General features: G+C 38.4%; 5 protein-coding genes across 6 annotated transcripts in view; 3 read left to right on the top strand and 2 right to left on the bottom strand.

Annotated features, from left to right (window-relative positions):
• Nucleotides 1–5068, top strand: part of pttg1ipa (PTTG1 interacting protein a) — a 10329-nt gene extending 5261 nt beyond the window's left edge. Inside the window, exons 3-7 of the mRNA XM_053498998.1 lie at nucleotides 2275–2383; nucleotides 2770–2872; nucleotides 3095–3160; nucleotides 4527–4573; nucleotides 4683–5068. Of these exons, the coding sequence (XP_053354973.1) occupies nucleotides 2275–2383; nucleotides 2770–2872; nucleotides 3095–3160; nucleotides 4527–4573; nucleotides 4683–4729 (372 nt within the window). The 3' untranslated portion in view covers nucleotides 4730–5068. The remainder of the gene's footprint in view (nucleotides 1–2274; nucleotides 2384–2769; nucleotides 2873–3094; nucleotides 3161–4526; nucleotides 4574–4682) is intronic.
• A 1665-nt stretch (nucleotides 5069–6733) lies between these two features.
• Nucleotides 6734–10903, top strand: sumo3a (small ubiquitin like modifier 3a). The gene is made up of 4 exons (XM_053499537.1): nucleotides 6734–6865; nucleotides 8036–8164; nucleotides 8944–9015; nucleotides 9966–10903. Exons 1-4 carry the CDS (start codon nucleotides 6845–6847, stop codon nucleotides 10026–10028), a joined length of 285 nt encoding a protein of 94 aa, XP_053355512.1. The 5' UTR covers nucleotides 6734–6844; the 3' UTR covers nucleotides 10029–10903.
• Nucleotides 10904–11923: 1020 nt separating this feature from the next.
• abcc6a (ATP-binding cassette, sub-family C (CFTR/MRP), member 6a) lies at nucleotides 11924–35605 on the bottom strand. Its single transcript, XM_053498611.1, has 32 exons — nucleotides 35517–35605; nucleotides 34566–34627; nucleotides 33352–33528; nucleotides 32418–32543; nucleotides 28108–28245; nucleotides 25588–25707; nucleotides 24502–24563; nucleotides 23947–24078; nucleotides 23341–23547; nucleotides 21817–21994; nucleotides 21126–21287; nucleotides 20919–21011; nucleotides 19835–20038; nucleotides 19588–19734; nucleotides 19405–19492; nucleotides 18747–18816; nucleotides 18412–18538; nucleotides 18130–18306; nucleotides 17672–17839; nucleotides 17225–17408; nucleotides 16984–17065; nucleotides 16695–16806; nucleotides 16388–16595; nucleotides 15878–16188; nucleotides 15570–15769; nucleotides 14235–14361; nucleotides 13883–13984; nucleotides 13259–13405; nucleotides 13005–13163; nucleotides 12694–12860; nucleotides 12324–12518; nucleotides 11924–12208 (listed from the first exon to the last, which is right to left on the bottom strand). Exons 2-32 carry the CDS (start codon nucleotides 34605–34607, stop codon nucleotides 12100–12102), a joined length of 4521 nt encoding a protein of 1506 aa, XP_053354586.1. The 5' UTR covers nucleotides 34608–34627; nucleotides 35517–35605; the 3' UTR covers nucleotides 11924–12099.
• Nucleotides 35606–54135: 18530 nt separating this feature from the next.
• Nucleotides 54136–55890, bottom strand: LOC128526041 (interleukin-8-like). Its single transcript, XM_053497579.1, has 3 exons — nucleotides 55745–55890; nucleotides 55043–55178; nucleotides 54136–54613 (listed from the first exon to the last, which is right to left on the bottom strand). The coding sequence occupies exons 1-3, from the start codon at nucleotides 55797–55799 to the stop codon at nucleotides 54505–54507; spliced, it is 300 nt and encodes a 99-aa protein (XP_053353554.1). The 5' UTR covers nucleotides 55800–55890; the 3' UTR covers nucleotides 54136–54504.
• Nucleotides 55891–59350: 3460 nt separating this feature from the next.
• Nucleotides 59351–64484, top strand: coq7 (coenzyme Q7 homolog, ubiquinone (yeast)). Of its 2 annotated transcripts, XM_053497578.1 has the most exons (7): nucleotides 59351–59529; nucleotides 59811–59989; nucleotides 60461–60575; nucleotides 62085–62224; nucleotides 62506–62574; nucleotides 63617–63659; nucleotides 63754–64484. In XM_053497578.1, coding segments are annotated over exons 1-7 (612 nt in total). In that variant the 5' UTR covers nucleotides 59351–59465; the 3' UTR covers nucleotides 63756–64484. The 2 variants fall into 2 exon arrangements, with proteins under 2 accessions (XP_053353553.1, XP_053353551.1); XM_053497576.1 differs by having other exon boundaries at nucleotides 63617–64484.
• The last annotated feature ends 2513 nt before the right edge of the window (nucleotides 64485–66997 follow it).

Raw genomic sequence — 66997 nt, 5'->3', positions numbered from 1 at the left:
ATAACCACATGCAGTCACATGACCACACAAACTTGCTGCATAGCGGGAAAAAAATCTTCAGCCGTGGTAGACAGCGAATGAAATCATAAAAATGTCAGAGGCAACAGAAGAGGATAAACACCCCTGGCATCATATACAAAGCATGTTTCACGTACACACAGTGCAAATCAGCTTCATACTGCGGTGTATTCTCTGTCTGCCAAAACACACAGTCACTTCAGCATATAAATCTGGACTTCTAACCGGAGAAAACGCTTAGTTTAGCTGTTTGATTTAATCTTGCAATGTTAGCGTATATAATAATACTGGACACAGTTTATGGTAAAGTGAGACTCTTGTACTGTACATGTTCTAATCTTCTGTACAAGTTTCTATCTTCTGAGCCATTTGGAGGGCAACTGAATATACAGTATACTGTATCCTACACCTTTTTTCTTGGAAATGCCAGAATTTTTCCATTATTTTATCATTTTGTCTGGCTACTTACATCATTTCTAAAAAACAATAAATCAGACATTACAATTAAACAGTTACTTAGTACTTGATTAGTCTGTTCACTGAATACTTTTCTTTTTTTGCTCGTACTTAATATTTTGGATGACTACTTTTTACTTCTACTTGAGTAATATTATTTGAAAGTACAGCTATTCTTAATTGAGTACAATTTTTGGCTCTTCTACCCACCACTGCTAGCATGCAATATGAATTTCACCCAAAAATAATTTAAAAAAAATCATGGGTTTGCCTCGGCAGCATGTAACCAAATTCGCATCATAAGTTAGGGCTATAATGTACTAGGCGGTAGTAGTGGCTTTAAATGTTAAGGCTCTGGGTTGCTGATCGGAAGGTTGCCGGTTCAAGTCCCAGCTCCACAAAGCTGACACTGTTGCCCTCTTGAGGCACTTAACCCATCTGCTCCAGGGGTGCTGTATCATGGCTAAAGAACCCTGACCTCTGACCCCTACACTGTGCTGTATTGTATACGTGACATGAAGGTTATCATAGGGTGCACTTAGTTTCCTCCTCTCACACTGCAGAGCTGAGATCTCAGGTTCTCATTTCCAATATATTATACTCAATAAAATGTACAGGTTCGAGAAATGCCAATTGAGATGTTTTAAAGGTTGATATCAGTTACAGTACAGGTGAAGTGCTTGAGTTTGTATTTAAATATACATTTTTTTTCTACTATATCATTCTCTACTATGCTACACCATGCAAGTTGCTATATTGAAGAACATAAATTGTATTGAATATAACTACTGAATCTATTTAACTCTATTGTACTGTACTATACTATACTATACTATATGCTACTGTATGCTACTGTATGATACAGTACACAAAACTACACCACATGTACGTATGTACAGTAACTGTGATACACATATACTGTACAGAACTATATGATACTGTTTCATCCTCTTGAGACCTGAATGTCCTAATTTGACCTGAATGTCTGTAGATCCACATGCTATCCCCATATCAGGACCATTAGTCTTTACTCTGTCTCCATTAAACTCTTTAGAGTTTGGAGACATTCTTTCTTTAAGTTCAGGCACTTTTGAACAGTACTGAAAAGGAACTGCAATGTACAGTCATGGGTGAGGTCAAAGGCACATGCAAATAAATGCTGTAGAGCAAAAATGTCTTTAAAAATAGTTTCTAGGTTTAAAAAACAAACAAAACAAAAAAAAACTATAGAAGGCAGTATATAATAATTAATGAAAGTCATGTAATTGCTTCAAATGTAGTCTCACATGCAATTTGTTTTATAAGGACATTAGCTGCTTAGTTTTACGGAACATCCTGCAGAACCAGCCACAGTCCTACTTCTTTGCATCATGCATGCAAAACCCAGACCTTTTTTTTGGGGCGGGGGGGGGGGGGGGGGGGGGGGCGGGGGGGGGGGGGGGCTGAAAACTTGGACATAAAATGCTGCTTCTTTTCTGACATCCGGTAAGCTTAGATATTTTGCTGGAATAAAATAACCATGTATAACAAAGTTTGTACAAAAAAATAAAACAGCGTGCCTAACTTTTGTATAGTGGAATTAGAGTTTGGGTCTCAAGAGGTTAATACAGAAAAATGTAATATTTACATAAAACCTTTTTTTTTTGTTTAATTTTAATATTGTCATTTAATCTGTCATAAATCAATCAGTCAGAATTATTTCTGTTTACTTAAGAATCCACACAAGACTGAACATATGAACTTAGTCTTAGGCCAGTCTGTGTCTTACGTCTTTTTTCTTTCTTTTCTTCTCTTTTGCAGTGTCTGTGGTGTATAAAATCTTCGTCATGTTTGACGTACCCTTACCAAACTATCCTGCCTCCCAGCTCTCTGTGCCCGCTGAACGATGCCCGCTGGGGACAGTGCACGAGTACGAGCCCATGCACCACTCTACACGTCCTAATTCACACACTGATAACAAGAGCTGATAGCACTTTTTTGTTTTTCCACTGCAAACTGAACAGAAGCCTCGGACTTGAGCTAAAACATTTGTTCTGACTGCATGTGTTTTATGAGAAAATTCGAGACCAAGAAATGTAACTCAATAACAACATTGTGATAATCAGTTGAAATTTCCAAATGCGCCTGTCCGAATGCATGATTCTACCAGATCTCATACAGAGGATCCTAGCAAATCTTTTAAATGTTTTGGATTTGATTTACATTTTGGATTGTTGCCAATACGCCATAAAGATGCACCAACATTTCAACCTCTTCTTAACTTTTTTCCCTTTTTAAATTTTCTTAATCACTCAGTAAACTTCCAGACCCTGATCATTACGTTGTCAGTGTTGGCTGCGGCCATCATCATCGGGTTCTTCATCTGCCTCTTCCATTACTGCAAGTGTGAGAACTGTGGGTAAGTTCACAAACAGCTTTTTCGACTCTCTTCAAGCAACTTAGACATCTAGCATTAATGCGTTGTCTTGTGTTGTGTGGATGAATATACTGTATAGCAGTGACATCACATTTTTAAAGGCATACTTTGAGTGAAATCATATAAAAAGAGACATGATCGCGACTTTGTGATGTTTTACTTTGTGATGATTTTTATCCCCCAAACTCTCCTGCCTCTTTACAGAAACTCCCTTCAAGAGCGAAAAACGCAGCGGAAAGCAGAGAAAAGGTCGTCTGAACAAGAGCACAGGTTCGTGCATTCACATGTCCGGTGCTTAACTTAAGAGGAATCAGACTCGGGTGGAGGATCAGAACAGCTGGTCAGAAAGGGGGCATAAATGCAGTTCAGTTTTAACTGAATAAAAGTGCTTCAAGTCTGGATCGAAGGGAATGCAGGAAGTGAATCGAATAATGTGCTCTGTGGACGTACGGCCTTCTTTAAAACTTTTGCTTCGTTCGAATGCTTTACTGCAGTCTCATCACGTATTTACCTTGAAGTCTTCTCTAAAGCCTTTACACCTCCATTTACATGACATTTCATTAGAGGTCAATTCAATTTAATTAGATTTTATTTGGATAGTGGTTTTAACAATTGGCATGGTCGCAAAGCAGCTTTACACAATCAAAAGATTTATTTAAGTTTGTATGAATTGTGAATGTGTATGAATCAAAATGATAAAACTGTCCCTGATGAACAAGCCAAGGACGACGGTGATGGTGGCAAGGAAAAACTTCCTGAGATGGTAACCTTGAGAGGAACCAGATTCAACAGTGGAACCCATCCCCACTTGGGTGATAACGGATAGCAGGGATGGATCTGCATCATACTGTGTGTTAGAAGGCTGGACGTTTAGTGTAACAGGAAATGTGTTTAAGTTAATATGGAATCCAGTTTGTTATTGGAGGCTCAGGTGGACTGTTGGAAACTATCGAGTGACTGAAGCCACAAGTCCTCAGAGAACAGCTGTATGCATCAGCCGAGGACCAGGACCGTCTTTGTGGAAAATTGGAACCGTCCCCAGTCACCACACGCATCCCAGGCAGACCACATGGGGCATGTGACGAGATCTCCAACCTGAGTGATCAATGAGAGTGGGGAAGACAGCATCTAAACATACCAGTTCACCATAATACTCTACGTCCATGAGTCCCCCAGATCTGCACCTTTACCTAAGGCAAATCTATTTACAAAAATGCTTGGCTAAAGAAATAGATTTTTAGCCTGGACTTGAACACTGAGACGGTGTCTGAGTCCCGAACATTAATTGGAAGACTTGATTTGAACGCTATTGTGCGTACAGTATATTTAATAGGAGTATATATTGTATGAATGCAATTCAATTGCATCCTTTTTGTATAACACTGTGGCCTGGAGTGTGCTCTCTTTCTATTCCACACACACTCTCACACACACAGAGTCAGACTCTGGGATACATATCTCAGAACAAAAGGTGAAACGCCGGTGTCAAGTTAGACGTCATTAAGATATTCCAGCACAAACCGGTTTGACTGCCGTGCCTGCCTGAGATATTGTGCATTTCTTGTGTGAGCGTGCGGGTGTGTGTATGTAGTGTATGTATGTTTGTTTACTAAAAGAAAGCATTTTTCTTCTACAGGAGAGCTGAGATGATGGCCAGACATGATGAGATTCGGGAGAAATATGGTAAGCACTAAAAGAACTCTCCTGCTGACCTCTGCACTTCTTAACTCTGTAAAGTGGATGTCTGACTTGTCTTTTGCTTACTGTATATATCTCTCTGTCTGCCTCCCAGGTCTTAGCAAAGCGGGGAATGCTTATGCCAGGTTTGACAATCCTTAAAGAGAGCCAGTGTTCCACATCTTTTCTTCAAGCCACCAAAGCATTCGCCAAACTTTTCCCGGCTTCTTCTTCAGCCCAGTCCTGCACTTTAAATGCTGTCTGATTGTTTTCTTTAAGCTGCTTATGACTGCTCAATAGCACGGCTTACTGGACGATGTTGACTTCTGATAAATGTTTATTCCTGTACAAACTTACTGTTTAACCATAACCCTATAATGTATATATTTAGATCAAAATGAACGTCATGAAAGCTGTTTGTTGTACTGCTATCATTTGACTGTTACTTGCAAAAGAAATACAAGAACAAAGAAAAAAGAATTCAATCTTTTTATACAAACATGTTCCGTGTGTTTTTCCCTTGATTAGCTGTTTGACCGGTGGCATTTATTATTTATTATCATACCTGCATTACTCATGGTCAGTTTTTGGTAAGCACTTACCAGGATGACCAGGGTCTCAGTGGATATAATATAATTTTTGTGATTCTGTTCATTTGAAATACAGCAGAACCATTATACGAATACAAATTTAATTTGTTCTGGAGGTGAGTTCTTAAGGTAAGAATTTGTATTGTGATATGAATTTTCCCATAAGAAATAATAATGTGAATGCAGATAATCCATTGCAGACACCCAAAAAGATTATCCATATTACAAAAAAATAAACATAAATAAAAAAATCACATAGCTTTTGATTGCATGCTGAAGGCAACATTGGTATTGTGGGTTGACTTTTTTCCAAGTTTTCCAGCGTTAGGTTCGCTTTGTTTGTCCGTTCGTATGATGAAAATGCTTTGTATGCCGATGCAAATTTCTTGCAAAACTTTACTTATTGAGGCACAAAGTCGTAATGGAGAGCATTCGTAGGCCGAGGGTCGAATGTAAATAAAGAAATCTTAAAAGTTCACCTGAACAAATGTGAGTTCTGCGCACATTAAACAATGGACCTATACAATTTTTCATTACAGTATACAGTAGAACTAGAATTTTTTAGGACAAAATGAAACAGAATCACAGAACTGGTTCATTCAAATAGGCTCTGATTTTAGAACTGTTCTCAGAACTATTTCAGTGTGCGCATGTGCAGTGTGACTTGCAGTTGGTGCGCCCAATCAAATCAGGACCTGACAAGCATTTCTGTAGATAGTTTAAATTAACCAATTAAAACACTAATTACTGTATGTTCAGTGAGGAACGCCTGTGACACGCCCACAGTATGACATAAACGTTAAGGATGACGTTACCTGTTGTTACTGTCCATTTGTACTGTAATACACTGTGTACAGTATTTCATCTGTTAGGTCAAAAGGGCTGGTAAGTATAATACTTTTGCCAGACTTCTTCCTGGTTGAGGCCTCTGATTAAACTTATTGTTGTCAGCTATGAATAACAACAGAAAAAAAGTCAGTAGAAATTATTATTTATTTATTTATTTATTTATTTATTATATAAACATATACAAGATGTTTACCAAATTTAAAGCCCACTTCCTCTTAAAAAAAAAGTCCTGCTCACTGGGTTTTATCTGGTGATTCAATTTTTAACAACAGTTGGAAATTTTCTATCCATTTTTTAAATAGGCATATGTACAAAAATCCAAAGTCCTGCCCACTGGGTTTAATTGTCAGGGGTATCTTTGATGATTCAACCTTTACCAATAATTAAACATTTTCTATCCATTTTTTAAATGGCCACATGTAAAAAAATATGTTCATGTGCAATCTAATAAAATCAAATTCACATCTATTTTTCATCACTCAGGAATAATGAGATTACATCATTATTCCAATTCCAATTAATGATTACAATTCGATTTGGGTGATTTTTTTTTAAGACATCCGGACACAAAATGAACTCCATGTTCTTCTTTCATGGCCTCCGATCCGTGGGCGGAGCTTGCTTTTGCTGTGCGCGAGCCCGGCTCGTTTGAATTGAAAAAAAAAAAGAAAAAAGCGCGCACTAGTTATGCGCGCTCCCGCTAGGTTCGGTCCACGTGACCCAGCGGCGTCCAATCGCCGCCGGAGGAGGTAAAGAGTGGCGCGTTCTCGTTGCGGCAGGAGAGAGGCAGTGTGTTGAGAGCGCATCTTGTGTAAATTAAATCCATTCTTTTGCAAAAATGTCCGAGGATAAGCCCAAGGTGAGCTTTTGCACTTATGTTTTTGAGTAATGTGAGGATTTTGTAGCCTGTATTGTGGGTTTTCATTTGCGGATTGTTTGCGCAGCTTTGCTTGAGAAGGCAGATTGCGCATTTTGTGCGGGTGGAATGGAAATGGTCGCCGGCGCGCGCGTGCAATCATTGTATTTTTTTTGACTTATTCGTTTATTTCTACGTTTAATCCATCTGTGTGGGATTTTTATTTTTTTTTAAATGACGCTGTGTGATGCGATTCGACGCGACTTTTATTATTATAACTGATGTTTTAGTTCTGGCGCGGTTTTCCCCCTCTTTATCCGACATCTTCCCTTTGCGGGTTTTTTCCTTTGTGAAAGCGAAGTGGCGCTTTTCGGCCACGTTACGCAAGTTGCGTAGAAAATGCCGCAAGCTCTCTCGTGAGCGCGATTTGTTGCGCGATAACAACCGGAGAATAAACGGATTTGATACGAGCTGATCTTTTTAACGCTTAATCTTACACATCTCCACTATGTATATTTGCTTGGGATAACAACAACGAAGACGTATTTGCGTTTGTTTTGATCGTTTCAGTTGCGCCAGACGGAGTGCGAATATGCCTCAGCGTATTCTACGCAAACAGCGTATCACTTCAACACCTCCACAGGATGCATGTATTTTAATGTTTATCACGACATGTGCTCGGCTTGGTGTTTTTTTTTTTTTTTTTTTAATCCTTAACATATTTAACATGCGCTTTAGATGATGCCTTTAGATAGAGGTTTAAAATTTTTTTTTTACGTAAGCTACGCAAAAAACCAGCATGCACAAAAAAAAGCAGCACGCGCCCCCCCCCCCACACACACACACACACACACACTCAGAAATCAGGCCTAATTCATGATATATACACACTCCTCAAAAGAATAAAGGGAACACAGAGTCTCAGTTTGACTTGGACACCTCTCATATGTGTGCATGTTCAAGTCAAACCGGGACTTAGTGTTCCTTTTTTGTTTTTTTTTGAGCTAGACACACTGATGTGTGTGTGTACATGTATATAAAATGTATGTGTTTGTTATACTGTATGTACATGTGTTTTATTTTTAATTTTTACTGATTAGAAAGACTGCTCATGCTCTTAGGCTATCCTAGTATACAATTTAATGTGTTTGTTTTTGTTTTTTCTCCTTTTAGGAGGGAGTGAAGACAGAGAATGACCACATCAACCTAAAGGTGGCCGGGCAGGACGGCTCAGTGGTCCAGTTTAAAATTAAGAGGCACACGCCGCTCAGCAAGTTAATGAAAGCGTATTGCGAAAGACAGGTGTGTGTTACACACAGCGCTTATCGTTTTACTTTGTACATGTACATCTACAGCATAATAAAATAAATGAGTACTAAAAGGGTGGAATAGCTCTACACTTAATAGTGGTCACTCGTCATGTCAACTAGGCTTTTGTCATTTCACCCATTTACAGTTCAGTTCACAGTGAAATAATGTGAAGCTGTAGTAAGCCTTCACTCCTAACATAAGGACTGTTTCTTGCACTTGGCGCAACACACATTTTGGTCAAATGTGGACCGAGTGTAACTAGTGCACACTTCCCTCCCAAAGAAGAACATGGAGTTGATTTTGTTTCCGGATGCTCATAAAATCATTTAACTCGAATTCTACTAGAGAAATGTTTTGTTTAAATTCAAGTCGCATGTTCGCAAGTGCATTTTCTCATCATTTCTGGTAGATGAAAAATGGATGAGAATTAGATTTTAATTGCGCACATATTTGTTCTTTTTTCTTTTTAAAGAAAATTTTGCACTTTTTTTTTTTTTTTTTTTACACTAAAAGTACATTTTCATGCGCTTCATCTGGTTGTTACAGAAAAATCTTTTAAAAGTTTGAACCAAATGTTTAGCTCACATTTCTCTGCGGTTGCAGCTGATTTTCTTGTTTTTTTTTTTGCTCTGTGGAAAAATTCATGAATTAAATCTTAATGCGTAGAAGTCAGTATCAACTCAACATGGGTTTATCATTTTTATCCCAGGACCTTAACTTCCAACACCCGGACTGTTTCTTGCACTTACACAGTTTTTTGTTCCTTACAGGGATTGTCGATAAGACAGATTAGGTTTAGGTTTGACGGACAGCCGATAAACGAGACGGATACACCAGCACAGGTGAGCGCATAACCCTTATCTACAAGTAGTCCTCACATGTTAACACTATCTAGCAGCAAAGCAAAATGTATTCTCCAGATACCCTGTTTCAGCTACAACACAAAATTTGGGTTGAGATCTTCTAAATTATGATGTAATGCAGCTTGTGGTCCTCTCATACGTGTCCTTCGGGTCCTTGCTCGCAACTTGAGCGATTGTTTCCTGTTTACTCTTTTGAGACATGACCTAAAAAAAAAAAGTAAAGCTGTGATCTATGTATTGTGGCAGCACAGTGGTGTAGTGGTTAGCACTGTTGCCTTGCACCTCCAGGGTCCGGGTTCAATTCCCTGCCAGACTTGATTCCCGTCTCTGCGTGCATGAAGTTTGCATGTTCTCCCCGTGCTTGGTGGGTTTCCTCCGGGTACTCCGGTTTCCTCCCACAGTCCATAGACATGTAGATTAGGCTAACTGGCATTCCCAAATTGCCCGTAGTGAGTGTGTATGTGTTTGTGTCCTGTGATGGATTGGCACCCTGACCAGGATGTAACCCGCCTTGTGCCCAAAGTCTCCTGGGATAGGCTCCAGGCCCCCCGCAACCCTGAATACAGGATAAAGCTGTATAGAAGATGAGTGAGTGTATACGTTCTGCTTTGCTTGTCTGCCCATGAAGCTAGGATGCAGCCAAGCACATCACCTACATTAAAAAAGTAATAATAAAAAATTTGTGTTAAACAAAAGCATGTTAAATTGTGACTTGTCGCTTTCTAGTGTAAGCGTAGGGAACGGTTTCTTATGACTTGTGTATTAGGTGTTGTTTTTATAGTTATAATTTGCACGGGTTTTGAACACACAGCATATTGTATGCATAAATGTTATTTGGTTAAAATGTGAATCTTCATTTAAATAGCTTTTACATAACCAAGACTGGCGATGTCACCATGGTAACCTAGCATTGTCTTTTTATTTGGCAGTTGGAGATGGAAGACGAGGACACTATCGATGTATTTCAACAACAAACAGGCGGCCGTCGCTAAACCTTCCTCTCTCTGTCTCTTTGTCTCTCACTCTCTCCTCCACACAGCGGGGGAACCCCTCGGCTGTTTTATTTGACTCGACCCCAAAATGTTTAACTGTGCTGTTTATTTACTCCTTATTTTCTTGTCGTGTTGGTTTGGATGTCCTCCCTAGTTTTCGTAGGGTTGGGCTTGCATTCTTTTTTTTTCTTTTTTTTTTTCTTTTTTTTCCCTCTTTCTCTTCTTTCCATCTTCCAATATTTAAAGATACATGAGGTGACATGTGGCTAAGAGGCAAATCCAAGATGGCTGCCATAAGGTTCAAAATGGCCGCCGATGTATGAGCAGAAAGCCGTTTTCTTGAGAAAAGCCAAGCCCTGAGTTTCCTATCCTGATGAATAAAATAGTCCATTCCCATCAGTATAAAAACCTGCCAAATTTTGAGGAGACCTGATTTGATTTTTTTCCCCCCTTTTTGTTCCCCTCTTCTCTCTCTCACTGTCTTGTGCAGCTTTAATTCTATTTTAATTCACATGCTCGTTAGCGGAAAGGACGCCCAACCAGCCTTGTTATTTAGTCCAGGTGCAAAGATTAAACGGAACTTTGGTTTGTTCTCGGACCAAGCTCCAAATACGTCCTGGATTAGTCCAGGCTTTTATTATGAATTCCGTAAGTCCCCCCATTTTTTTCAGAGGCAACAAGTCGTCACTCTGTCTGCTTTGTGACGGACGTGAAAGAAAAAAAAAAGAAAAGTTATTCGTCCCCCGTACAGTCTGGCGTCCGTAGGAGTTGGGACTGAATCAGCATTCATGTGGTCTCATTTTTTTTCTGTACTGATTTGTACATTATTTGTTGTCCTTTACTACTGTATACAATAAATATAGTTTGGTACTCAGGTTGCTTTGCAAGTGCTTTGTATCAGTGTTTAAATGTAAAACGAATGTTCAATACTCAAGCAGATTATAGTTAAAAAAAAAATTTATTTTACATATACAGATAAAAAAATACATACAAACCCACTTTAGAAGAACTTTCAATACATAATCAAATGTAAAACAGCATATGTATAAATAAATGCAAAGGGACCTGAACGTTTAGCTTTGCATAGTATCTTAAGGTTTTTAAAGCGACTTATCTATTGAGTTACAGTAACAAGAGAGCCGTTGTTATATATTGTACAAAAATTACATTTGATACATAAGAAAAACCTGATGTGCAAAATTGTTAAAATTAAAGATCAAGTGTAACGTAGCACACATTCTCGATCACTATCATTTGTAATCATTACATAATACCAAGACCTGTTAGAAAACCTCCCTTTTATGAACTCTTCGTTAAACTTTTGTGTTTGCTTTTCTGGAAATAAACAGGCACCGCAACATAGTTGGACTTCCAGACCGTGTTCCTCCTAGACGCCCTCATAAAAACACCGAAATGGCTTCAGAGTGGGAGAGTCTCAATATAGGGCCACTTTGGAGAGCATTTCCTGCAGATGGAGTGTGTGTGCAGCGTTGTCCATAAACTCGTTTCCCCCTCTCAAGGTTCTCTACCATACAGACGCATTGTGGTCCATCTGTAGGTTCCCTTTGCTTTATTCACATTCTTGATGTATTGGAAAACTTTAGGTGATTGGCATAGCTAAGACCAGACACACTGCCACTTGTCTCTTATGTAGTTATTGATTTGCACATCTCCTCCAGCTCAAGTCTTCTTGTCGGATTGTACACTGAGACAAATCAAGCAAAGAACTAGGAGATCTTCCAGTTCTAAAGGGTAACTACAAACTTCTGGTGCATTTAAGCATGTTGACCTGAGAATAAGGTTTTTTTTACTTTTTTTTTTTTTTAAGTTTAGCATCATGGAACAATACATGACCATACCTTTGTTTAAAAAAAAAAAAAAGGGTATTTCTGGAAATCATTACCCTTCTTATTTACTGAAGCACCATGTTGCTTTTAAAGCTTTTCTTGCTTATAACACTGACCAGCAGGGGGATGCCTCTCTGTGCGACCGATGCTCGAAGTCCACCACAAGGTTGCGCCAACGGGCTACAAAACCAGTTCAGGGACACAGCTCCAGAGCGTGCATGAGTTTACACCAACCCAGCTTCCCTGCACATGCGATAAAACTGGCCTTTCTGTGCAATCAGGTTAGAAGGGGAGTCCATTTCTATTACGTGCCCTTTGTCCATTACGAGAACCCTGCGAAGACGCAATACGACATTGTTAACACCAGGTTTTTCAGATTCATTTTCCTAAGATATTACTACCTCTACACTTTCCTATTTGACTACACTGCTATAACCTGAACACTTACTTGGTGTAGTCCATGATGGTGTTGAGTCTGTGTGCAATAGTGAGCACAGTGCAGTCCTCAAACTGGCTGCGGATGGTGGACTGGATTAGCGTGTCCGTTTCCAGGTCCACTGCCGCCGTGGCTTCGTCCAGAACCAGGATCTTCGTCTTTCGCAGGAGGGCCCTCGCCAAACATACTAGCTGCCTCTGGCCGAGACTGAAAGTCAAGAAAAAGTGATACTATAATAATAATAATAATAATAATAATAATAACAATGCATCCCCAAAATATAATTTAGGGTTTAGATACATTATCATCAATTAATAGTATTGTAGATATTTAAAATCATTTGTTTATTAGATGCTATTTGAAAAAGCTTAATGTTTCTCACCTAAGGTTTTCCCCTCCTTCAGAGCACTCGTAATTAAGTTTATCAGGAAGCCCGGAGACAAAGTGCTTCAAGTGCGCCAGTTCCAATGCGCTCCACACTTCTTCATCGGAGTAAGCGTCAAATGGATCCAGATTTATGCGCAAGGATCCAGAAAACAGCACTGGATCCTGGAGTAACATGGAAGAGAACCAACCAGAGGGATCTTCAGGAGGCTTTCTAATAGAATGCTAATTTCTAAAGATAATTTCAAATATCATTGGCGGTATACTTTTTTTTTTTTTTAAATTAAGGTTACACAAGACGCTGCTGACCTGTGGAATGATAGTGATGCGGGATCTCAAATCATGAAGTCCAAGGTTAGCAATGTTCACCCCATCTATATAAATCTCTCCTTTTCCTGCCTCCAAGATGCGGAAAATTCCCAGGGCCAGGGATGACTTCCCTGCGCCGGTTCTTCCCACAATGCCGATCTAAAAGCATGACGGGACAATTTTAATAATTGGAATGCTTTGTATTTGAGGCATTAAACTCAGCAGTATTTTGGCATGATCTATTTTCTTTTTACCTTCTCTTTTTCTTGAATATGTAGAGAGATCCCTTTTAAAGCAAACTCGAGACCTTTACGGTACTGCAGCCCATAATCCTGGAACTCTATTGTTCCTGTTTGGGGCCAAGCAGGTGGGAGTGAAATGTCTTCTGAGCTCCATGGAGCCTTTGAAAAGAAATTATAAGATTCTTTTAAACTTGTGGACAAATATGATTTTTTTTTTTTGTTTAGAGTTTCTTTGGATTAATTCACACATGAATGAGATTACAGGATCATATTTGTCCTGAATGGAATAAAACACTTTGAGGTGTGCTGTTATAGTAAAATATTAAAATGACAAAAAAAAGGCAAATCATGAACTTTATATCCATTACTGTTTCTCAAAATAAAATGAAAAATACTGACGTTAGAACCAGTTTCCCAATACATTTGATAAATATTTACTTAATGAACATTAACCCGTAAAAATATTATATGAAGTATCCCTGTGACTACAATGATGCTATAGAAATTATAATGATTTAAATTAATATAAATAGTCTTAATAAATTCAGTAGCCCTATGGTGTGAAAATATACAGTACTGTATATACATATGTATTTACACATTGGAGCTGGACCACATTACTCAGTCTTTTCTCACCTCTTTGGGCGTGTCTGCATACTCTTTCACTCTCTCGACTGACACTATGTTGTTCTCAACATCCGTCCATGAACGCACTATCCAACTGAGGATGCCAGTCACCTGAAACATAACCAAAAACAGCTTGGTTTTTATCCGTGCTAGAGGTCTGAAATCTGGTTAAGCCTGAACTAAAGCTTTTGGTTTCTTTGTCTTCTAAAAAAAACCTAGACTTGCTTTTGCAAGATGGTACAATTTGTTTTGAGGTTAGACAGAATATTGCAAAAGCGGAAAGAAGGATACAGTGACAGCTCCAGGAGATCAAATTGAGATCCCATGCTGTGGATTGCAAATGTTTGGGAATAACTCTCACCTGGAGGGAGTGAGACACTGCCAGGCCGACGATCCCGGGGCTCAAAGTGTCTTTCCCCATCACAGAGAGAATGGCAGCAGCGAGAACGACCCCATTACCCAGGAACTCCAGGTTCACGGCCAACCACCTGAAAAGGAGCAAATAAACACTTGTTAAGTCCACAGGACTTTTTTTTAAACCTGGGAAATGACTTTAAGACCAGTGACGTTTCCAAGGAAAGGGCATGAACAATCCCAGTCTATTAACACTCATGACCAATACAAGACATATGGGGATTTTTTTCAGAGACTGGTTTTAAATGACAAATGGCAGCCTGGGATTTCAGAAGGTCACGTTGTTATTCCATTCTTCATTCATGGCATTACTTGACATCACTGTAATCTTAGAATGTCAAGAGCACAGTATAGGAAGGAAATGTGTATAGCACTGGTTTATGTGACTCTAGAGGAAGTAGATACATTTGAGTCAGGATACAGTCCAATGATACAATTTCAGGAGCAAGAGTCTTAATAAGTGGCCCAACAGTGGTTCTCTAACAGGCCTTGGATTCCACCATTTCGATTACTGGTTAACCACTAGTTTGTATCCAAAGCCCTTTCTTAACCAAAATGTGGCTGAATCCATTTCAAAATTAGGTAAATCAAAGCAGCTGAAGGTTAACAGCTTTGTTAAAGAGCACAAGAGTGGAAACTCTAAGGTTGTTTTCACACTTGTGGGTTTTCCAGAACTCTGGGTTGTTTGCCCCTGAGAGATGATTACATACGGTGAATTGTGAAAGCTGTTTTCAAGCCTGGAAGCAATCCAGAGAACAAATCCCTCATCCTCAAATGGTAACCAAACCATTCAGTCTGTAAGAAGTGTAGAAGCTATGTGTTTTCAGAACTGCAGTTACTACCTAGTGACATGATCCATTTAAATTGTCATACTGTATGTCAACGTCCTGTTTCTACTTTCATTGAAAGGGTTGCAGTTGTTACAAGAGGAGGAGATCGAACTTCTTACACAAGAATAGCCAGAGTATTGGGACTGTTAAAAAAAATAAACAGCCTTGTCCCAACATCTTAGAAATTGGTGTGCAAAATAGTAAGGTATGACATGTCTACTGATTTGTGCAATTATTCTGGGTAAAAAAAAACCCTCAGATGAGCTCAGAACCAGAACTTATGTATACCTTAAGATTTGAACCTTTGAAGTTTACAGATTGAGCAACCTTTGCACATCAAGTGAGGCCAAATCAATAGCTGAACTCAGTATTACAGATACCGCACTGGTCATCATATTTTGGCAAATGCTTGATTATATAAGGAACCACCTTTGTACAGCAGGGCGCATTACCTGGTTGCCACAAATCGTGGGAAGTAAGCAGTCTGGTTGTGATCCACCCTCTGGTTGGCCTGCAAAATAAACCGTGGTTGCTCCCCAAAGGCCCGGATTACGCTGGCGCCTTGCACCGTCTCGTTAAAGTGGGTGTAGATGGGAGAGCGGCTCACAGACTCCAAGCGCCTAAGCTGGCATGATGTGGCGACGTAGAAACTCTTCATTAAGCAAGCAAGGGAGATAAAAAAAGGTAAAAATCCAGCAAATCAATCCAAAGTCCAACAATACCTATGGTAAAATAGTCCATCAGTGTTTTTTTTTTTTACCTGCACAAAGGCATAGAGCAGTGCCAGAGGAAGGATTATGACTGCAGCAAAGGGTGTGGCAAGCAGCACTATGATGCACACCTCCATCAGCTTGAAGACGTAGCCCAGCATCATCTTAAGGCCATCAGGTATCATACAGTCGATGGCATCAATTTCTTTGGCAAAGCGATTTAGCAGGTTGCCGCTGGGAGTGGACTCGAAGAAGGACATGGGTGAGTGGAGCACGTTCTTCAGTAGGTCTAGGTGCAACTGACGAGACGCAATGATTCCCCCAATCGAGATGGCCACAGTGGTGCCAAAAATGGCTATACCTAAAGGATAAAGTTTAGCAGGTTTGGATTTGTGGGTTGCCACGCTACGTGTTTCACAGTGAACACAGGGCACACTATTTCACAGTGTTTATTCACCAGCAGAGGCTTATAAAGCCTACTTTTTTCATTGATTAACTGATTACTGAATAAGAAAAAATGGAATTGTCCATAGAAATGGGCAGAATCCAATCGTCAATACCTTGTGCAAACCCGAGCGCTCCATAGACTCCCAGCTTCATGTCAGTGTTGAGCTGTGTACCGTTGATAATGGGCTCATCAGCCCACATACTGAGCCAGTAGTTGTATGCCAGAGATGCGCCCTGCTGAAAGGCGTACAGGAAGAGAATGGGCATGATCAGTGCCAAACCGATGGTACGGAAGTACTCGACGTACATCTCCAGTTTCACCTGGAAAGGAAGATGGAGACAGAAATCTGAGCAACACCCATTAAATAAGATTATCTTGCTGAAAGCTAAAGGAATTTAGTCTTAACTGTAAATTCTTACCCTGCCTATCCGGGCCTTGTCGACATTAGTGAGTTTCCCCAGGTCTTCAGGAATTTGTTCCGGTTCAATATCAGGGTCTACACTCTGAATAGTGACACTGTTTGTGTCACCGCTGAGCCAAAGAAAAGGAGGGTTAGTGAATGCAACTGGTTTTATTATGGACACCACATGGCAATGTTCTCAAGTATTCTAGTTAACAGAATGAGATTCAGATTTCACGCAAGGAATCCTAACGAATATTTTTCATTGAGATACACTAGCAGGAGTTTCCAGTTTTATGTGTACTTACCCAATTAGTTGCTCCTGGGAGAGGTCCCTGGAGAAAGGCATGAAGTCTGTTACACTGAGCCTTGAGCAGGACTTTCTGGAACCTGTAATTTAACTTAAAAATTAATAGCTGTCCAGTCCATCTAGTATTAGTATTAATATTGATGGTACCGCTATTCTGTTCAAGTATAGCAAGGTTTTTTTGTTAAACCCATTTAAAAAAACGATAGTGTTCTGCACAAAATTAAAGGTATTTGATATACCTCTTTGTGTGGAGCACTCCTTCCTCTCAGAGCTGGCGAAAGTGTGGATGAACTCTGCGAAGGCTCCATTACGGTTCAGAAGCTCCTGGTAGGAACCACTTTCCGTGATCTCTCCCTCAACCATCACCAGGATCAGATCGGCCTGAGGCAGGAAGCTTGTCCCGTGGGTCACCAGGATGCGAGTCTGCCAAAAGTAGAACAATGTAAACCTTCATATGAAACTGCACTGCCAGCCAAGTGTTCAGGCAGCATTTTTAGAAGTGTGTTTGAGCATTTTTTGCGTGTTATTTCTGACTCCAAGCCAAATCCTATGCATGCGAAAAGCTTGCACTCATGTTAGCTGACATATAGTTGTCACATTCATTGATGTTAAAAATGGGGTTATTTCATTTCTCTCTTTTTAAATTGCTGTGTCAGAGAAAAAACAAAGATAGAGTTTTCATTCACCTTGTCTCTCAGCACACCCTTGGGCCCGATAACCTTATCAAAGATGTGCTGACCCACATGGGCATCAACAGCTGAGAGAGGATCATCCAGCAAATAGATATCGGCTTTCCTGAAGACAGCACGTGCCAGACTCACCCTCTGCTTCTGACCTCCGGACAGGTTCAAGCCCTGTGAACAATGTAGGGATTGTAGACACTCTCACAAAAAATTGTTATGAAATAAATGTTTGGGAGATGGGCAATGGGCATACTCTTAGAAGGAATAGGGTTTCTCAAGGCTGTGTTAGATGTTTAAACAGTTTAAAGAAAACTATAACCCTCGATGGTTCTACGGTTTATTTCTCTGCAGAATCTGCAAATACAGTTTCAAGTACAAAAAAAAAAATCACTTCACTATCCAAAGAACCCTTGAGGAACCCTCAGTGATGAGCAAGTTTAAAAGCTTTCTTTTGTAAGCACCTTCTCGCCAATCTCAGTGGCGTCTCCTGCTGGTAGTATGTCGAGATCTGGCAGCAGAGCGCATGCGTCCAAAACACGCTGATACCAGGTCTTCTTGTTCTCCCTACCGAACAAAATGTTGTCCTGCAGCGTAGCATTTTGAATCCAGGCTTGTTGGGGGACGTAAGCCACAGATCCCTAAAAAATCATCAAGAGATTGACAGAGTACACATAAATACTCTAAAATATACAAAAATGTTATATATATATATATATATATATATATAATGAATGTATTGTTACCTTAATAGAAACACTTCCACTTCTTCTCTCCGTCTCTCCGAGCATAGCAGAGAGCAAGGACGACTTTCCGCTGCCAACATGACCAACAACTGCAACCAATGCACCACGAGGAACTCTTACACTGATCCTATAAATACCACACATACATTTATATTACATAAATTAATTACATTCCTAACAGCAATTAACTGATTAATGGTTTATCTTCAACATCGCAACATTTAACATTTGTAAGAAGGCAATGTTATCAAACTGCTGTGGTAGATGCAGAATAAATCACTTCAGGACAGGCACAGTATCATGTCCCTGAATTACACGTTCTATCGTCGTCGTACCTTTTCAGACAAGGAGGACCGTCTTTAGACCAACTAAAAGTCCCGTTCTCAACCACGACACCTTCTTCGTCTGAATAAAAAACAAAACAAAAAGAAAGACACAGGAGGAAACATTAACAAGAATGCACAATGCACCATCTGGTGTTTCCACAGTAGCAGTTCCCTACACGTGTGCAAGGCGTACATGTACATGTTGTTCTAGCATATGGGAACCATTAAGGTGAGAACAGAGGTCTGTCTGTGAAAGTAAACTTCCTCTCGCAGCTAAGCTTGTGGAATCAAAGCCTTCGCTTAATTACGCAGTCTAATTAGCATCATCTTCGAAATAGCAGTTTTCGCGAGCTGTCTGCAAACGCGCTGACAGTCCGCTGGGCCGAAATGTGTTTGCATTTCACGAAAATAGAAGGCTGTGTTGAAACCACAGTCTAGCATGAGCTGCTGCACTGCCTCTCTAATTGCACACTCTCTCTCTTTCTCTCTATCGTTCCCAAACGGAACAGGAAATGAATGTATCCTGCCACACAGCCTTGGAATTGAGCAGCTCTTGACCCATTAACCTTAATCTGTTGCACGTCTGTTTAGAATTTCATTCACCAAACTAAAAGCTTGCTACGCATTATAGAACCTTCATATAAATGTATTATATTGTCCAACTTACCTGACTTAAAAGCTTCTCTGGACACGCTGTCTGGTTTTAACTCTTCTTGGCACAAATATTTCCCTAAGCGCTTGAGCGAGACAACAGCCTGCGACATCAGAAGATACAGAAGATAAATATCTGATATCAAATGTGTAAATTAGTGAATTCAGAGACGTATACTGGTGGAGATGGTAGTAGTACCTGCATGGTGGTGCTCATGGCAAACGGAAGTTGGCTCAGAGGAGTCTTTAGGATGTTGATAAGTGCCATGGAGACGAAAATCTTCTGAGCATCCAACACATTCTTGTCATCTATGAGCACGTACACGCCAAACATCGCAAAGGCGATCTGAGCATGAAGTGGAAAAATAACACTTAGTTATACTGGATTGCTGCTAAACTTCAGACAAATGGTAGATTCTATGTAATTGTTTATCTCTGCTACACACCAGGAAGGTCGAAGAGTTGAAGGAAGCGATGGAAATGGAATAAAGGATTTGGGACTTCTTCAAGGCTTTGAGCTCTTTTTCTCTGTAACCTAAGACCTGCTCAAGGAAAGCCTTTTCCCAGGCGTAGAACTTCAGGATCTTTATGCCATTCAGGATTTCGTTCATGAGCTTGATTCGACCATCCATGAACTTCATCTGGATCTCCTGCAATTTGGACAAGTAAATATAGACACTCAGGATGACTGGGGATTACAGTGCTAAAAGAAACGGTGAGTATGCAGTCTGAGTCTTTTTTTAAATATGGTGTCAAAGTCAATGTGATTGATGGTAATGTTGGAAAAAGTTCTGGTCTGTTTAAATATTTAAATGTGAATCGGTTGGTTTTACCACATTCCCTGGTTTTTATACAAGTACAGAATATATCTCAATTATCACAAGCGAACCTGCAGTTATGATGTGATATTTCTAGAAAAATGGGTCAGCCAGTGTCTCGTAACTCAGGATGTCCAGACATGGAACGGGCCAAGGTTACAACCAAAATTCTACAGCTTCAACTTTGCCCGAGGGCGTGGGCATCTGCTGTCTTCAAAAGGAGGAATAAAATATCGCCATTTGTTGCACTGTGGTTGTCTCCAGTCTAAGTAGATGTAGAGACATCAAAGGAATGAGGTGCTTGAATCCAAACCACACGCCCACATTCTGCTCTGTGCTCGCTGGGCTATCTGAACCAGCTGTGGACCTTTCACACTGACCCTTTGTCCGGTCCTGGAGTATGGTTTGGAGATGTGAGATTAGTTCAAATAAATGCACGCTTTGCTTTGTTTTTTTATACACCTGAACACAGCTGGTCTCAGAAGGACAAACGCTGGTACCAAAGCTGTCTGATTTATTATTGTGTTTGGCTTGGTTTTTAGCAGATGACAGCTTGAGGCAAAGTTGTTTATTGCTGACCGCGTGATACTAAAGTTACATAATCGTTAAACTAGTTTAAATATTCTGTAGCCGCAGTCATTCCTATTTTGACATGTTTACCCGAAAGGCTTTCTTTTCTCTTATTTTACTGAATTTGTCTCTGCTACAGCACCTGCAGTTTGCTTCTCTTCTTGGCGATGAATCCGTTCAGAGGGAAGATGAGAAAGACCGTGGTGATGCCAGCCAGAGCAGATGGTCCCAGGTGCTGAAACGGGAACAATGCAAGAAATTAAGATTCATGATTACGAGGAGATATACATACACTGCGAACTGATTACATGGTTGTGGTGAAAAATTAAAACCTGTTAAAGAAACTGACCTGCCAGAGAAAGAAGAGGCAGAGGGCAATCTCGATGGGAGCGAGCCACACGGCGTTAAAGTACACGACAAAATCCATGAGCTTTTGGGTGTCCGCAGAGACCAGATTCACAATCTCTCCTACTGTACACTTCCTCCGTGCTGCGCTGTTTATCACCAGAGACTACACAGGGGTAGACAGACAGAAAACCGATCACTCAGGAAGCCCGATCGTATTGACCTTACTATTAATATGCTTCCCCTTATAAATTAGTGTTTTTATACTAAAACTAAATCTATAATCTGTCCAATGTGACATAGGTTTTCCTCAATGGGAAAGTCTTCACAATTGAGGACGGATGGTGGTATGGCAAGCCACAGTATCTTTATTATTATTATTATTATTATTATTATCTTATTTAATTCATGATCTCATGTTGTAAGAAATACACTACATTGCGTGGTTTCTTTTTCTTACACCACATCAACCACATGGTTAAATCTCAGTCACTTTAATTGTTACCTATGTTTAGGATTTTAATCTTACAGGTAAGGTCTAGTCCAAAATAGTTACTCTACAAATTAGTCCAGTTATTTTCGCTACTACAAACTGCTTTCGCTTCAGTTTAGGTGTAAATTTAGTGCTTGTGTTTACACTGTCTGGCTTTAAGAAAAAAAAAACTCTAATTTAACACTGCCAAAAAAGCTTTTACCTTCCTATAGACGAGACCCATAACTGCCGTCTTGACCCTCATGCCCACTGTGAAGCAGGAGTACATGTACTGGTGGTTAAAAAGGGACTGCATACAGGAGAGGAGGAACATGAGCGTGGCGTAGAAATATCCTTTCCACAGCGGAGCGTCCTCCTCCCTCATAAAGCCCAACAGCAGACTGTGAGGATAAAGACAGGAAGGACGCAGGTCAGGGGTTAAACCTTGAGGCAGTTTATATACAGTATGTGCTGTAGATCTGCTCTAGTTAATGCAAAAGGGGTCCTGGGCATGAATTAAAAACAATATATATAAAAAATATTATATTATATTATATTATATTATATTATATTATATTATATTATATTATTATAAACATAATATACTGTATATTTAAAAAACTAGTGTACAGTAGGCAAATCTACTCATTATGAAGTTATACATATGATAAAGTTTGTGTTGTTTAGGTTTAATTTGATAGAGACCTTCGGGGTTTGTTTGATAACAACACTAAATCTATAATCTCTTTCAGTTTTTAAAATCTTACCAAGTCGTGTATTTGTGACAGAACAGTACTATTCTACATGAGATTAATGTTAAGAACACAATTTAACGAAATCTGAAATCATATGATATTAAAAGATGCCACAAAAGAGCTTCTCCACCAAGGTTTATGACCCTGACTGAGCCAGATATTAATCTTTAATGTAAATAATTTAAGCAACAAACATTATGCTTAGGATGCTTAGCTTGATCAAGTGTTGGACAGGATGAATGTTATCTTAGGCATGAGAAAAGCACAGACCCGGCGACAAAGGTCTGGATTCTATATGAAGAAAGCAATACTCCGTGAAGTGTTTGGTTAATTACTCGGTTCCCAGCAAGAGCTTCACTAAAAGTTGGTTAAGACTTCACTCCACAACACACTTCATTAACAACCGGGCATTCTTAGAAAGTTAGCATTCCTTGCCATCAGCTGGCCCTATATAAATTCCAGACACAATCATTTTAGGTCTTTCGAGCAGAGTAAAAAGGGCAACTTTTACTGCCGTACTTTGCTGGTGGTTGTCTCATACTTCTGGTTGGTTGACTGGCTCTCCTGCCATGGCCGCTTTTTCAACCACAACCTCAGCACTTCCGCTTAAGCTTGACTAGAGCAGACGCGTCTACACCGGGCATAGTGCTGCGGTGACGGGTTCTGACCAGCGTTCAGACTCTTAGCCATAATTGCCCCTCTGTGGGCATAAACAACCCAATCTCTCGCTGGCTAGACTGACACAGAGTGGCCGAGCACCTGCTGCAAACTGTGACTTCCTGTTTTTTGGAGATATTATGAACCGTGCGATGGACCCCGAAAAAACTGTTAGAAATGTTCCTTTGAATCACCAGGAGAATGTTTACTTTAAAGTCTGTTTATTTTATAAAAAGAACTTTTTTAACTTTTTGGTCTTTGAAAAAAAAAAAAAAAAAAACCCAGACTAGGCCAGATTGTGTGTCTTGGTTTTAATGGATGTCCAGTGTGCTTACCTGAGTACTTGTGGAATGGCAAACATGAACGCATCATGGACCACCAGACACAGGGTTCCAGACAGGAAGTACGGTCCGAAGTTGCGAGCGAGCGTCCGTAAAAGGCAAAAGCCTGAGCTTTGTTCCTTCTGCAGCTTTCTGAGGAGCTGGGCCTGATCTGGCAAGCGAGTTCCCAACACCACACTGCTGCTGAGCTGCTTCTCCTGCCTAGTAATGAAACAAAGATTCATTATACAGGATGCATAAGAATGACAGTTTGAGTTTTAAAAGATGATGCACTCAGAAAAAAGTCTTTAGTGTACACACGAAGCTCTGCATCTTTAAAGTCCTTAATTAAAAACAGGGTTAGCATAGCTGGAATATGAATCAGCTTTCCGCAGGTCGTAAAACACAAGTGACCTCTCGCATATGAAGCTTCTGAAGAAGATCCACAATACAACGGATCTTCAAAGTAGAAATTAATTAACAAGTAGGCACTTGTGTCAGTGCTGACTCTGCCATGGTTTCATCTAATTACCGTACATGTGCTGTTTAAATAAATATTTCATTGTTCTGAGCATCTGCCCAAATGTAATTGCCTATATGGATTATAAACTAAGTTCGTACTGCTGCAGTTTGGTGCGCTCTTTGGTCCATTCCTCTTCCAGGTCCGAGAGGATTTTATGTGACGTGTCCTTCTCACGCAGGCACCACAGATCTTCTGCCTGTAGAGGGGTGCGGTATCCTTTTACAGCCAACCTACAGAAACACAAACACATGCAAGCACTTACATATGCACAAAAAATGTTTGGCTTTCTCTTACATTGCAAATTAATGCAATTAATGGATCGTGCGCGTCTAGACAAAAAAAAGTAAAGCTCCTTAAAAACAAAGCAGAAACACAACGAGGAGTGCTGGTGTAGGAAACGCATCAAGGTCAGGAGCCAGATGTGAAGCGAATTTACAGCTACCACACTAACATTTATTATTTCCCAGTAACAGCATAATTAATCCTCTTGTCCCACAGGACTTTTGCTGACTTCTTGCATAAACACTACAATTCTTTATATAAATTATAACACAAGCTTACAAATACTTTTTCTTATCACGCGTTGCAAGCTGTCACAACAGAAACTGATATTTGTAACATCTAAAAAATGAGGACAATTTTGCCTTGCTTACCCGCTGAACCACCAGAAGAGCATCTTGGACAAAAACGATGCATCCTGTACAGGGCACGCGTTCTGAAATCAAAACGTATGACCAGGTTTATGAGACGTACTTTTGGCATGCTGTATATTGTATATGCATTAAAGTGTAGCAATTCAATTGGTTTGGTGGTATTAAAGCATACAGGTGTTACACTTTTGCTTTCTTGGAAAGCGAGCAGTGCGTGAGCAGGAAAAAAAAAAAAAAGCATCTGGCCGCAGTGCACAGTGAGTAAACAGAAAATCAGTGAAAGTGTCTGTGTGAGTAAGTGAAAGTGTGTGTGTGTTAATATGTGAGACTGGCACGGACCTAGTTACTACACATTTCCACCCACAGCTGACCTCAGCTCTGCCTCTATCCCCATCCACCCAAACACACACACACACACACACACACACACACACACACACACATACACTCACACGTTTCTTCACCGGAGGTCTCACTCAATGGCATGCTGTGAATAACACAGGAAGCGACTGAGCCAGGAGAGGAGTATGGGGTGTGGCACTCATGTCTGAGCTTCAACTTCATTACACACACATACACACACAAAACCAGGCCACTATCTCATCATTTTCATCGTTCAGATTCTTGAGGCCAGAAGATGTGAAATAGACATAAATATACTGTATATTAGCAAGGTCTAGATTTTTATGTTTTACATCAAACATCCAGAAAAAAAAAACATAAATGCGATAGGGTCATATAAAATAAAACACACAAAAAAATAAGTAAAGGTGGACTGATGAGACTTGGGTCGCGTGTGCAGCCTCGTAAGTATTTTTCACAGTAAACACCACAAGATTGGGTTCTCTGAGCCGCGGTCTCGAGCTAAAATGGGTAGATATCATTATCAAGGCAGGAGGGCCTCATTCGTCAAGATGACTCACCAGTTTGAACCAAGCTTCAAAACATCTCCTTGAAGCAATCATGAGCTCTCACTAATGACAAGGCATCACTTACGAGGCACATGTCCTCAGCTAGTGGGGCGTAGTATTATATTCCATAAATCTGACTAAATGACATGTTGACTACCTAAGATTTCGCTCTGCGTACCTGGAGGACGGCTTTGCCTGGAGGAGCCAGGTCTGCGAAACAGCTGAGGAAGAGCTGCGCCAGTTGGAGGGCGAAGTACGAGAAAAATGCCATGTAGTGCACGATATCAGGAGTGAGGCCCTGGAAAACAAAACAAAACAGGGAGTTAAAGAGAGACAAAGAAATTGAGACAGTCCAAGGCTAAGATATTGTACACTTTACTGGCGGCTTCCCATAATTTCCTTCTCGCCCTCTAGCCACAGGCTTCCCAAGGCACATTTTTATGGTCTACAAAGCTATTCAAACAATCATACCTCATTTGTATATGTAATATTTCACCATCTACTTTAAATTCATATATAATTATGAAGCTCTTCACAATATGAGCTCAAAAAAAAAAAACACATTCCAATTCAGGGCTTGTTGAAAACCAAGAGCAATGCAGAGCTCATTTCTACACTTTATTTTTCTTCATTTAGAAGGTGATTGATTTTTTATAGCAAAAAGCTCAGACGGTAAATCTGACTTAGTACAGTTTATATTAATTACCTTGTTGTAATAAGTTTGTGAAGTAATAACCCACACGAGAACATGTAACACAAAAGCTCCACTTTATGATCTCTTGTGCCAGCATTGTGTAACAGTCTGAGGTACTGTAAATTATCTACCATTGGAAAATCATAGCATGATTTTTGTCATCTTATTACCTTGAAAAGAAGCCTGGCGAATGAACGAGGGGATGAAAGGTATGTGTTAATTCGTTTCATGGAAATTCTACAACATTAAACATAACCATAAACGGATAAAAGGTACAACATGATACTCTTTTAGGAATAAAATTAAACGGTAATAGGGGAATTCTGTAACTGTAAAACTCTAAAAGGTAAGAAGGCAGCACTGTCGCCTTAGACCTCCAGGGTCAGGGTTCGATCCCCGCCTCAGGTCTGTGTGCATGGAGTTTGCATGTTCTTCCCCTAGATACTCCAGTATCCTCCCACAGTAAAAAAGACATGAACATTAGGCTAATTGGCGTTCCCAATTGACCGTGTAAATGCCAATTGGGCGTCGAGCTACAACCCAAGCCATTAAGTAACTTCCACAGAAAATACAGATATATCTCCAGGGTGGGGAATATCCATCTCCCGATGTACCGGATGGCACGTGGACAGACCAAAATGCCAAACAAAAGAGGTATTAAAATACTTTCAGGCATGCTGTTATGGAAAAAAAACAACAACTTTAGGATTGGAACTCAAACGCCGCTTCATCACACCAAAGTGTCATTGATTATTATGATTATGTTAAAGTGTTTTATTCCCTACTTACACATATGAGGCACACTGTTGAGACTGTAGGCTTGCTCGATAGTGTAATATGATGGGTGTGCTGCTGGTATTAATGAGACAGTAAAGCCTATTTTGAACAGTTAAAGCAAATCATGGTGAAAACCAGAGTCTTTAATGGTTTACTTTATATAAATAAATTACGCATAAAAAGAATAGTAAACACAAGGAGTCACGCTACCATCTGGAAATGCATAGATTGGCCTCCGTTCGTGGTCGAGCCGCGCAAAAAAAGCGTGTTATTTACCAACACCATATGCCAGTCATATGCGAATCTAAACACATAGCCAGGAAGAGGTGAACCTGTGCCATGTTGTGTGAGGTCCAGGCTGCACTTTGCACTGGATTTGTGAAACAGCAGGCTGAGAGTAAACATCTTGCCTGGGCTGTGAGCTCACCATGCCAACATACGACTATATTCTTCCCCCCACCACAGAACAAAACAGGGTCAGTCTTGGTTTGAGTGGTCACAAAATATAGTTCAGCCTGCCTCTTTTTTCACTCTCGTGCAAGTATAAAGGCAGCTTTTAGCAAGGCAGTGAGAAAAAAGCATAACCAATATAACTTTTTTGTTTTGTTTTTGCAAAACTGCAAGCTCAGGTTTAAAAAGCAATCGAAGCTTCATTAGGATGTTTTCATGGGAATTATGAGATGGAGACCTCATGATAATAATCAAAAGATGCAATTTGACATGGTTACACTCTCAGTATTGCAACATCAAAAAGATTCGCATTGCACTACGTAAAATGCCAGGGCTGATTCTTTAACCGCACATTCCTACACACGAGCCTGGCATTTCAATCATGAAAAGAGAGTCAGCATTTAATCAGATGTATGTTAATACATTCTAAGCAATCACCGCAAATTTCACACTGGTACATTTTATGTACTTGACTTCAGTTCATATATTTCTATGATGAACCATAACAAACAAACAGCTCCGTAAGAATAGCTGGTACAAAAATGCTCCGGTAAAAGTATCTCCGGAATGTATTAAATATAGTGCAAAACTTTGGACACATGCACAGGGTTTTTTTTTAAATGTTGTTTATACATGTGTGCATGTACTCTACAGTACATTTCGTACCTGGGGGTTTGTATACAAGTGTACTGTATGTGATTATATTGTCTTTCTGAGTTTTAGTACAGGGCCGTGAAATGGATGCCCCAGATTGGGGGTGTGTGTCATTTCTCTCACCTGTTCGATGGCCAACTGGATCTTGGCCCTGAGAGGAACGAGAGAACACACCACGCTGAGTAGCCAGTACAGGAACAGCACCACGGAGGAGCGGCAGCCTCGCACTCGCTCCCACTGGATGATACACACCGCTAACACCTGGCAAACATAAAACTGAGCTTTACTGACATATTCTGAAGTCTGCGTGGAATTACTGTAAATGTCAGGAAAGCAGAATGACTATGTGCTTTGACGGTAAAAAGAAAAAACCAACAAAAAGAACAAAAAAGCCAAACATGACTCATGATCAAAGGTGAAAAAAGGACAGTAAGTATAGGTATAAAGTCCAAACACTGACTGGAGTGATTACAAAGTGCAAAATAATACGAGTGAAAGTCGAAAAGTGTAAAAACCTTTAAATGTGCTCAAGTATTTAGAAACATAAAAGGTTACGGTTAAGGTTAGAGTCAGAGGTGGATTTGGATTTGTGACTTTTACCCTAAAATTATTTAATTCATAGTAAATCAATAGAAATCTTATTGATCTCCACCTCACTTGTTTAAATTTGTATAAGGGCTGTTCAAGTCAAACTGGGACTTGTGATGAAATTTCTGCTAAATAAAGGCGTAAAATTGATTGACGTTTACAGAAGACAATGACACTGACGAGACTCTTGAGCGCAGGAAAAAAAACATCTGAATGGTGCACCCGTTTTAAGGAAGGCTGTATATCAGAGAATACCGACCCCGGCCAAGGTGGCTTGGAGCCCGCTGAGTCACTTTTGTGAACATTCTATGAGTGGAGCGCCTGATCGTTGAAAATCAATGGATACCTTGTCGCATCTGTCCGTGGGATCCGTACACACAAACATTTACCAACATGAATCATGCACATTACAGGAATTTTGCTGGGAGTTCCTGCCACATCCCCCATACAGTCCACATGTTTGGGCCATAAAATGAGTTCATTAAAAGAAAGCCAGCGTTTCACAAGATCCTGATCATGGCTCCGGCATACTTAGAAAACTTTCCATCTTGATGGTATTCAAGCACTAGTGAAATGCTCTGATAAGTGCATTAGTGTAGCAGGGGTTTATATAGAGAAATAAAGGACATATTCAACTCTCATAATTGTGTTCTGTTATTCTGCACAATCAAAAATCCCGCTTTGACTTGAACACCCATTGTACGAAGCTTGAAGCTGATTGAATGTGATAGCCTATACTGAAACAAAGGTAAGATAATAGGGTTTGTATTTAATAAGGTAAAAAATATAGATTTTAGGCCACGTTGTTTAAAACTGTACTTTGTACTGACTAAGCTTTGAGTCAAGTTCTCATGTAAATAAACCTTTATAATTGTGTATTTCTGCCTGACCAGTAGTGCCTGGTTTATAATTGGATTTCCCCCGTTTACAACAACAGCTGGTTCATGAAAAACGGCCCTAGTAAACCACATGTACTGTATAACAAGGCCGTCGTCGTTTCTGCGCTTTGCCTTTAATTGCCCTTCTATTCTTTGTCCAAAAGTCTTCAACACTCTCAGACCATTTCAGAAAAAAAAACACATGCTAACATTATGTTGCTCTAGTCTCATCGCAAACGTCCTGTGGCATTTCAGGGAAATCGTTTCCTTGGTTTTATTTTGTCAGAGCATCTCCTAGGCGGTGGAAAACACTGGATTACGTAAGGCACGTTTAAAGTCAGGCCTCATGCTATTCCTAATGATACATCCTCCAAATCTAAACTGCAGGCCTTTCCAAACCAAACCCGTCTCCCAGTCACATAGTAATGAAGTAAAATGTTTCAGGGGAATCTCTTAATCACTTGGTGTGGCCTGAATCCTTCAAATACATCTCGCTTTATCGTACAAACAGTAAGTGCAAGATCAAAAACATGCTAATGGGTGTTTATGTTTTTGCTCATTGTAGCTGCCTTGTAATGGGGTACATAATGGCCCCTTCTCTGAAGTGTGGGAGGAAGCTAAAGCATTGGTTAAACCTCAGACTCAGTGCCTACCTAGTATTTAGAAAGGGAAAGTGCTGAGTGAGGTTGTTCTGAAATCTGTACTGCTTGGCTTCTGAATAAAGTTGGTGATGCACAGGTCTGCCCATGGGAAGAAGGAAAAGATGAGGCCCACGTAACCACTCAGACTTGGTGGTGCACCAGACCCAGCATTGATGAGTCTGATCTTTGGGTTTTCTTGGGGATTTTTAGGGGATAAGCGCTGTCTGCCACAGAAGACTTAAATAGACATAAATACAACTGCACTGAGTGACTTTAAGACCACTAATGTGGGTGTGCTTGTGTTTTTGCATTTTTATATGGAAATTCATAAAGTAGAAAATCATTGACAGTATATGCATGTTTATTTACCTAGATTTTGTTAACAAGCTAAAAGAACATAACCATAGCTAATATTAATTAGTAATAACACTAGTTACCGTCTAATGTAAAATACGTAGATTTTTTTCATATGAAATATCCAGAAACTTTTCTACTTAAGGTTAAACCTTATCCTGAGAGGATTTCTGACAAGATCTGATTTATCCTACTGTTAATGCTAATCAAGATGTTTAACATGCTCTAGTCTCACGAGATACGTAAGAAAAGCTTCTTGTAGCACGATTATTAAATCTTTTCTAATCTATACAGTTTAAATGCCATGTGACATTTATTATATACAGTTAATGGATAACATTAGAAAAAATGACAAAAAAAAAGACTAAGAGTGAGAGTGGATGGGATTGGGAATTGCTTACAAGAAATTAATACTCAGGGAACGTGCATATGATCACATTTAGAAAATAATGATGTGAGAAAAATAACGTCTGAAAAATCCAAATGAAACCACCTGGTCCATACATTTTTTTTGTCAAGATGCATAGTGAATACAGATATTAACATTTAAAAAAAGTACAGGTGGTAAAAAAAACCAAGCTCAGCAGAAAAAGAGGTATTTCAAGGTTTTAACAGCAATATTTGTGCACATAGTTAATAAGTCATCCAACTACGAGCAAATTCTTTTGACCTATATCCCTGAGCGTGACTACGTTTTCAGCTATTTGCTTTACTATTTATACAGTTGAGATTACGATCATTCGATGAGCGAGTATTCACTGAAAAAAACCCTGTTTATCGCTTTTACTGTTTTTCCAAGAGCTCATGTCAGTGTTGACTTAAGTGTCTGAAGTGACCACAGATAGGGCGAGAGTCTAGTCCGGGTGCAAAAAATGAAAACTTGTGGCCTTGTGTTATGTTCACCCACTTCACTAACCTACACTGTTAAAACTTGTGTTTAAAATCCCCCACAGTGAGATAAATATGTCCGTGATGGGACAGACTGCCGCTTACCTAGCTGCGTGTGGTTATAAGGAATATCAACCATCTTTTACAATAATAATGATATTTTCTATATTTGTATGTCAGGACAATGGATTTAGCATAGTTAGCATGCCATTTTTTTTTCTAAATGTCATTATAAGTCTCTATAAATACTCTAAAACTAACTTCACTGCTAAAACATTATTTTCACTTTATGTCTGTGTCAAACGTTTTACCTCAGATAGCTAACTTAAGATTTTTAAACATGTTTTTATCGTTTGCTCTGCTAATAAAATATATTTTTTAGCTCTGGGAGTTAGCTTAGCTAGCAAGTACTTTTTTTAAATCTAAATGTTAGATTATTATTATTATTATTATTATTATTATTATTATTATTATATCATTATAGCATTACATGGCTCTAGAAATACTGTAAAACCCATTTCACAGCTTACAATTAATTTTTACTTGTCTGTGATCAAAGGTTTTACCTCAGAGAAATTATTGCAGACCTACACAAGCTGTTGAAGCTATACATTTTCTTCATATTTTTTTTAGGTCATATTAAAGTTTATGTACTGAGTTTGTTTAATTAGCAAGGTTTTTTTTTCTCATGTGAATCTCACTTAAGGTGTCTAAAAAATTTATTTCATAGATAAATAAATGTTTGCATGGATGAAGTTTGCCAAATATACATAGAACAGCTTTTTAGCTAGCTACTTTAGTGATATGTTGGCTTAAGGATATTTAATAGATTTTGCTGTAATGTTTGTTATGCCATTTATAAAAGTTCCTGACAACAATATTTCAAACGCTATTGCATGTTCAAAAAAATCAGGACTTTTTTTTTTTTTTTTTACCAAATGATACCCTGGGTGTTTCTTCTTACTGTATGTTTGATTTACAGTTTATTCTTTCCATGTCATCATTTCTGGCAGTGATGAAGATTGTTGGTTTAGGATATCATTTATGGCATGTTAACACTCCAGTGTAATGTAATATATGTTACCACAGTGAGGCTGCGTATGACCGAGGCCAGGAGAAAGATGAAGTGGTGGTGGATTTCTTGGTGTCGCTCCAACAGGATGTAGAAGAATTCGACAAAACCAAAGGAAGCCAAGAAGAAGCCCAGCAACTATAAGGAGACAGATATGAGCGGAAATCAGACCTGGGTGAGAAACTCATACTGTATGACTCATCCTTACGGAAATGACTTTGGTCACTCAGTACAGTGCAAGACTTACGTATGTCTGGAAGGAAAGTTTCAGTAGGCGGCAGTGGTGCCGTTTAACCCTTTCAGAAGCACACTGTGAAACTTTCTTTGCTGGAACTAACAATTTTTTGGGGGGTTTGTCTTTCTAGCCTTCCTATGTTAATTAATGGGCGCACCTAATGAATCTGGTGGAATCAGACATGTCTCTGACAGGACCTAAAGCTGTTTGCAGATAAGATTGGACATCCCTTCATTAAGGGTTCTAGATGCACCTGTTAATCTAAGATATGTCAAACCACTACAACATATACTTTGCTCCATTAAACATATAAAACATATATATTTTTTTTAAGAATGCAAACATATAACTGGGTATACATGGAAACCTTGTGAAAATCAGTGTATCACCAAACATACCCAAACAAGCACTAGTGTGTTACACTCGCCCACAAGCTTTTGCGATGCTGGGCTGTTGTCCCAATTTGCCATCACCTTCTCCAGAAATTGTCCCTCAGGCCAGACACCACCCTGCTACATTTGCTTTCATCCAATACGCTTCATTTTTAGCTTCAACAGACCATTTTTTTTAAATGTGGCTCTCTGTGTAATGCCTAAAAATGTGTCTAAGCCTGATACTTTTATTCAACACCATTCATTTGAGCTATACGGCTTAATATATGAATATCCACATTAAACATAAGACAAGTTTCTCCTTTTAAAACTCACTCACCAGCTTGGCACTGCAGAGCAGCGAGAGGGGCAGGCGTCCTCGACCATGGCAGTACAGATGAAGACAGTAAAATGGTGAGCAGAGCCACAGGTAGATACAGGGTGCCCACACCAGCACTGTGTTCTGGAAACAGTCACTCAATTCAGGGGTGTGTGTGTACCATGTCTGGTTCCAGTCCTGGAAGATTAGGAGAAGAGTGGTGAAGTCATATTCAGATATGCCACAATGAGAAACATAAAGGTATCCATTAGTTGCAATTGGTTTTCCGGCCAATCAATAAAAAACGTTTGATCTTTAAAACAAAACAAATCATGTTTTGAAGAAGTTTCACTTTCCCGCACAAGCTGTATGACATTTGCATGTTGAACCTATTTTGATTTTTTTTAATTATTATAAGCTGAACGAAACCACCACTCCTCATAAAGGAGTGAATTCAGTGCTGAATTACTGAATTCAATGGAGACTCTGTCCCAAACAGCTATTTATTTTTTAGTTGTTTAGAGTATTGGTACAATGCTGTCCAGGAAACATTGGCGGATAAGCTCCAGAGATGGATCTGCACACCATGTGCTATGGTGGTTTGGCTAATTTCACCAATCCATCTGCTGTTGATCTCTGAAACTCCTAGTACTGTCCATAGCACTGCATTTTGATTGAACTATTCTTCTTCTTTAGTCACAGATGGCCTGAAGCTTATTATACTGTTGTTTCCTCTGTTTCACTTTTCAGTAATAAGACTCTAAGGTTATGATTTAAGTTTCTTACGTTTTTGTAAATATGTACATAACCTAATAAATGATACTATATTTACTGAATAATTCATAGTAGCTACTAGAAGATAGATAAGTCAAATATAATAATTATCTGACAGTTTAAAACGGTAAGAAGTCAAAAGAGGAACAGAACAGTATGCTTGTGCGTAGATTATGGAATATAATCAACATAACATATTACGGTGGGCTTGCACTTTTTAGTTTTTTCTTTCTTTTGCACATTCATATGAACTAAAAACTGTTGCTTGTGGATGCACATCATATGGGAGCCAAAGATGAGGCAATATAAGATCACTTAATCATACAGTCCATGATCATATTCACAAACATTTATCATAATAAGCTGATTATTGACAGATAATACAGTAGAATAAGCAGTAAAAAAATTAAAAAGAGGCAAAAACACAAGGGTGATGCCTGAGATGTTGTGTGATCACTCACCCAAAGTGGATCAAGGCCACTGAGGCTGCAGAAAGTATCCATCCCCACACTTGTTCCTGAAACTAACACACGTTTGACAGGTCTGTTTAGTGGCACCGTTTTGTTATATGGCACGGGATGCAAGAGTGTGCAAGTCCAACTCTGTCACTTAAAAAATGCCCTTTAGGTAGTTTCTCTCTCTCTCACGCTCTCTCTCTCTCTCTCTCTCTCTTCTTCTCCTCTCCCATACACCTTGCAACTGAGAGCTTCTTGTTTCTAAGACTGTTTGAAAGACGGGACGTTTTATGACTGTTGAGCACTTAGGTGGGAGTTTATATGCTCCCTCTCTCTCTCTCTCTCTCTCTCTCTCTCTCTCTCTGTCACTTCTCCCTCCTCCTGTTCACATGTTCCCACTCTCTTTTTCTCCCTTCTTTTTCTCCCTCCCTTTTCTACAGTTCTTCCCTCCCTATCTCTGTCACTCTGCTTCTATTTACCCTCCCATTCTGTCTCACTTGAAAACACACTGACTTGAGATCTTTATACAAGGTCCTCATATGATCACAGTGCAACACATCTTTTACCATCGGGTCATACAACAATCATGCAATAGAATATATATCTGCCAGGTTGTAGTGCTAAGAGTTACACTTATTTTAAAGAAGATTGTAAGAGTATGTAGAGGTGCAGAGACAAGAAGATCTAGAGCCAACTTACAAAACAAACACACACACACACACACACACATACACACACAATTTGCTTTAACAGATCAGCAACTGCTGAAACAGACAGTAAGTTTAGTATTATGTCTGTCTCTTTTGAAGCTCTCATAAGTTAACATCAGCCGAACAGATGCTAGTCATCATGGTCTAAAGTCCTGGAAAAGTCAGGCACCGGCGGAAAGTTTTAGGGTGACCTTGGCCAGGGAGCTGCAGCCAAGACATGGAAAAACCAACGACTGGATAAACCGACCCACGCTGTCCGTGTCAAGGTGGGTTCTACAGCAGAGCAAATATCTGGACTGGCTTCCTTAAGGAGCCGCTTAATACAGTAGTTGTGTCTGCAAACCAATTTTCACTTGAGTTCTCCAATTCAGCCACTACAGCCACTGTAACTCTGAACTCTGTGTTGGGTAACGTTCACTTGGCAACGAACTTCAATGTATATTTATACTGGGGTTAATTATTGTTAAGAAAGAGTCATCAGCCTAGAAAACAACACACGTGCCGCCCTAATCGGGTGATCTCTTTGCTTTTCTGTGTCATCCATGTTTATTTATTTCCACTGCTTTTGGGCACATAGAGTTGCAAGAAGTGATGCAAACTGTTCAACTTGATGATTGCTAGATTATTTCGTACAAAGTGTTTGAAATTAAAAGCACATTACCAGGTGTCCACTACGGGCCTATGACAGTTTCCTCTAATTCCCATCATGGACAATTTTGGAGATCACAATTTTGATGTTTGATTTAACTCACTGTGCTGCACTAAAATTAAATAACCTGCACTATATTATACTAAATTGGTGACTTTAACATGTGTGGGATGTGAAAGTCCAACTCGTGTATCAGTCTGTTTTTTATCATGTGCAGCTTCTTAAAGAGTCTTTAATTAGCTCTAGACATTTTGCTGATTGAGTGAACCTACTGAACCTGAACCCAGTGGCTCCCAAGATCGGTGGTTACCTCCGTCCACAACTGTTTAGAAACTGTCAGTAATAGATCATAATGGTGTTGTTGTCTTATATATAAAGTGACTATCTATTGCAAAGTGTAAACAATACCAGAGGCGTTAGACAGAGAGATGAATGGAGGCATTCTTGGTGGCTAACCATAAAGCCACCAAGGGTTTAACTAACTGGCTCTAGACAACTGAGAGACCATGTTATTACGTCTCAAGTAGCAGAAGCAGGAGGAAGCAAGCCTGGAGCGCTGTAAAAAAAAAAAAAAAAAAACATGCCACACGCGACTACAGCAATAACACGGCCCCTGAAAATGGAAGGGGGTGGGTCTGGAGTTTGTTTACATCGAACAGTAGTTATGGTTTATGAAACATTAAACAAGCTGTCCTACGGAGCATATCCAAGATGTGCTTTATCTTGCTTTGTTTTTATCCTAATCAAGACCAGACATCTAAATAACAGTCTAAATAGCAGTCTAAACCACGGTGCAGTGTGGTGGGCCAGGCTGATTCTACAGACTTTACATAGCCAAAGGACTTCTTTTTTTAATTGTTTTTTAGTAAAAGTGTATACCGTTCAGTGTCCTGTACTGACCTCATAGTGCCTTCACACAATGAAAAAAAGGAATGAGTCATCTTTGAGATAAAACTAGAAAGCGCTTTAAATTACACAGGTTTTGCTGTTTGTATTTAACCTGAGAAATCCGGGGGTGGCGGTGAAAAATTAACAGATGTGGTCAGGATCCTAAGATGCTCTTGAGTCTATTCGCATTATTGTTTCCTCTATTTTAAAATTCAACATGACATAGTGTTAATCTGACCGATTTTAACTTTTTAAACTCCCAGCAGGTCATTTCAATTAAGATAACTGTTTGGAGTTTTGATTCTGCATTTTAATATTTGTAAAATAGAAATTGTTTGTGTACACGTAAGTTTTAAGAACACCTAGTATGGCATTTAATAATCCATTTAGGCAGAAAATTATTTAATAGTAACATATTTTAGGATTTTATTAATATGTTAACACAGGTCTCAGAGGTCCCTCAAAGCATGTGTATGTTTGTGTGTATGTGTGTGTTAATGCCTCAAATAAAAACACTCTCAGATTTACTCCTCTTTAGAAGTCTGCAACAAGTTGGGGGAGGCGCCCTTCTTATATGAGGTCACATTAGGGTGATTAATGTCATTTGTGTGTTTAAGCCATATACACACACAGTATGTATACTAAATGCTGGCATTATATAGAAAGTATATATATTGATGGATGGATGGATGTATACTGTATATACTAGATGTGCCCGCGACGCATCGTTTGCGTGGAATTTAAGCTCACTCATAAGCACACATTAAAAAATGTAAAGCACCATTAGTTGAATTTTGAGATGAAGTAATGATTTTTTCAAGGTCGATTTTTTTTAATGATATAAGGGCGTTTTCCATTTAAATTTCAGATTAGCATATCTTCTTTTCAGGTGGGTCGACTGCAATTAAACAAAGCCTATATGTTACCTTAAGCTTGGCCACATACACCTGTAAAAACCTCAGCTAAATTTGTTTAGTAGTTTTTACATGATGCTTGCACAAACAAACAGACAAACAGACAGACAAAAATTCCAATAACCATCTTTATGTGTTCTATTAGTCATCCATTTCTATTACTCATCTTACGTCCCCCCAAATATTTTTTCGCAAATAACTTCAATGTACAGACATTCCAGTTGTTATATAAAACCCAGGACCTGGAGGTGCAAGGCAAGAATGCTAACCACTAAGCATTTATAATTTACATAACACCTAACACCTTTTTTATGTTTAGCCATGTACCTGGTCCTGATCACTCACCCAAACAGGGTCAACGTCACAAAGGCTGCAGAAAGTCCACTCTTTTTCTCAGGCTTTCTTCATGGGACTGTTTTGTTTCTCAGTATGGGATAAGTGTGTGTGGCTGTGCGAGTCCAAATTGAAATCCAATTTAAGCGAAGAGTGAATCACCAGTCTGCGGTATAAAACGGAAAACGGCCTGAATTAAACACAGGCTTAACAGTTTGTATTCAAAATGAGAATGCTGGGATTTAAATATCCACAGATGTGGTCAGGATCATTTTTGAATAAATTTCATACCGCAAAAAGTGATCTATGGCAAAGCACTCATTCTTGAAGGGTGTACGCCAAAGATAAGAGCCAGACTCTTGGTTAAATTTGAGTAAAGCCTTTTCCAAGAGCACACCACTGAGTGCACCAAAGCCCTATGAAGCAGTTAGACATTTAACACAAGTGGGATGAGGAGCCGAAGCCAGCGGACATTGGATTGTAGCCCTGCACCGGCTCATAAGCGGGTAGTGTAGCGCTGCATCTGTGCATGTGTGAGAAAGTGTCTATATTCCAGTCTAGAAAGCTCTACTTTTGCCAGACTGACTCACCTCCACTTCCTCTCTCTCTCTCTCTCTCGCTCTCTGTGAAAGAAAACAGTCTGGTGAAAATAATGGTGTCATTTTCGGCCCACATGCTCCAACAGAGAGGCGGGAGGAGAGCGAGGACAAATTTAGCATCAGCCGTGAAGAGAAGCGCCAAACCCATTAAGGCACAGCTTTGAGGAGCGAGCAAAAAAAATAAAAGTTTCTTTATTTTTTCAGGAAAAGCGTAGAGTGTGGCTCCGAGCCAAAAATCGGTAATTCCAGATGTATCAGCCTACGCGTGCAATTATGACTCGACTTGTTTTCCTCCACATACTCCACCCCTCCTTGAACCAGACCCCAACCTTCCACACAACCACACACATCCTCTCTCCTCCTTCCTGAGACTTCTGCCCCCTCCTTCCCCCTGTCTCGGGTTTGATGGTAAGACTATGTGCTCAGTCGTTGCTCAGTTGCCTGTCTGAAGGCTGCACTCACAGACCACTGCTAACGTATCAACATCGAAACTATTTGCCACCAAGCTGTTCTGAGACCTGTCTGGGGTTCGCTCCAGCAGTATCAGCTCTCTGAGATGTGTGTTAAAACGTGCATGTTCCTATATGCCTACCAACACTTAACTTAGCTTGTGCTGATGTAGACCGATGGTATTCCATGGTAAGGCTTTCACAACCACAAGAATATCATGAGCCGACAACCAAACAGAAGTGGCAGACGATGCTGGGTATTCCCGTCTGGATGAAATTCGCACCGGAAATGGTGACGTCACGATTTCTTCACCCCATAAACAACCTAACAAATTACAGGATTTTAAATTTCATGTCTGTACAGACATGCTCCATGGTGTAATTATGCCTGGATGGAGGGCAGATCTGAAACTAGGACCTGGTGTAGATATCATCTTCTCCTTTGGATATACATGAACAGGCCTAATCCAGCAAAAATGATTTAGATAATTGATTCTAGAGGTGTTGCAGGACCTTTTACAATCATATGGGGAAAATAAATTCAGTTACTTTATTAGGGTGTCAGTATAGTGTAGGGTGGGGTGACATAACATGTATTCCTGTACAGGTTCACATGAAATAAAATTGAACAAATTTGTTAACAACATTTTTTTGTTGTTATCTGGAACAGAATAATTATGATGTCCATGAAGTAAAACAAACCCTGAAGTAAAAATTTATTTTTAATGTTTTTGTGTTTTGAGAAATGTCTTGTATTTTGTGAATTATTGTTTTTCAGTTTGTTCGGGTAGGAACGGAACTTTGTAAGGTGAGAGATGTCCAGGAAAAGGGACGGTTGGTGATCAGTGGTCTAAACTGTTTAAACGTGTCATACTAAAAACATTGTTGTGAAATATCAACCTACACACCGCAAAACTTCTGCCAGTGCTACACTATACACATATTCGTCACATTTAACCATATTATACACATTGGAAATTTATTATCCGTGAGCCAGTGGTGGAAAGTACTTCAGCAACTGTGATTTTTTAAATTTACTTGAGCATCACTTTATGTCTACGATTTACAAAGTGCCCTGGGACTGGGAAGTCTATCCATGAGGTGTGTATTTATTTATTTGTTTTTGCTTGTTTGTTTGCTTTAAGACTTACAGTCTTTATCGTTACAGTTACGATAAACAGTATTATTAAAGTTATATTTTCATACTTAATAGTCTATAAGTAATCCTGTAATTTGGATTGATTTTAAGACATTTTAATAGAAATGACTTAAGCCAAATAATGTAATACTGTAAACTCTTAAATAATGAGCTTAATATTAAAAATAGTGATATAATAAATCTGTAATTATATACGATGGTCCTGAAGTACAAAACACACCGACATTTCCCAAAACGCAGCCATATTTCTTAAAACACGCCATAACAAAGCACAAAACATTTCACAAAAGTGTTTTGTAAAATTTTTTATTTTTTTTTTACTTTATGTATTAACTGCATCTTACTCAGGTATACCTTTACCTGGATACTTGATTAATCAGTTAAGTTAATATAGACTTTGACACTAAAATTGTTGTATAAGAATTTACGTCTATATTGCTAGATTCAGCTGCTTAAAAACATAAAAATTATTCAAATCCATATGATTTATTCCTAATAATCACAGCTTAGACAGTATTTGCTTATCAATTCATATGTATATGAAAAGGAACTAAGCAAAGAGCTGCACATAGCAAGCATTTCCCAATTACATTTACAATGCTTTGTACAATGCTGTGGTTTTTTTAATAACTAAAAACAGGCCCTGTTGCTCCAAAATAGAAGTGTAAGGAAATCCGTAGGCCCAGGCCACAGACACTCACTGGAGCCATTTCTCTAATCTAATGGAGAAAACCTCCTACTCAGGGCTCCGCCGTGACGTATTTCAATTCATCTGTGACATAAATCGCGGTACAGACACGAGCCGCACAAACACAGCTTAATTTTTATTGCCATATTTTGGACTAAAAATACAGAACTGAGGTGTACGTGGGAGTGCGGAGATGTTTATGAGCGTTCCCTGACAAAGGACAACAATGACTAAATGAAACGTTATTAGAGATGAAAAAACAAACAAACAAAAAAATTCTTTAAGTAAATGTTTTCTTACTTACGATGACTAATTTGACTATTTTTTTTATTTATACTAAAAACCTATGATTTCTCCGGGTGCTCCAAATTAAAAATGTGTGTAAAAGATACCCATTTGTCATGGAAGTGTTCAAATTAAATCCAACTTGCCAGTTCTTAGCTAAATCTTGGATCTATTTATGGAAGACGGCACAGCTGTCATCCAGATGTGCCTCGAGGACGCTTGAGGTGAACAAGAATCACATTTAAACAAACCCTGAACTTTATGGGAATTGTTTTAGTCTGAGTTTTGTAGAGTGCTTTAATCAGTCTATTATTATTTGTAAATGTACCTTGAATTTACAAGTTCGTTGAATCTTGAATCGAATCTAAATTTCTTAACTCAAAAGTCATGTTATACTCTTTGTTAAATAGACCGAAATGTTTACAATTGAAATATAACTTAGATTATGTATTAAGGCTGCTTGATTTTATTACTGTTTCACCCCTTTTCCAAGCACACTGTTTCAGTGTCTGTAGCTTTAGATTAACTGCCACTGAACACCATTTTTGCAGAGGTGCAGTGAAGCGTCCATGTTCAAGTTCTTATAAAGCACCAGTTTTCAGACATTTCCAGAACTTCTGATACTTCTTACATGGGTCTACGACAAACGGTACGGGCCTAGTTATGCGCCAAGTTTTGCAAAAATAAATAAATAAATAAATAAATGAATAAATACTTGACCACACCATCCCCCTTGAATTTTTTTTCCAATTCGACCACTGCTTACAATACTATAAACTATTTCATTAACATTTCCCCTTATTTTTAATGTCTTTGGGGCTTGTTTTAATAAAGCATGTTATTAAAAACTAAATCCTACTCGCTGGTTATTAATTGTTGTTAGCCCAGCTAGCATACTGAGCCACTATTTTAAAAATACTCTAGGACACTTTCACAAACCATATCAAAGCTAAATTCCACGTTCCTGAGCAATCGGTGGTTAGTGGTACCGACTTTGCCCAATTTATGGCATTTTTCACATAGTGAGGTATAAACAAAATAGGAAAGTTTTAATTAGCAGACACAATAATTCAGGTCAGTTGCTTTTTCTGTCTCAGATGTGCTCAACAAGAAGGATTTAACCCTTGTGATGGATCAGAAGATGTATGTGAAGGACTATAAGGCTAGTTTTAGTGAAAATGTTAACCTTTTAGCTCAGTTATTAGTGTAGAAAAATGAATAAAATCACAAAATAACATAGTAATAGCAGGATTCTATTTCTTGTTAGCTACTATCATCCTTTTGTAGTTGGTCTGCTAAGAATAAATGTTGGCTTTACTGTGAAGTAAAATAAAAATCTAATCTAAGTTTTGTGTTTCGGAAGCTGTTAGCAAACCACTAATAGTTAAAGTACATAATTTTTATAATCTGCATTATTGCAGATTTTGGTATAACAGGAGAAAAAGTCTAGATTCTTCTCACTTTTCCTTGGAGATGCTCACTAGAGGTTTGGATTGTGCAAAATGTCTGCGCAGTTGAAATATTTGTGCACATAGTTAATTGTGCAGGTCTAATTACTCACTCGCCCTGTAATTACCCTGAATCCATAATGAAATAACAGGTTAAGCGTCACGTCTAAAATCCAAACCTTGTGAGATGTGGTTTTCTCACTGTATTACGCAGATTATCATGTGTTTGTCTTTCGGCTCATTGAGAAATTAAATGTGTCTGGGCGGAAAAACGTTGCACGGGCCCCGCAGCCAGGAACAGGTGTAAACAAAACGGACAAAGTGTCAGAGTTAAAGCAGCCGAGACAGACAAGCGGTTGTGAGCTTTCACCAGACGCATGTTGAATTCCCTCTGTTTTTGAGGGCAGCCTGTTTTGGACCACTTAACAAGGACTGTAGATGAAGAGACAGGTTTTTTTTTTTTTTTTTTTGCGTAAACACTTCGGCATGGCCAGTAAAGTGTATCTCTGGCTGTCTGGCCGTCTCTCTCACCCTAGGCTTACGTCTCATATAGTAGGCTATAAAAAGAGCTGGGTGGCTGCACATTTAAATCAGAATTTGACATTCGGTTTTGTTTTTACAACTCGAGGGGACGCACCATGAAGAGACCATTCCACAGAAAGTTCTGCACCACGATTAGACTGATTGTACCAACGTGTTGCACTGTAACCCAGCCCAAAAGACCTTCCTCACATTACCGGGTACATTGACTTCTCCATGCATCATTTTCTGTTGCAAAATACACAGCCACATGTACAGACTGTCAGCTTTCTTTTTCAGTGTGTGTTTTTAAGCACCCAAATAACCACCAGACCTTAACACTCACATGCACATATATAAAACACACTTGTACACTTACTGTATATATACACACACACACACACAGCAATATAATACGAGTGCTGGTGAAATGTCTGCTGGCGTTCACAGTACCCCAGTCTAAACATCTGGTTAACCCTGTTGCACACAAATCTTCTTTCATTGCAATAGAGTTTGATCCTAAACTTAAATTTAAATAAAAATCAATGTGGAGTTTTTTATTTTCTACCAGTGTGCATGTGGGTTACCTCCATCAACTTTTCAATTCAATTTTATTTGTATAGCGCTTTTAACAATTGACATTGTCGCAAAGCAGCTTTACACAATCAAAATAATTATTTAGGTTTGTATAAAATGTGAATGTGTAAAAAAAACTCCCTGAGATGGTAGTAGGAAAAACTATACTAAATTGGCAATCATCCCAGAAATCTGGCATAGGCTATGGGTCCACCATGACCTTGACCAGGATAAAGCACCTACTAAAAGTGAGGAAAAGTGGTGTTAACTGTAGTTTCTGTTGCCCAAGGATGGAACGGTGTGCTATCCAGGGTGTGTTCCTGTCTTACACCACCATTGTTCTTGGGATAGAATCTGGATCTATCATGGTGCTTAGTAGGATGTGGTGGGGTACTGGTAGCTCATTGGGTTATGGCTCTGAAGGTTGCCGGTTCAAGATCCAGCTCCACCAAGCTGCCGCTAATGAGCCCTTGAGCAAGGCCTTTAATCCTATCTGCTGTAATATAGTGATTCTATATAATGCAATATGCAGACTATATAAGATTAAGGGATTAAAATCTTAGCTACTAATTGCATGCTGCATTTATAACCAAAGCAGATATCTTCAGGATATGCTTGAATGCAGGTATGTATCAGTGTGCAGACTTTTCAAATTTTAAAGTCCAAGGCTGTGGTTTGGATCGCAAGTCAAAGTTGAGTCATGTTTTTCTTCTTTTCATGACTCAATCCTGAATCAATTCCAAGTCACGTGACTCTGGGAATTGCCCACATAAACTTGGCTACTGGTTAAAAATAACACTGTACATATGGAACCAAATACACCAATGTCTGTGTACGTCAAGGCAAGACATGTTACGTCTCTCTGCAGTGGGCAGACACATTGACTCACATTAGCCTGGGACTCGTGGTCAGTGCTCCACCACAGATATTTGCTGTCTGACCCGAACCATGAAACATCAGTGAAGAACACATTGTCTCCTTCTACCAGGCACAGTCAGAATGAAAGACAACAAACATACCAAATTTTCCTTGGATAGCCTTCAGACTCAACTATCTGGTTGATAATCTATCATCAACCAAGTCATGTCAAATAAAAGCATTAGGAAAATGAATATACAGCACATAGCTAATGGTGTATATATTGACTTTTCATTAGATTTTGGGATGTCGACGTGGTTCCAGTTCCGGCTCAACCCAAAGCTGTTCAGTGCAGGATACTTGAGCAAACCATATCTTCATGGTGCAGGCTTTGTGCACACTTGCATAGTCATGCTGGAACAGATTTGGGCCTCTTAGGCCCAGTCAACTAAATTCAAGACATTCTGTATATTGGTGTGATTTCATAATATTATAAATAATAATAATAATAATAATAATTTTTTTTATATACTGAACAAAAATATAAATGCAACACTTTTGTTTTTGCTCCCATTTTTTATGAGAACATTTTCTACATAAACAAAATAACCATATCTTTCAAATATTGTTCACAAATCTGTCAAAATCTGTGATAGTGAGCACTTCTCCTTTGCCGAGATAATCCATCCCACCTCACAGGTGTGCCATATCAAGATGCTGATTAGACAGCATGATTATTGCACAGGTGTGCCTTAGACTGGCCACCTGTAAAAGGCCACTTTGAAAGGTTCAGTTAAATCACACAGCACAATGCCACAGATGTCGCAAGTTTTGAGGGAGCGTGCAATTGGCATGCTGACAGCAGGAATGTCCACCAGAGCTGTTTTGGTGAGCGTGAATTGAATGTTCATTTCTCCACCATAAGCCGTCTCCAAAGGCGTTTCAGAGAATATGGCAGTACATCCAACCGGCCTCACAACCGCAGACCACCTGTAATCACACCAGCCCAGGACCTTCATATCCAGCATGTTCACCTCCAAGATCGTCTGAGACCAGCCACTTGGACAGCTGCTGAAACAATCGAAGTGCATAACCAAAGAATTTCTGCACAAACTGTCAGAAACCGTCTCGGGGAAGCTCAACTGCATGCTTGTCGTCCTCACCGGGGTCTTGACTTGACTCCAGTTCTTCATCGTAACGGATTTTGACAGATTTGTGAACAATATTTGAGAGATATGGTTATTTTGTTTATGTAGAAAACGTTTCAGATCTTTGAGTTCATCTCATTAAAAATAAGAGCAAAAACAAAAGTGTTGCGTTTATATTTTTGTTCAGTATATATGCCTAACATTTGTAGGTGCAAATAGATTTTTTTTTAATATGACACATCCATTTTTTTTATTTATCTGAAACGTTCTGTCTGCATATGCATTCACTTGGTAGAAGCTTATTACAGCTCAAAATTTTCCAAAATGTATCTAGTAGTTTGGGATGAATAATTTAGCACATTCTTCATTGCAGAATTGCTCAAATTATGGCTGAGTTTGACTGGCCAAGAGCAATGTTCAAGTCTAACCACAGATTCTCAATCCTGTTAATTTCAAGGTGTTGGTTTTGAAGCGCTCCAGTGAAGTTCTTGTCCTACTGGAAGCTTAATTTCTACTCCAGTCTCAAATTGTGTATCTCGTGTAAACACCCAATGCTCCCTCTAAATTCTCCCAAATTCTTTTAAAATTCTCAGTCCCTGCTTATGAAAAACTGACACATGATGCTACCACCATCATGTTTCGGTGATGATTTTTTCAATGTCATTGAAGTGTTCAGTTAGTGCTTGTTAAAAAGTTACATTTTGGTCTAATCAAACAAGAAGAAAAAAGAATTACACGTTTGCTAACTCTTGAACGTGCTTTTCGGCACAATAATATGGCTACTTTTCCTGTTCGTGTCACTTTTCCAATAGCTTTGGAGTGTCCTGTGAACAGCTTCTATCATCTGAGCAGGTGATGCTTTAGATCGCTTTGAGAATTCAAAAGAACAATGGTTATATTTAGGAGAATAGTCCAAGGAGGTGATGGAAATTCATAAAAAAAACATGAGATTGACTTTTCCATTTTTTTCATGTTAGAACATAAACTCAGGTTTAAATCCCAAATAGCCTTGTTCCAGACACCAAGTGGTACCCTTGATAGAGAGGGATCTGGATTTCAGCCTTGTGTTAGTAAAACTACTTTAACTTTGTAGCCTGCATTAGCAATTAACAGAACAACACAGATGGTTCAGAGGCAATTCAGAATGACTTAGAAGCAATTGCTAAGGAGACAATTGTTGTTTAGGATGAGATAATATTATCAGGTGGGAATGTGCTGGCTGGCAGCTCCTCTCCCCTCTTTCCAGTACTGTGGACCGTACAGACAGTTAGTATATGTAATGATTGGTTAGAACACCTGTGATATGGAGTAATGCATAGGTAAACATCCCTGTGCTGTTATGCTTTATATCATCATTCGTGAAATGCAGCTCATCAACTCAGATTTCATGTTTGGAACTAAATTACACAATAATGTTGAGCTTTGTGGTTTGCTAATGTTAATGCAGTGAGTAGGGTTATTTAATCAACAAGAATATGCATGAAGACATTGAATAATTTATAAATCTCAGGTTCTGCCTAAGATTTGGTTCTTTTATTTTATCGGCAATTATCATCCATTCATCTTTTATAATAATAATAATAATAATAATAATAATAATAATAATTTTTATTTATATAGCGCCTTTCCAGAGCTCAAGGACACTTTACAATGAGTAGAAAACAGTCAACAAACAGACAAAAAAAAAAAAAAAAACACATGCAGAGGACAGGTGGATTCAAGTGTAACATTCGGAAAACAAGTTTATTAGTAAAGTCTTTTATACCACTTGTCCTGTATACCAGGTGACGGTGGCCTGTAGCCTATTCCAGGAGGCTTAGGGCACAAAGGGGCACACACGCACACACACTACAGTTTTATTGAGAACGCCAATTAACCTAATCTGTATGTCTTTGGATTTTAGAAAAAAACCTAGGGAACCAGGTACCTGTTTAGCTCCAAGGGAGAACAGGGGAGGTTAAATTTAGGATTAATAAACAAAGGCACCTTACTCCCATCAAATTCACAAAGCACAAAGAGCTCATCTTTCGCAGCAACATACAGTACGCGTGGAACTCCATGCAAGACGGTGTCAGGGTCAAAAGAGAGTGCCTTTCTCCGTTTTGCTCACTGTGCACTGATCAGCGAAAACAATCTTTAAACATTGGCCTTAAACATCATCCAGTGAAAGCACTGAAATTCATCGAAGGTTGTCATCCATTTTTTCCAAATAATCAATGCACCTTTAGTACACAGACTTAATCTCTCTCACGAATGTGTTGCATTTCTCATCTTGGCTGTTTTTACACACAGTTTCTTCAGAAGTTGCTTTACTTTCAGTGGAAGAAAATTTTCACTGTTTCTGTTTGGCAGAATTTGCTTTATTGACTTCAGGACGCTAAAAACCTCCAAAGCCGACATTTCTTTCCTTTTCAATAGCTGCAATTTTCGCTTGAAGCACGGGTATCAACAAATGCAAAAACACAAATAAACTTCTGAGGAACTGTTCTCCAAAAATGATTGATCAATACTAGTGGATGCTCTAAAAGTATGCCTTCAGTTCTTGGAATAATTGTGGCGTCCTCTCGATTGCAGAAAATAAGCTGAGCCAGCTGGTGTTTCTGTCGTACTGCTGATTAACATCAATCAATTGACAATTGACTATGTCGAGTACAATTGTAAAGAACATGGGCTGGACATCTGAGGCCAGCAACTTTTTCAACTTTGAAAACACAATTGCTTTCTTTCCTATTGATGCCTCCAAGGTTCACATTCAAAGGTTCTCCAAAGTTCTTCTGCAATCTCAATGCATTTGGACAACAGACTGTATTTCATGAGGGTTTCCATCAGGTACTTTGATATAATTTCAGCTGTTTCATTTGGTCTGCTGTCCAGCGCAAGCAAAATAATCCAATCAAAATACTGAGTGATTATTGGGAATTGTTTCTTTGCACCAACAGTACCGGAATCTTTTGCAATTCCAAAGCAGTTAATGACTTTACTAGGTCGGCAGCAATGTGAGGACAAGTGACATTGTTTATAATAGCTTCGGTTTTTGTTCGGGCACATGTACTGTTTTTAGCAGTTTCGGGGTCAGTGAAAAGCTTACGCATTAGACCAGGAGTGCCGTCCATCAACTTATATGACCGATTATGTGTGACTGTATGAAACGCTAACATTGCTTTAGCAGTGTGAGGCTTCATGGATTGAAAAAAATGTCATGACTTTCGTAGATGAAGCAAATGTTCTTACCATGTTTCATTGGTGGTACAACTGATATGTACAAATCACGAACCAAACACTGCTTCGTTCTTGGTGCATCCGTCACCAAAGCACCTAGTTTTCGCGTGATCAGGGAATTAGCATTTTATCTTACAACTGTTACTCTTGTTGCCAGACATATTTGTTTAACAAATAAACATAATACAAAAATGTTGACGTGCACGTTGTCATGTTTATATATATTAAAAACAGTTATATTAATAATCGTATCTTTACGATTAAAGCATAGAGATGATAGTGTGAAATTGCAGCCAATAATATGGCCAAGTCCAAGTCAGTGACTGATGAAAGGTGGATATTTTCATACATCAGGTCAATGTCTGCAGGATGGACGACACAACATAAAATAGGAGGGCATGTCCTACTTTTGCTGGACGTCTGGTAACCCTAAGAAAACTGGAATACCCAGAGAAAACCCAGTCAAGCAATTGGAGGACGTACAAACTGCTAGTTGTAGAAAGAAAATATTAATACAGTTATTAAGATATTTTGGATTTTTTTGTCAATTCGCATTGCATCAGAGCTTCCATTGTGGGCCCTGAAAGTTGGGGTACAATTTTTTTTTTTTGTGTATGAACACTCCTAGCATCAAAGTCTGTATCAGGTCTGTCTGTGCCTGCCAGTAATGCGGATTAAATTGGGCGCAGGCTTACCAAAATTTACCAGAACAAAAAATGACCAGGCAACATTTTCTGTTGAATTTGTGTGAACCTGTGCCCACTATAGCCTAAGATTCCAATCAGTATTTTATTTAAATAGTATTAGTCAGACCAAGCAGAAAAACCTCTTTGACTGTCTGCCTTCACATCATGACAGTATGCATTGTTAAGTGGTTACACATTCTTGTTTCGGCCACAAGTTTACCGCTCAGCTGTAGAGGCTGCCGGGAAATGCACATGGAGTCGCAGGATCCTCATAGACATTTTATGGAAAACAACATAACAATTAAAGACGGCCACTAACACTCACCGTTTACGCCAAAACAAGTTAACAGTTCCACTTTACTTCAACCTGCCAACTCCACAGTCTGTATCAGGCAGGAAATGAAGGTTAAGGTTTTATAATACATATACATACACACACTTATAGCTTCGTTGTACTATTTTTTAAGAAAAGCCTTCGATACACAGCATGCACAGCATTCAAAATGCAAAACAGCTACACAGCTTGAGCACAAATAACAAATGCCGTCCCGTCCGTGGAAAAAACCTGCACACCTACACCTTGAACTAACAACGTAGGAGTGTGTAATGAAGTGTGTAATGGTACACAGTTTGTAAAATCCCCGACACTGCTCTACTTAATTCACCCTCGTAATGATGTTACACAACCACCTTAGTGTCACTGCTGTGCTAAAAATGATCCACCATCCAAAAACGATCCAGTCAGCATTGGTCTTTTGGTCCATTTTCATTAAAACTTATAAGGGGCAGACTTATAAACTTGTTAATATTAAGAGATTTTAACATAAACATGATAATATTAAGAGGTTGTGAAGGGCAAAAGTCCATTTTATTTAAAAAATGGTCAACTTTGAATGAAAAATGGCTTTTTATTTGCCCTGCCCCTAATGGTCACACCATACATCTAATAAAATGTCAACTGTTAAAAAAATCTTTGCTGTTACGGTCCCTGTGCTAACACACATGACAGTGTTTAGGGCTTTATTTTAATCTTAATTTCTAAACCTACATTTTATCAGTAATAACTCCAGTTTTATTGTCTGGTCAAGAGAGATATAACTCTTCTGTCCTCATCTGAATGTAAGAACAAATGAAACAGTGTATATATACAGTACAGTATATCCGCAATTTTTTGGACAGCGATGCAATTTTTTTTATTTTTGCCTTCACTGTGGATTTGAAATAAAAGAATCAAGATGTACAGTAACCAAAGTGTAGACTCTCTCTTTAAATCTATGGGATTTATTTAATAATATTGCAATAATTATTTTTAAATGATAGCTATTTTCATAATTTACCTCTATTTTCACAAGCGCAAAAGTAACTGTCTTCTCAGCAGGTTCATCGTTAGGTGTTTCCTCAAGATTTTATACTAAATCAAGGAGATAAAGTGTCTCGAATGTTGAATTTGGTGATATGCAGTCTAAACATGTGCCAGTGCTAATGAAAGAGGACATTGTTAGGCTGAAAAAACAAAACAGGCCTACCAGAGAGATAGCAGAAACTTTAGGAGAGGTCAAATAAAGGGATGCACCGGTGAGATCCAAGCAAAAGGCCTGGGGGACAATGGAAGATAACCAAAGCGGATAATTGCAGAACTCTTTCCTTGGCGAAGAAAAACCTCTTCATAATATTGTACAAATGATTCCATCCATACATTTATTTATCAATCCATTCTCTATACTGCTTTATTAAATTCAGGGTCGCAATGGTAACAGGAGAAGCAGGGATGCCCAGACATCTTTCTCCAGCAACTTTCTCCAGCAACTTTCTCCAGCTCTTCCTGGGGGATTCCTAACCAGTCCCAGGCCAGCCGAGAGATTTAATTCCTTCAGCATGTCCTGGGTCGGCCCTGGGGAATATTCACCCATCTGGCCGTGCCTGGACACCTTCAGGGGAAGTCGACGAGTGGGAATCCTTACCAGATGTCTGAACCACCTCAACTGGCTCCTCTCGATGTGAAGGAGCAGCGGGTTTACTCTGAGCTCCTTTCAGATTTCACTCTGGAGAAGGTAGGCTTACTGTATCACTGTCAAAGTCTAGAAAAACCATCACAAATGTAAATAAAGAGGGTTCATGACTAGAAATACTCTGTCTGGCCAAAGTCACATTTGGATTAAATAAACAGATACCCAAGACACTTTTACTGAAGTAGCTTCTCATTTCTTAAACAAGCATGTTGAGAGAAATATCACATGGTCATGGAAAGGACGTTAGTTTGTTGGGGAATGGTCTAATTATTGTCCTGTATCAGGCAAGGAAAACAACAAGGGAGATTGCAGAAATCACTGGAATAAGGTTAAGAACATCTAACATCTAACATGTTATTATAACCTGGAAGGAAAGTGCTGAACTGTCAGCTTTTCACAAGAAATATGGTAAAGAAAAAAAAAAGAGAGAAAAAAGAAAAGACTGTGATTAGAGATCACTTAAATGCTTGGTGAAGTTGGATTATAAAAAGAGCCAAAGTCAGAGCTATGTTTAATAGTGAAAGCAAAAGCATTATGACACACAATGTGATGAGAACTCACAGGATTGAGACTTTCCTGTGTGGACATAAGTAAACCACTTGTTACTGAGACTAATAATAAAAAAGGCTTAAGTTTGCTGGGAAGCATAACGATTGAAGGTTAAGCAAATGGAAAAAGGTCATGTGGTCTGATGAGTCCATTTTAAGCCTATTCCAGAGTGATGGGCGTGTCAGGGTAAGAATGCACCCATCATGCATAGTTTATAGTGTCTACTGTACAAGTCTCTGGAGGTAGTGTTATGATCTGGGGTTGCTTCAGGTGCTCAGGTCTAGACTCAGCATTGTTATGTGGCAATAAAATGAAGTCAGTTGATGACCTGAATGTACTAAATGACCAGGTTATCACATCTATGGAGTTTTTCTTCCCCGACAGCATGGGTGCATTCCTGATTTATCTGGCTCATATCAAGACTGGTTCTGGGAGCACAATAAATTATTTTCACACATGAATTGGCAACAACAGAATCCCGATTATTATTATTATTATTATTATTATTATTATTATTATTTATTTATTTATTTATACCAGAATGCTGGGAAGAAAGAAATATGAAGAAGAGAAGTAAGGGCTCATGTTCCAAAGTATACCAAATAATCCTTCAAAACATGGAGGCAGCAGTGTTTTTTGGCCATGGCAATGTACAGCCGCCATTGGAATCGGCTCGTTGGTGTTTATCGATGAAGTGACTGCTAAGAGATGTAGCAGGATGAGATCCAAAGTGTATAGAGCTTTACTTTATACTCAGACTCAGTCAACCACCGCTTTATTAGAGATGGATAATGAACCCAAGCATACCAGCAAAGCAACCCAAGAGTTTCTACAGGCAAAGAAATGGAACATTCTTAAAGGGTCGAGTCAGTCACCTGACCTTAACCCAACTGAGCTACTTTTTCCTTAGTGAAGACGAGTCTGGAGGCAGAAATACCTACAAACAAGGAGCAAATGAAGACAGCTGCAGTAAAACTCAACATTTGGTGATACCCAGTTCCAGACTTCAGAATTTGCATCCTAGTATTAAAGATAATTGTTATATTTTAATTCTGCTTCTTTGGGCAGTTATTTTTCAACCTGTGTAAATGTATGAACTTTGTTAATTACTTTGAAATAAACAAATAAATACTTATTTTAATTAATAATAATTTGGCACATGAGTTATTGAAACCTATTTCTTCTGCTATAGAAAGGGAAATTTAAGGTTATGAACACAAACATTTCTCATCAAGACCATGTCTATCATAAAAACCCCTCATCCATTCATCCATCTGGGAACCTCTGTAGTCCAACTATAACCATAAAAATTACTGTTTGCAGTTTGTGACAAGTCATGAGGAACTGCAAACGAGACTTCTTATGACTGTCTTTCTTCTTGCCACTCTTCTTCTTCTTCTCAAGGTCAGATTTCTGGAGTGTACGACTAAGAATTGTCCTGTGGACAAATTCTCCCAGCTGAGCTGTGGATCTCTGCAGCTCCTCCAGAGTAACCATAAGCCTCTTGGCTGTTTCTCTGATTAATGCTCTCCCGGCCTGTCAGTTTAGGTGGACGGCCATGTCTTGGTAGGTTTGCAGTTGTACCATACTCTTTCCATTTTGAGATGATGGATTGAACAGTGCTCCGTGAGATGTTTAAAGCTTGGGATATTTTTATAACCTTACCCTGCTTTAAACTGCACAACTTTATCCCTGACCTGTCTGTTGTGTTCCTTGGGCTTCAAGATGCTGTTTGTTACCAAACCTCTGATGGCTTCACAGAACAGCTGTATTTATACTGTGATTAAATTACACACAGGTGGACTCTATTTACTAATTAGGTGACTTCTGAAGGCGATTGGTTTCACTAGTTAGGGGTATTAGAGTAAAGAAGCCTGAATACAAATGGCACATTTTTTAGATTTTTATTTGTAAAAAACTTTGAAATCCAGAGGTTAGTCAGTTTTTATAGGTTATGTGATCTCATAGCTTCATTTATGGATTTATGGTTCTTAACAATGCATTCTGTTTTCCATATAATCAATGAAGCAGCCGTATTTTTAATCTATTTGTTTTATAAACAATTTTCCATAAAGTAACATTGATAATGAATCATCTCACAGGCATTTACAGTATCGCAAGACAAGGACACATGTTTATTATGATATCTCCATTTTTTTTTTAATTCTTTGATTGACATTGATTTATGATTTGCATAGTTTGATCTGATTATGTGCATGATATAGCACATCCTCACAGGCATCCAGCTTTTTCTGTCCTTTATGCTTTCTTCATCATGATTTCTTTCTTCTCAATGTACAGGATTAGACTCTTAACCCACTTAGTGTGAGGATTCAGGCAGATCCTTTCTCCACTCATCAAGCCAGCACTAAGAAAAGAAAATATGAAAATTAATATTAACCCAATACTGTTTTTATTCAAGACATAAAATTGCCGTTACCCCAATGCAGAGTTATTCAAACTATGGGGCGAATTGCAGGAGAGGTTCCCAGTGAGATGGACAAAATGAAAAAGAAATATTGATATGATGGTTTCAGACATTTCAACATATAACATTTTAAAATAAATAAATAAATAAGAAAAAAAGCATGGATCAGTTTTTTGATTAAACCATAAACATAATAATAATGAATATGAATTCTTTATTCTCAACTATGCTGTCCTTATTTATTTCCACATAAATAATCAGTTGTTTAGCAGTGAATGTTTGTGTTTTTATCTCGTTCTTGAGGTCTCAATCAAATGTTTGTTTGTTTTTTCCGCATAAATTCTCATGATAATTGTACTATACACTTACATGACCTCTGTATTCTTGCAGTGAGAGCCTCTAGGAAAGATTTCTACACTGCGCAGGCTTTGTTGAGGGATTACCCTGGACTCCAGTTTCAAGCACATGCAGTGGCTGTTGTAGCCTTTTCCAAGAGGTTGTAGAGCTGAAGGAATACAAATATTTAAAACAGTTTACTAAGAACATTATACATGCAGTGGAATACAGTGGAAGCAGAAGAGCTGACTTGAAGACTATATTGGCTGACACATGAGTTAGACATGGTTTGTGAAACAGCAGGGCGTTTTACAAAATGATAAATTAAAATGCATTTTGTGTGCATGTGCAAAACATAGCACGGTGTGTATATAAAACAAAATGGGTCAGACATGGGTCAGGAAATAACTTATTGTTGAAAGTTGGAAAAAGAAAAAGCAAATGCTAGCATACAGTAATTGTTGGGCAAAAAGTGTGTTGAGTCAGAATTCAGAATTACTGTAGTTCTTTGGGACTTCCTATTTCCTCCCATGCCAAAACAAGTTGCATCTAAATGTTGGAACACCATTTCTTATGCAGTAATGAATCTGGGCAATGTTTAGGAGTTTTAAGCACATATAGAAATTAGATCAAAATGTGTTTCATAGTCAAATATGCAATTCATTTTTAAAGTCTTATTAGTCTAATGTCTAAACCATAAAATTAAATTAAATGATTTATAGCGGAGTTACTTACCCCTAGTGAGGAAAAGGCTGCTTGATATCAAAGCCAAAAGGAGAAAAAACCTCATATTGAAGTCTAGAGTTAGCTTCAGTTCCAAAACACTTTAAACAATTATGCTGTCTGTTCCTAAATACGCTGAGTTGAACCTTATATTAACATCAAACATGTGATCATTTCAATAGTGATTTTCTACTTCCCTTTGCACCCATGTATGTATGCTCATGTGTAAACAGGTCTGTGGTTTTACTGTGGACATTCACATGTTCATCAGCTGCAGATCTTGTGCCTGTCTACTGTATCTCGTGCTGTGTATGGGGTGTCTGAGTTTAAAAAGTATCTTAGTGAACCTGCAGTTCAGCTGAGCAAACACTTCTGAATAGTGGTGTAAATGTCACAATACTGTAGGTCCCAGCATAATAATAAAAATTGAGCCCTACTTACTGCCTTTGTACGTGAAGTATGTGCATGGTCATACTTCCAAACATTTAATACTGTATTTCCCTGTCAGTAACCTTGTTAACTGGTTTTGGTACTGTACTGTCTATAGCTACTTAGCACCGAACAATATTTAATCAATGCAGAAAATAAGCATGATATATGCAATATTTAATATAAGCAAATAATGATCTTTGCATTCATTGCACGGCTGTTTTAGTTCAAAGAGCTAAAGCCATGACCCAAAAGAGCGAAGCCAGTAAGATTACATACTGATGTCCATTTATCTAATCTAATTACTCTATCTATTTCCTTTCTTTTAGCATTTGGGCTCCGTGTTTATATTTATACTTAACAGGAATTAGGATACTTTAGCTTATAAGCTGGATATTGGTGCGCTTCTGGACTGAACTTAAACATGATTGTTACAAAACCAGGAATACTATGGGTTACTTTTTAAAGACTCTAAAACATACATACAGTACAGTAATACCAGTCAAAGTTTGGACATATCTTGTAGTTTCATGGTCAGTGGGGCAGTGGTGGCAAAATCAGTAAAGGCTCTGGCTTACTGAGCATAAGGGCAGGGGTACAATCCCCAGCACTGCCAAGCTGGCCATGTTGAGGCCTTGAGCAAGACCCTTAACCCCACCTGCTCCAGGGTGCGGTATCCTGGCTGACCATGAGCTCTGACCCTAGCTTGTTAAAAAATATATGCAATATGCAAAAAATATCATTTCACTGTGCTGTATGGTACATGTCACAAATATTAGAATTTTACTTACTTTCTACACTGTAAAACACTTATAAAGGCATCCAAAATATGCAACAATCTCCTTTGAACATTTGATATTGAGATGTGTCTGCAATGCTCGTAAAGCCTTCATAATGGCACTAAGCTAATCTAAGTGTTGTTAATTTGTGATTTCTGAGGCTGGTAACTCTAAATAAACTTCTCATCTGAAGCAGAGGTAAGTTTTGGTCTTTCTGGGATGGTTTTCATAAGAGCCAGTCCATCATGGTGCTTGATAGGTTTTGCAAATGGACAACAACAGTAACAATACTATAACAACACTGTTCTTGCAAGACCTGTCCCAAACCAGCCGACTGTTGTTGTTTTTGTTGTCATAACTTTTAATAAGTCCATCCGGTATCCAGACCTTTGGAGTTTTTAACATGCACAAGTATTCATAAAAATCACCACACAGGCTTAAATCTGCTGCCATCAGGACACCACAGTGACTGGGCCCTGAGCAGGGCATCTCTTCACATGAGATTTTGCTGCATAGCTCATACACACTTGCACATATACATAGGAAACATATTTTTTATTTGGACAAAGCACATTTTGGTTGGGTCCGCCCAGGTGGTGGGTGCTTGGACCCGATCATTGTTGCTTTGCAACTATATATTTTTTTACTTTTGTTAGTTTGTGTAGGGACTTTGTCGGACACCTTATATTATAGTAAGATCACAATCTTGATTGCTTCATGTTAAATCCATTGGGGTGGTGTACAGAGGCAAGAAACTGAAAGAAAGAAATTTGTGTCACTGTCGAAATAGTCTTGGACCTGAAATAAGATGCATAGCATAAGCTCATGATATTTTAAGAAAAAAAGTTGCACAAAAACTACTTTTTACTTTAAGATTAGCTCTATTTACAGAAAACTCAGTTTACTTTATTTATCCAAATATACTTACATACAATACTTTGCTCCCAGCATTCTTGCCACTTCTGGAATATGTGCTGGAGGTAATTTTTCGAGTGTCAAGCAACTTCTGCGATTTCACTCTGGATCTCCACAGTGATGTCAAAATGATGATCTTTGAGCTGAATTGTCATCTTCGGGAAGAGAAGCTAAAATCTGGCGAGTAGGGAGGGTACGGAAGCGATATCATGTTGCTTCCAGCGAGAAACTGATGTGTGAGGAGAGCTTGGTGACAAGATGCACTGCTGTCAGGGAGGATCCAGTTTTTCGCAGGTCACAGATCTTTCGTCGTCTTGTGATGTTCTTCTGCTCTTGAAGAATGGGTGACACTCAAAACATCTCAAACAACTCATTGCCTCATCGCCATAAACTTGCCGAATCATGTCTTATGTTTCTGTGGCAGAGTTGTCCAGTTTCATGTAGAATTTCATGTTTGCTCTTTCAGTCCATGATAAAATACACACATGGTAACGAATGTGCTCGGAATAGCACCAGTTGCACATGTTTTTTGGCACACTGACTGATGAATTATGTTGGTGCTGCCTGTGACTGTGCGGATCTGTTGGCATTTTACAAAACTTTTGGATTTCATATAATCTTGTATTACTTACTGAGAATGAATAAATGGATATATTAAATATTGTCGAAATAATATCTATCTATCTATCTATCTATCTATGTAATAACATTTGTTTTCTGGTCTCATGCTGTTTTTACCTACTACTTTCTTTACTGTAGTCATTGTCCGGTAACAGTAATAAGCCTGAATGAGGTAAATATTACTGCAGATTTTTTTAAATATAAATAAATAAAACGAATGTTTTGTTTGTAAATTGGTCAGAACTCACTCTTTCAATGATATCATTACTTTTCATACATTGGAGGACCTGCAACTAGTCTCAGAAAATGTTATGTCTGTATGTCTGTCTGTCTGTCTGTCCAGCCTGATTTTGTCATATCGCACAAAACTAGCTGGACAGAATGTAATGAAACTTTGTCAGTTCTGAGGTTAAACTTAAATAAAACCTGCAGTTAACCCTGAATTAAATAAAAAATGTTGAGCAGAAGTTATGAGCAGTTATGTGCCAGCTTATAAACTGTACAAAGTTTTGATAGCCTACTGCACATGCACCATTACTGCAGGCCTTATGTATATATTAAAAAAACAGAGGCCCCCATGCGGTCGTTGTTGGCGTTACAGGAGCTCCAACCTGTACAATGCTGCCACCTATCGGCACTAAAAATATTGCTCTTTTGCATTGGAAAACATTAAATAAAAAAACATAAAGCATATAAAATCACAATTATATTATACGAATGATATCTTAACCATGGTAAGGTTTTGGCTGGTAGAAATGCAGTAAAACCAGGTTAAGTGTAAAAACAGAGATTGCCCAGAGAAGCGGCGGAAGAACAACAACACAAAAAGCGCCCCCGTTTTAGGACGGCGCGCAGTGATTGCGTCATCTAAAAAGCGACAAAACAGTGCAAATACAACCTTTGCTTAACGGAGCTTGGGGACTTTAAGTGTTTCTTTGCTTTCTTTTCATTAGTATTATATCGTATATTATTATAACGTCCTGGTAGTGATGCAGGGAGCTACAAACTGCGTTTTAGGGCGTGTTTTTTATGTTCCGACTGTTCTTAAACGAGGTAATTGTCAAACATGAGTTGTTAAGTGTGTTAGGACTGACACTGTTTGAATACAATACTTTAGCAATTAGCAGAGCTTCAGGTTCATGGTCAGTCATTTTATTTCTCATAACAAGTGTGGTTTCTTGTTCCTTATGTATGTCATATGCTTGACTTGACCTCTGAAGAAACATGGCACCAGTCTCCATGTGTGTGTGTGTGTGTGTGTTGACCCATGTGATATGAGTGCTGTATGTCATGTGTGTTCTCATGTGTAACCTTATGGTCTGTGTTTATTCCAGTAAACAGCTCCCTGTTATGTAAAAAGTACAGTACTCTTCCTCCTCCCCGGGACAAGGAGGAGAAAGCCCTGCTGGACAGCATGCTGCGAGTGGACCACGCCGGAGAATACGGGGCCAATCGCATCTATGCTGGACAGATGGCTGTTTTGGGAAGAACTCAAACAGGCCCTCTTATCCAGGTATTAAACAGGTTTAAATGGTTATGCACAGGAGAACGAAGAGGAAGATAAAGATTAGACTTAGGAGAATTAGAAAAATGGCATGTGGTCTGATGAGTCCAGTTTGATTCTATTCCACAGCGCTGGGATAAGAAGGGAAGCGCATGAAGCGATGCACCCATCATGCATAGTGTCCACTGTACAAGCCTCTGGAGACAGTGTTATGATCTGGGGTTGCTTCAGTTGTTCAGGTCTAGACTCAGCAATGTTATGTGGCAATAGAATGTATTAATCTGACGACATGAATCGACTGAATGATAAACCAGGTTATCACAGGCAGTGTATTAATACCATTACCAATCAGGGATTATTTATTAAAAATATAACTTCAATCAAAGGCGGAAACTCTAAACCAGCATGTGATTTTAAGATAATACTTTTTTACTGTTTGATGTTCAAACATTAAATGACACCAAATCCTGTCATTCGCAGTACATGTGGGACCAAGAAAAGATGCATTTGGAGAAGTTTAATGAGATCTTAGGGGAGAACCGTGTGCGACCAACAATCATGCTGCCTGTGTGGAATGTTGCAGGGTTTTTGCTCGGTAGGTTTGTTTCTAACTTATAAATGATTCCGTGTCTAAGCAGTTTGAATTTGAACTTGCATCTCAGTCCATAACTATTAGGACGGTAAAATGGTGGGTGATGTTTGACTTGGATATGAAAATGAAGTATTGACTAATTGTATGAAAATGTTCACAATCAAGTTATACACTGCTTAAGAAACATACCAACATCTGTACATCAGGAGCTTCACTCAGCTGCTGTAACAGAAGTGATAACAGGAAGTAACTTTGTCAGTGAAATCATGCAAAATTAGCTTTAGCTGTAAATATATTACATGTAAGATTTTTTTTTTAAGTAAACAATGATTGCTGGCAAATTTCTTTGATATAAGAGGACTAAAACAAATCAAAGTTTGCTGTTATGGGAAAATAATAAATTTCCGTTGGTCACACTAATACCACTTCATTACACCATTCTGCCGCTGATTATTTACGTATAACAGCATATCCCAAGTGTCTTTTTTATTTACATAAAGTTAGTAGGTGTAGTTGTGCCTACTGATGTGTCTTAAAAGCTTTAAATAAGAGCAGGCAGCACAATCTGAGTTAAATTCTGCTTTTACAGTATGCCAGTCATTAACAAGGATGTCTAACGAATGTCAAACCCCAATAAACATATTATAACATTATAACATTTTAATTTTAAAGTTGAATTCATCTAATGTTTCTTATTACAAGATCATTATATAGAATATAATTTTGCTTAATTTGCTTAATGGCAAGTTCAAGATCCTCCAGAAAATGTATGCAGAAGTTGGCTTAATAATCTTTTGTCTGTCATTAGAATTACTTCATAAAGGTATCTAGTACAAATAAGTATTTGCCTATTTTCACTCGCTAGATATTCTCCCTTGCTAATGCAAAAGTTTTATTTATTTTTGTATGCATTTGTATATGCGATCTAATAAGAAAATTCTCCTAAAAAAAGGTTTTGATAATTTAAAAAAATAAAAAATTAAATATAGCTCAGTTAATAATGTGTTTAAAAGCTCTAATAGTGTAATAATATTCTTTAATTAAAAATGAGAGGCATTCAAGTGAAACTGGAACAAATTTCTGGTCAATGAAGGTGTAAATCCAATCGTTTACTGATGACTTCAAGTACATACAGTGATGAGACTCTTAGCCGCAGTAAAACATCAGAACAGTGCAAATGTTTTTTTTACAAAGGCTGTATGTCCATTAATGACAATCCCGGTTGGAGGAGGATTGAAGCGCACTGCAAAGCCTAGCGTTTCAGATGTGAAGCAGTCCGATCATGGCTCCAGTGTACTGATAAAACTTTGTCGTGATCATATCCAACACTAGTAAAACACTGGGATAAGGGAATGTAGCAGGGTATTATTTAGAGAAATAAAGGAAGTTTTTTTTTAAATTTTGTACAATCAAAAGTCCTGGGTTGACTTGAACGCCCCTTGAATAATGAAATTTTTTGTGCTGTGAATGTATCATTTAGTATAATTCATGTGTGTGTGGGTGTGTTTGAAGGAGCCTCTACAGCACTTCTGGGGAAAAAGGTAGCAATGGCGTGCACCGTTGCGGTAGAGGAGAGCATCTCTGAACACTACAACAGCCAAATCCGAACGCTAATGGAGACAGAACCCGAGAGATATGAGGAGTTATTGCAGGTATGGCACAAAATCTCCAAGGCCAGGTTTAGACTGTAGGATTTGGGCACGACAGACAAAAATCACACATGGTAAAATAGTTCTTTGGTTAAGTGAAATGTAAGAAATTTTGGATTAAAATATCTGAGTGTGAGTGTAAGACTAAAATCGCACCCTTTAAAAGTGCAGCTTTGTCTAGCGCACACCTCGGAGTCTGTTCACTTTTAAAAGTTGCCATGTATGTATATTTGTTATTGCAACCTTTAATAACCATGTCATTGGCCTGTTTTTAACTTCGTCAGCTCATTAAAGAGTTTCGAGACGATGAGCTGGAACACCACGACACCGGGCTGGAGCATGACGCCGAATCGGTCAGTCACACTACTTAAAACATGCCTTCAGTATTTCATCTCAATCCCCATAATGAATTTTTTTAAATAGTTAAGATTTACACTTTTTCCAAAAAAAAAAAAAAACTTTTCTGTATTGACAGAAGCCCTATTATAGGATGCACAATCTAAGAGTAACTTAACAACCGTGGAGCAAATTAATAATAAGGAAATACAGTATGTTCATGTTTATTAATTTTGGTAATTGTGATTGACAAGTGATACAGAATCCAATTCAAATGCAAAGCATATAAACCTTGAGAATACTGACCGCTGTAAATTAACATTTTCTATGATCCACTGAAATCATAAATTCTTAACGAAGTAATTTAAAATTTGAATCTTGTTTTTTTTTTAATCATTAAAAAAATTAATTTATTAATTTTTAGTTCTTGCAAACTACTTTGGATGTGCGTTTAAATATGTATAAGGTAATTGTAAATATCTTGAATGCAATATTTTGTACTGTATTATGTAATAAAAAAGTGCAGTACTGTATAAAAGTCTTGAGATACACCTCATTTCTTCATATTACATTAAAGTGTTTGGATTAAAGAAAAGGGAACAAATGGTTTACTGTGAAAGGGTGCAAAGTGCCTAAAAATAGTTTTTTAAATTGGTTGTTTATGTAACAACCTCAGCAGCGACCTCATCTCCCCTCTGATCTATTCCAACCACTCACCACAGCATTCAGCATCAGCAGTATACTAATCACCTGATCTCCTCTCATCATCTGCACCTGTTTCTCACTGGTTTATGCCTTAGTCAAGTTAAATGCTTTTTTTAGGTGCTTGAATAATTAATTGGTCACTGTGTGGCTTAACAAAAAAAAAAACATTCCTCGAAAAAACTGCTCAGGGCCTGGACTGAAAATGAAAGACAAAAAAGCAATTTAGGAAACCTGTAGAACTATTCCTCAAAACTTTTTACATAACGTGTCAAATAGATTACACATATAAAACAGACCAACCAAACCAGATGTTCTGTCTCTAATGCTTTTCTTTGTTGTTTTTGTTTCCCCCAGGTTCCTGGATATTTAGTTTTGAAGACTCTAATACAGGCCGGCTGTAAGGCTGCGATTTACATCTCACAACGGATTTAATAAATCCTTTGTTGTAATGAGTGTTTCTGTTTTCGTTTTTTATTTTTTTATTTTTTTAGAACCGGTCCAGTGTTGAGTAAGACATGAGTAAGTGTGATGTTGAGTGATGGGACCCATATCTGCACAGGAACACAGGACACAGCATGTTGTTTATTTAAAAAGAAATGTTTTTTGAGTAGTGGGCTGATGCCCAGTGGACTGAGTAGTGGGCTGATGCTCAGAGCTTTATCACCTAAATAAGAGACTGGTTTATCTATTATTTTAACATTTATTTAATATGTTGAAGTTGTGCTTAGTTGCCAGATAAAAAAAATATGAGTGTATTTGTCATTCTTTTTATACACTTATGTAATTGTATGTACAGAATATACACTGGAAACCTAAAAGTATGTGGACACATTACAAAGTTGGAAGCACACAATAAGATAGGATATCTTGAACACTGTAGCATTACAGTTTCCCCTCACTGGAATTACCTGCTCCAGCATGACACAAAGTGCGCAAAGCGAGCTCTATGGAAATATTATTTGTGAAAGTTGGTGTGGAAGCCCTGACTGAGCTCCGCTCCACTGAACCATAACCTTTGGGATGAACTGGGACTTTCTCGACATCCCTACATCAGAACCTGATCTCATTAATGCTCTTGCGTATAAATGAACACAACTCCACCCAAACAGCCTTGCCTTCCTGATCCGGAAGAGTGGAGATCATGACAGCAAAGTGGAAATAAATCTGTAATTCGGCATTCAGAAATGCACATGTGAGCTGTCCACGTACTTTTGGCAATGTAGTGTATCTATCTAAAAAAAGTTTAAGTCTGTGACTTTTCAGAGTAACAGGAAAGTCTAAAAAACAAATCTTTAAATTATTTAAAGAACCCTTTAAAAGTGACTCAAAGCTTTAAGATGTTTTAATAAATACTTTTTCTTGTCATAACCCGTTGTAAACTCAACCGCTTTATTTTTAGATGCATTCCTTGGTCATGTTCAGTGCACAACACAAACTAAAATGGTACTGAAAAATATTGATAGATATTGTTTACTGTGCAGTGTTCGCTACCTTGTGGCAAGTAGATGCATTGCAGTTCCTGATGTTCTTTGAGCATTCAGTCTGCCCAATCTTATTGTTCTTTCATTTATGTTTGTGCTTCCCGTGGTTCCCTGGTGAAAGAATTATTACAAATCACAGAAAAATACTCCTACTAGCATCAAGTAAATGACTTAGTTCTTAAGGTGACAATTTGTATTTTGATATTTTGAATATACTGTATTTTGAATTTTTCCAAGAAATATTGTAAATGCAGGTAATCCATTCCAAAATATTAACAATATTTAAAAAAACGTGTGAAAAATGACATAGCTTTGAGTGCATGCCGAAGGCCACGGTGGTATCGCGGGCTCCCAGACGTATGCGCCACCTAGCCGGCGTTTACTTTGGTTTGTTCGCTCGTTCGTATCCCAAAATGTTTCATATGCCGATGCAGGTTTCTTGCTAAATTTCCATTCTTAAGGGGAAACTCGAAGGAGGGCATGCTGAGGTTTCACTGTAATAATAATAATATACTGGCTCTTTATCTGAACCACACATTAATGCATTTTACATTAAGTGAGATAAGCTAATGCTGTTTTGGTTTCAGTACCTTGGTTTATTTTTTTTGCTACCTATCTAGCTAGTTAATGCTAGTTCATAACTATTTCAAGCTTCATAGTTAGCTATCTTGAAATGCCACTTTATCCTGAATGTTACCTATAGGTTGTATGCTGAGCTGTAAAATGCTGATCTCTCCACAGATTTTGCTTTAAATTTTCTCGCACGTTGTTTCCTTTTGAAAGGAAAAAGTATTTAAAATGGAAGAATGCTAATAAATTATACCAGAGATGATCTTTCATTTACTCCCAGACATCGTTTCTAATGACTTTTGAAAAGTGTAGACTTTTTAGCAGATTTCTTTTTCTTTTCTTTATTCATTTATTAAATATATATTTTTTTATTTCTATTATAAATTGTTTTGTAATTTGTAAAAATGAGCAAACATAAAGGTATAAAAATTGAAGATTTAACCTGAAAACAGTTTACAGGCAAACTGAGCTGGTCGCATCTTTTCTTTCTCATTCTTTCTCATCACTTGTTCAAAGTAATAAAAAATTGTTTAAGATTTTGGCCAATCATGGTCATCTGTAAGCTCATTTTCATTGAATACGACAGATAGCACTTTTCTCCAAGTATGTTCATAAGTATGTTCTGTAAAAAACAATAGGCGGATGTTTAATAAGATGAAGCAGGTGTTAGCGTGGGAATTGGCAGACAAAGCATGTGTTAGCCATGATTAATTTAGTAAGAAAACTGGCAGGAAATCCCCCAAAATAAATGACTGAGATTTTCTAACTGGCTTTTTGTTGTATTCGCACATACTTCTAGAATCTGCTGTTTCTAGCAGTATATTCCACTGTCTCATTTTACAAATGCTGATCTCTCCACAGACTTTGCTTTACAGTTTCTCGCATGTTGTTTAATTTTGTAAGGAAAAAGTATTTAAAATGGAAGAATGCTGATAAATTATACCTGGCAAGATAGTCTACCAGTTTAACCAGCTCAACCAGGGACGATTTTCAGCAAGGCTAACTCTTGGTTACCAGTTCACTTAGTTTTATTATGTTATTTTGTAAATGAGGTGGTATTTTATTTATTGTTTTTCTCATATTGAAGGCACACATTTGTTCTCTGTGTTTATCATATTGAACCATACCTGAGGTTTAACTTGTGAGAAAAGACCTTTAAGGTTCAACCACCGTAACTCTTTCTGTAAAAATACCCTGGCCACTGCAATAAAATGTGGGAAATCCCAAAATGACTACCTAAACTCTGTACTGACTTTCAAAACCAAATTGAATCCATTGCTAAGATATCTCTGTATGACATAAATAAGCTCTATGCATATATATACAGTATATATATATATATATATATATATATATATATTATTATTATTATTATTTATTTATTTATTTATTTTTTATTTGTTGACTCATTGTTGTGTCACTTTAACTCTTCTTGTCTTATACTAAGTAACACAGGATTCAGGATTTTGAATGACATCACCCTTGTGTGCATACGAAGCCGGACTACTCACGAGCCGTTCTCTGTATATAAATAAATGTCATGCATGCCTTCATAAATCAAGACACCCTGCGTAAGCCCCTATTGAAAAACAACACATGAGCTGGACAACAGCAATTAAGGCGGCCTTGTTACTGGTAATGCTTTAGAATGCATATCAGCTCACTGACGGCTTTCCAGCTCTTC

Source organism: Clarias gariepinus, chromosome 6 (assembly GCF_024256425.1).
Source record: "Clarias gariepinus isolate MV-2021 ecotype Netherlands chromosome 6, CGAR_prim_01v2, whole genome shotgun sequence".
NCBI lineage: Eukaryota > Metazoa > Chordata > Actinopteri > Siluriformes > Clariidae > Clarias > Clarias gariepinus.
This window is presented reverse-complemented; position numbering and strand designations above follow the sequence as displayed.

Excerpts from the sequence above, each read along its gene's own strand:
- LOC128526041 (XM_053497579.1), bottom strand. The coding sequence starts at position 55,799 with ATGAGGTTTTTTCTCCTTTTGGCTTTGATATCAAGCAGCCTTTTCCTC. Across the intron at positions 55,179-55,744 it reads CAGCCTTTTCCTCACTAGGG|CTCTACAACCTCTTGGAAAA; the intron begins GTAAGTAACTCC and ends GTATTCCTTCAG. Across the intron at positions 54,614-55,042 it reads TGCAAGAATACAGAGGTCAT|TGCTGGCTTGATGAGTGGAG; the intron begins GTAAGTGTATAG and ends TTCTTTTCTTAG.
- coq7 (XM_053497576.1), top strand. The coding sequence starts at position 59,466 with ATGCAGGGAGCTACAAACTGCGTTTTAGGGCGTGTTTTTTATGTTCCG. Across the intron at positions 59,530-59,810 it reads TCCGACTGTTCTTAAACGAG|TAAACAGCTCCCTGTTATGT; the intron begins GTAATTGTCAAA and ends TGTTTATTCCAG. Across the intron at positions 62,225-62,505 it reads GATATGAGGAGTTATTGCAG|CTCATTAAAGAGTTTCGAGA; the intron begins GTATGGCACAAA and ends TAACTTCGTCAG.
- abcc6a (XM_053498611.1), bottom strand. The coding sequence starts at position 34,607 with ATGGATACTTTCTGCAGCCTCAGTGGCCTTGATCCACTTTGG. Across the intron at positions 33,529-34,565 it reads GTGGCCTTGATCCACTTTGG|GACTGGAACCAGACATGGTA; the intron begins GTGAGTGATCAC and ends CTAATCTTCCAG. Across the intron at positions 32,544-33,351 it reads TGCTCTGCAGTGCCAAGCTG|TTGCTGGGCTTCTTCTTGGC; the intron begins GTGAGTGAGTTT and ends GTCTCCTTATAG.
- sumo3a (XM_053499537.1), top strand. The coding sequence starts at position 6,845 with ATGTCCGAGGATAAGCCCAAG. Across the intron at positions 6,866-8,035 it reads TGTCCGAGGATAAGCCCAAG|GAGGGAGTGAAGACAGAGAA; the intron begins GTGAGCTTTTGC and ends TTCTCCTTTTAG. Across the intron at positions 8,165-8,943 it reads AAGCGTATTGCGAAAGACAG|GGATTGTCGATAAGACAGAT; the intron begins GTGTGTGTTACA and ends TGTTCCTTACAG.